Genomic DNA, 52,058 nt, shown 5'->3' on the forward strand with positions numbered 1-52,058 from the left:
TTTCTAAATCTAAACTTTCTCTAAAATAGTCAAAATACAGCGAAATGAAAAATAGTTTTCATTGCATTCGTGCGGTTTTGTGGGATTTCATTTGGAAATGTTAGCCAGTGAACGGATGTTGTTGGTTCTTCCAATCGCCAAAAGATAGCGGCTTTTTTGAACAACCATTCTCGGAGCTGTAGGGCGGCCAATAAATAATTTAAAAACCAACTGCCTAGCTTGAATAGGTCCTGGGTTCTGTATTTCCTAGCGCAGGTTCTCTGATCATCTGGTAAACCATGTCTGTGATCACAGGTCTTCACTTCGCCCAATTGGCCGCGCAGCCAATGACCTGTCGACTGTCAAACTGCGCGTGTGTAATCCAATTTAGTTCTTAGTGTGCTAATAATACAAGCAATTTACAGAAAGAAAATGCAAAGTTAACTGGTACTTCAGGAAACGAATTGGACCGTTTTCTATTAACGCGCAGGCAGCGTAAAGTTTGGTGTCACTCACGCGTTACCTGATGGATTGTAGCTCCATAGTGACAGAGATGACGCCAAAACAACATGCGATGATCATGGGGATTACTATATTGAAGAGTCGGTAAAGCGGAAGGATATTGCTGAAGGTTGAAGAGCTTCACAATTCGAATGCGACCAGGTATGCTAAAGTGAAGGCCAACTAAGTTTAACAAAATATTTATTTTGTGGAGTGTAAATCAGTCGATCACCAGCAAATACAAATCGATAAATCTAATGCCAGTTCCTGTTGACTTTGTTAAAACCATTTAATCCAGGAAGAACATGAAATAAATAATAATAATCAGACAGTGGTTGGCCAAAACAGTTATAAGCAATATGTTGCCATATCCTATACTTCCAAAAGTAATAAAAAAAATGTAAGCATAAAGTTGGGTTAACGTAGAACTACAGTAAAATACTCTAGAACTGCATACACTATTATGTGCATGTCTTGGTTATTTGATACTCAAATATTCAGTATGGATGAAAGAACATTTCTGAGTATATCAATGATTTGTTAATACTAAATAAGTAAAGTATTTTCTTTGTGTTAATATAGTATAGGCTCTCATTGGTTAACTTCTGTTGGCAAAGCACTTTTACATGATTAGCACTTGCCTGTACTGTAAATTACTGAAAGCTACCAGCTGTCTTTGATGACATTGCTGTGCAGATTCAAGGAACCAATGGATCAAATCAATTACACTAATATACTTTGCTCACCTAAATATTCACCCTCCTAGAATATTAGATGTTAGAAAGACCTTTGTCAACAATTACCAATTCAGTCTAGAAAATCTTTGCACACCTGGATTGTGCCACATTTCTGCCATTAATCTTTCAAAATAGCTTATATTTTAATTACTTAGTCAATCCACTGTAGGATGGACATTGTGCTTTTGGTCATGTCAAAGTGTTGAGGAGTCAAAACTTTAACTTGTCACTCAGGAACATTGACTGTCTGTATAAAACACTGTTACAGTACATTCGGCCATGTGCTGTTTTTTGTCTGAAAGGTGAGTTTCTATTGAAAAGCAGACTTTACTCTGAATAACTCCCCTTGTCCAAACTCCCCATAACATGATGCAGCTACTACAATGCTTGAAAATAAGCATTATTTTATTCAATAATGTGTTGTCTTGGAGAGGTTTCTAAGCTGATATTATAAATCAGTTATTGTTACACAGTATCATAGTACTGTGTGTCTAAGACACTTTTCCACTCTGGGACATTAAACGTTATTGTCTAATTTAGTGGTGTTCAACTAGCGTGATCTCAGGACCCACATTTAATATAACAATATTGTAATCCACATTTTTTGTAATTCCTTGAATTCTTTCCTAAATGTAGGAATCCTAGGGTTCCTAAATAATATATATTAGACAGGGGAATAGCATTCAGATAATAACTATTCCATTTAATTATTCATTGTACTACCAGATATTATGTCTTAAAACTTTGACTGGATTATTTATTTTCATAATTTCTCTTTCAGTTGCTGTACTCAGACACCCACAGTTGAGAAGCCCTTTAGTCATCTACTTTTCTATCCCATACTTGCAAAGTTACAGATTAAGCCTAGTTCTGGATTAAAAATCAATATCAATAATTTGAACGTGGCAGGTTTTAGCATAACACTAAGCGTCCCAACTGAAAATGCACTGTAGAAAAACACATCTGTAAAGAAATGTCATAAAAGTTTATACATGTTGATATTTGATTTTGTCTATCAATAGCTATATGGTTAGGCTAGTCAAAATGCTATTAAAAGAGGTGTTAAAATTGGACCATTAAGGCACCAAAACGACAAGCTAGTAACAGTTGGCCCACAGACAAACCCACTTAAACGTCCAAGCATGCTGGACACATTATGGGACATTACAGAGCTAAATTGTATTACATTTTTTATGGCATTGGCGCAGTCAAGGCTTCTTTCTGGCAACTCGACCATGCAGCTATTTTTTGTTCAAGTATCGTTGTATTGTCCTCCTTGAAACAACCACATTTTCTCCTGAGGTTACCTGTGGGTTTTTCTTTGTATCCCGAACAACTCTTCTCGCAGTTTTGGCTGAAATCTTTCTTGGTCTACCTGACCTTGGCGTGGTATCAAGGGATCCCCAAAATGTCCACTTCTTAATACATGATTGAACAATACTGACTGGCATTTCCAAGGCTTTGGATATCTTTTTATAACCCTTTCCATATTTATAAAGTTCTATTACCTTGTTACACAGGTCTTTTGACAGTTATTTTCTGCTCAGTGTGTCCATGTGAGAGCTAACTCATTGAATATTTATACACAGACACTAATTGCAATTAAAAAAAACACAGTTGTGGGAAATTCACCTTTAATTGTCATATTTACCTGTGTGTGTCACCTTGTATGTCTGTAACAAGGCCAAACATTCAAGGGGATGTACATTTTGATCAGGGCAATTTGGGTGATTTTTGTTATCATTATGATTTAAAAAGGAGCCAAACAATTGTGATAATAAATGGCTTCATATGATCACTATCCTTCTGTAAAAGACAGATTATTGTATGATCAGTCACATTTTCAAAATCAATCCCAAAATGTCACAATTTCTGTCAGGGTATGCAAACTTATGAGCACAACTGTATTAGATTGTGTTCCGCATTTAACACAGATTACAAAAGGTGCAGCTTTTGAAGATAACTTAAATACGTCATACTTTGTGTGTTTGGTTACAGTTTTTGGTCTACAGTGTATCATTAAAAAATAAGTTGATACGTTTTGAAGAAATAGCTGAGATTTCTCACAGAGTTTATATTTGTTCATCCAAGTCCAAACCTTTTTACAAAGGGTCAAGGGGGAACCTTCCTACAGAACCTGGTTGCTAGGCTTCTTACTTCTGGGTTAGGGCTATTTCCATTTATCTTAATGGATTATCCTGGAACGGAGTGGGCGGCTGCTTGTGACAGTTTGTGTTACACTGGCCTATGTTGCTAAACGTCTGATTATGTAGAAGTCATTCGCAGTCCTTCGCTTCAGTATTGACTTGACGTTTTACCTCCATAGATGTTACTGAGGGAGACACCTGCAAACACAACAATGGAGCGGTGTTGTCAAATATGTTGTCTTTTTTCTGTGGTTTAAGTTTTGGAATGGATCATGTTGGCTTGAAGTGCATCCAGCCTTTTGCGTTCAGAAGCTGCATGCTCTTGTGTGGTTAATTAGGTCTCTGCTGACCTTCTTTGCTGGTCATGCGCAGTATTGCTACTGTTTCACACACACACTTACACACACTTAGACTGAACTCTCAGATCAGATTATTCCATCTCTATCTCGCTTGCTCTCTCTTTCTTCTTCTTTCTAGCACTTTCTCTCCTATTCTCTACTCGCTTCAGTTAGTCCATTGAATTTTGAGAATCTCCGCATTATCTTCCAACACACGTGGTGTGACACTAGCACTCGAATCAGAATGAATAACCTTAAACAACTTGGATCTGGGACCACCGGGGGATCCTGTGTTGCTCAGTTAGTAGAGAACGCTGTTTGTGAGAACAGGGTTTAGGATTGGATTGACTTCAAAAAAAAGTATTAAGTCGCTCTGGATAAGAATGTCTGCTAAATGACTTTATTATCCTAGGCATCTCTGATTGTTCCTAACTAGACCTATTCTTTTGAATGTATTTACATCATTTTAGCCCTTGGAATGCGCGGTAGAGCAAAGCAATGCCTCTGGCCTCCCCATTGCTATTGTTCCCCATTGTATGTTTTCCTCACCCTTTTTGATGATGCATGGCGCTACCTTTCCCTCATCAGATTACAAATCATGTCTGTCGTAGTAGTGCAGTGAATTTTGTCAGGTCAACAAAGGAATACTGTGAAAAGGAACACCTCAGTAAAAACTCTAGGTGACAGCAAACACAAACCCCCAGGTACGCAGTACAGGTGGAATGTATAATTTGTACAGTGGGTATAGAAAGTCATGACCCCCCTTGAATTAATGAATGATGTTTAGCTTTAATTTGAGGTTAGTTTAATCCAAATCAGACAAACTGTTTAAAAACTAGTTTTGGACATAGTCCCCCCCATATCAGCATTCCAGGTTTTCAGACTGATTAACATTGTGTGCAAAATGGTCATGCTCAGTACATGGTTTCAAATGCTATGGTGGCCTGAAGTGTCCGAAGGTGTGGGAGTGTTTGTTTTAAGGTGGTATAGGCCTTCAGAGTCCAATATATTTGATCTCGAGGAAAGTTGATTATGTCCAGGGGAACTGCTTTTGGGCCACTGAGCAAATGACCCGTCATAGATATCAACCACTAGTAATGAATAACTAGACTTAACATTTGGGCGATTGGCTTAAGAGGTCAGGACGATACATTTCACATTTTAAAATGTTATTCACTTAGCATACTTTCTTATTCAGAGCGTCTTACAGTTAGTGCGTACATCAGGTTTGCTGGGACTGTGTTAGACTCACAGGAGCGAGTGTGGCGATCATCCAAAAACAATGGAGAGGTCTGTTTTTCTATAGTTGCAGTTTCTTCCCCATTATTTACCTTGGTTATTCATTTTTCTTATTGAAAATCCTGATTCAGACACCTTTACCTGCTTCCCTATGCTGGATTGATTAAGTCTTTCAGCGCGGCTGCATCACCTCTATATTTACTGTCCTGTGGCACTGATTCAGAGCTATTTGCCTGTCTGGTTACTTTAGCACCTTCAGTCCTTTTACTTCTGACAAAAATCAGCACAAATCGAGGGAAACGTAAGTGGTCCTCTCTGCGGAAACTCTGAATACCAACAGTAAGTCACTCTACTAACTGGCTAATGTATAATGTAAATGTAGCATGGAGAATATGTAATAAAATAAACATGAGACAAGAAATGTTTCGATTTAAGTGGCTTACATCTAATAAGTCTACATTCCCCTGGTTGATCGTCTGTCCCGGCAGGGTGTTTTGGAGCGTGTGACTTTCTATCTGTGACAGACTGGTTTAACAGATTGATCCCTCTCCAGGTGAGTGTTTGGCGTGTGGGCAGGATGAGCAGCACGTTTGTGACGCTAGCGGAGGTGTTGGAGTCTCGAGGAGGCCCCCTACTGGAGGACGAGGTCTGGTCCCTCCTCCTGGGGACGGCGGAATCCCTGGTCGACATCTCTTACAAAGGTACATTATTACTACTGCTAAAATGATCCTGCACCTGGGCATCCACTATAATACAGCAACTATACTGCTACTAATACTCACCAGTTAAATACCTCATTCTTGATACTATTTCTTAACATTACATAGTAGTACTAACAACGTAGATACTAAAGGAACATGGATTTGTGGGGAAACATGATTTAGAGAAATGTACCCAGTATTTTCTATCCACTGTCAGTATTTCTGTGCCCATATCAGGACATAACAGCATGTGTAGCATCATAAGCCCCGCCTCCCTGCTGCTCTCGGCCACTGGAACGCTGGCGTTCAAGAACTGTGCCCTATCAGACGAAGCGTGCACCTTTACTGCGCCAGAGATGCTGCAAGGCCGAGCATCCTCAACCAAACCTGCAATGGAGAAGGTTAGTGCACATGCGCACACAAACAGGCGCACACACACACACACACTCCAATTAGACGTTTCTTGCAGACACAGTCCTGGGATCTGCTTAGCCCCATCAAATCCTTTTCTGATGAATTACAGGGGAGCTAAATGTAAGCCTCGTAAAAACTGCCTCTATCACAGTGTGGTTCTCATTGCTTCTGGCACACGGCCGTTGGAGGGATGAGAGTTATCTTAGTTCACTGCAGACAGAGGATTTATGAAGGAACCCACTCGTGACGCGGCGCACGGGCCGGACACACTAACAGAAAACACCAACGGCTCTATCAGCACTTTACCGGGCTGCAGTCAGCCTGTACTGCGGTAACACAGCGGGTGCATCTGTCGTCTTGACACAGCAGACGGCAGCACTGTAACATCAGAGAGCCTCAAGTAACCTGCAGCATAGATAACCCACACATAGCGCCATCTTGTGGCTGCAGAGAGGATTTAGCATTTCCTAAGGGCTGTGTCTGTGCTACACGCTGCTTTGCATCTGTAAATCAAAATGCATCACACAATGGGACGGTACGTCTGTTTTTATTATGCAGTTTCTTTGGCATGGATGGATTTTTAGGATAATTTTGTTTCAGAATCATTATGAAAGTCCGGATTCCTGGAGGATCCTGTAGAACTTCTTAAGTTGATTCAAGTCAAAGAATCCAGAACGACCCCCAGGAACTGTTTCTCTTTAGAACTGAGTCTAATCTGTCTCTTCTGCCAGATGCTTGTGTACTCACTGGGGATGACTCTATACTGGTCGGTCGACTATCATCTACCTCAGAATCAGGTGGGTCCATTTTTGGTCACAACACACCACTGCTGTGAAATATTTGTATCTTTTTACTGTGGCCCTTATGATGAATTAATTTCAAAACTGAGAAGAGTAAAAGCTGTTGAACAACTTGAGGAGTCAACTTGACAGTATGTCCTCCATACTGTCAAGTTGTGTGAAAAAAATCACATAACCTCTCCATTTCCTCATTGATGCTGACTCCTGAAAGGAGCATATTCTGGATTTTTAGTCTGTCGTCCCATCTCTCCCAGCCAGTCCAGCTGAGTGACCACCTAAACAGCCTGCTACTGAGCATGTGCGAAGACCTGGCCCACCGGAGGGTCAATCTGAACAGCATCCTGGAGTCCTGTGAGTCTCAGCACAAAGCCTCTCGCCTGCCTCCCCCCAATCGAGTCATACAACAGCTGGTGGAGGACGTGTTTCATGAAGCGGTGAGCGGGTTTCTGTGAGCGGGTGGATGTTTTTGTCTCTCTGGGAAAAGCTGCAGTCTAACCAGGGGAACGCTCTTCTCTTAGGTGGACCATGGGTCTGTGGCAGAACCCTTCGCCCCGCTGAGCGGGAGGAGTCAGATGATCAGAGAAAGGCTTCATGGTGAGGACTCCTCTACAAGGACTGTACATTCCTGTTGGCGGTGATGTCAAAAGCTCATTAGGACTCTGAAACAGACCCGAACTTGAAGTGAACCACACCCAGTAGGGGTACCAGTACTCTGGGAGAAGACCAAGAATCCAGGCCTCCTTTGTCTCCATTAAAGGCTTCAATCTTGAGATTTGAACTATTGGTCTAAACGACTGGCAAGCCATTAAATCGTAGGTGGTCGTCAGTCTTTGGACCTTCTCATTGTGGGCATGTAATACAGTAGTGCACAGATATTGACTTCTGCTGTTGATGTTTCTAAAGGGCCACTGGAGTATCTCATCTGGTATGAGTATGGTGCTCACAGCGCCAGTGTTGTCGGTTTAGTTAACTACTGTAAGTAGCATTTCTAGGTACTTAATTAACATCCTACTTTCACTGTTTTCAATAAAAAATGGTCAGAAACTAAAATAGCTTTTTAGGAAATAGCAGATTCTAATTTAGTCATATTTTTGGACATTATGCTCTATTGGTACAGGGAGGATACAGGAGAGAGTGATAATAGCAGCAGGCCTTATTTAAATCTCTCTTGTAGCCATGGCTTAAACCGCTAAACCACCCTAAGAAACAGCATGAACAATCTTTCAGACACAAAGTGGGGACTGACTGAGAGTGGAAAGGGAAAAATTGTCATAAAACATAGAATCACAGAGATTATTATAATAGTGAATGAAAATCGTGTTTTATTCCTATTATATGATTTGTATTTGTCTTTAACTAATTTCCAGTTTCCTCTGGATTTAATGAAAATGTTGGTAAGAAGGGACCAGTAAATGAAAAGATGTAGCTGATGCTAGTAAAACATTCACCATTTATGAATTCAGCACTTAATATTTCATTATTGATTAATTCACCAGCATTACATTTTACATTTAAGTTGTTATGCAGAGTGAATAACGTGCATTTATTTTAATACTTTTACTGACATTTTGTACTGACAATAGTTTGTGGTCTTTCTTGGGAATCAACAGCACCTCCTGGTGGCAAATCTCTCCACTTATTCATTCACCACATGAGTACTTCACTTATTAATTCTCAGCTGATTTTATAATAACTGATTCATTCACCACTGACTGATTCATAATCAATTAATTCACCACATATTAATTCACCACATATGAACTTGTTGTGTTGTTTTTAAGCGGGCAAACTAAATCGTTCCTGCAATCACGCCATTTCAGTTACGACTAACTGTAATAAGACTGGATAAGAGAGCCTGCTAAATTACTAAAATAAAAGTTGAACATCTATACAAGGAGTTGGCTTAAAAACATTTGAGTTCAAAGCAGTTGCCAAATTTCAGTTGGTCCTTTGGTATAATTGACAACTAGTTGAATTTAATTATTTATTTTAGATATAACACTAAAATGACATTTTCATACAGTATATAAAATCATTGACTTTTTGTTGTTGTTTCGTGCACTTGGCCTAAAAACCAGAAGTCCCTATTGCGATGTATGATTATATTATATTGCTGAGTCTACGTTTAATCCCGTCTAGTAGTTTGGATTAGGTGGTTGTAAATCTCATGTAATCTCAGCGAACTGCAAAAAGGTCATTTTGACCTTTTAGTGTTAGTGACAACACAAAGACTCAGTCCAGCTCGATTGTTCCTACAGTAAGACCACGGTGAAATAAGATTAAGGTTTTAACCATAGGGCCAGCATGGATTAGGAGGCACAGTGATAACTTGTAATCTACGGACGGAGAGTAGACACATGAAAACACACACATACACACACACAGACTCTGGAATTGAGTAGAGACTGAGGTCAAACAAACGTGCATCAGCACTTACACCTTTTTAAGGGGGCTTTGTGCTAGAAGCAATAAAGACAAAAATCACTGAACAATCGAATTGCAAAAAAAAATGGTCACCTTTGGATTAACTGCTTTTAACTCAGCTGACGAAGCTGGGTAAGCTTGGCGGTTCTCACAGAGGAAATCGATGTGGTCTGGAATGACTATGGGTTTTATGGAAGTCAGAAAAGCAGTGGAATTTTGTTTTGAACTAGGTAAAACTATTACTCACTTGTTTGTGTTCCAGCTGATGTTTCACCTGATTTTAGGTAGTATTCTTGCATTTCCATCATGTTTTTCCGGGTGATTTTTTTATTTGGTATTTAGCCTGGTATTTGATGTGGTTTCACCGTGTATTTTACCAGGCAAGCAGGATCGGTATCCAGACTACAGTGAGGGCAGCGGGGCTGGAGCGGAGGGAAGACGCTACTCTACTGAGTCTGACAACAAGTCAGGTGAGATGCAAGGATTAGAGTTGACTTTTGTGGGAACAGAAGGTGTTTTGAAGTGGACAGCTAAAAGCAGTGTTGTTCTCCAATGTAGTAACTCCTGGAGGGAGAAAGCTGATGTCCTTTTTGTGACATCATTCTCGGTGCGCAGACGAATTTCTCAATAACTTTTAGAACTGTATGTTTGTTATACGGCTCAGGAAAGGAGAGTTCCATGTTGCTTATTTTTTATCTGTTGCTGAATGTTCTTAAAGGCCTTAAGCACTCATGATTGAATAAAAAATAAATAGTTTGTGAAAAATATTTCTGTGGAAATGCATCAGGAGGGGAAGCTTCCTTTTATTAGTAAATCTTTAATACTGTTGCTTGCAATGGGCATGACACTATAATGTCATAACAATAACCAACATATTCAAGTACCTTTGAACTGATCTGTCGTTTGTGTCTTAAAGTATGTGCCCTATCAGTGTCGTTTGGTGTTTGTGTTCCAGGAAGTGTCCCTCACAAGCCCTGGCGGCAGAAGCACAGGAGCTCGCTCAGCCCTGCATACCCTTCTAACATAGACAGGTACTGTGTACACACCAGGACCTAAGCACCTAGGCAAACAACAATGGACAGAAATCATTTGAATTAGTCTAGGGTCGTCTTGATAACTTGCATCTAACATGTGGTTTAACCTATATTTATATAAACATCTACTGTCCCTCCCGATTGTTGTCAAAGACTCTGAACGACAGTGACAGTCTGATTGCCTATCACTCAACTCCTTCTGGGTTCTCCTTGTTTTCTCACTCTCTGTGTCTCTCTTTGAATATCTCCTATCTATCACGATCTGCCTCTGACCCTTTCTCTCTGTCTCCTGTCCCTCCAGACTGTCACGGGGTCTCAGGCACAGAGACAGTAGCAGTAGCTGGCTGTGCCAGGCCCCCTACGGTGGCATCTCCTCTAAGGGCGCACCCCAAACCTCTAGCCCCTCCATCACTTTCAGCGACTCCTCAGCCAGCCTCAGTCAGCGGAAAGCCCAGGTAACTCTGTCTTTCTCTGGGCTGTGTCTGTGTCTGTCCGCCTGCCTCTCCACCTGCCTGCACGCCGGTCTGTCTGTGTCTGTCAGATTGCTTTCGCCTGTCTAATCTATCTAGAATTACTCTCTGATAGGGTCTCATTTTACTAAAGAAACAAATGTTCTTCCGAGACCCCATCATTTCCTTTGCGACAACACACAAAATGTATGCAAAAGCGGGCGTGACCTTAAATGATAGAGTTCATAGATTCTACTGTGTAATTCATACTAGTCATTTGGATCCCGCACTGTAAGAGCTACAATCCCTGATCTCCAGCACAACAGCAAAGTGAGACAATGTATTGATTTGTTTCGGCGAACGCTCAAGGTTCTTTACAGAACCTCTGTAAAAGCGTGCCTTTTGAAAATGTACACACATACAGGCGAGTGGGGAATCAGCATTGCTTCTGACGTCAAGGCCCCGCGTGCTGAGATTGAGGTAACCGTCACCTTCGACCCAGTTCTGGTTTTATCAGCCCTGACTGCAGTGCTGCTGGGTCACCCTGGCTGTCACAGGCTGTGCTGGCGCATCCTAAACACAGATTGAGGAATGTATGGACGATTCAGTGTGTGTGTGTGTGTGTGTGTGTGGGTGTGTGGTGTTTGACTTAGTGTCGGTGTGGTTTATTGCTGTGTCATTATATTGTATTTGCCTTTTAAGCCTTTGGGACCTGAGTTCATTAGGATGGCTGATGAACCCCAGATAATTCTGGAGCTGCCTGGATCTATAGTGGTAAGACTTGCTTTCATTTCCCTTCCTTTTTTTGTTGAACAGATCAAAGATTGAGTTGGAGCGGAAAATAGTTTAGTGGTTAGTGCATCTGAACAGTATCCAATGTGTTTAGCATGTCTGTCATCCCTAATTGCTCCCAGGCTATTTTTGTTAATTACGTAAACTTACCTGGTAAAAAAAAAGAAAATGAATATGTATTTTTCATCCTGCTGAATTTTTCATTCATTTCATTTTACAGTGTCTGTCTGTGTCTCTCTATTTCTCTCCTTTTTGTTCTTTCACCTCACTAGTCTAAGAAGGGCAGGTCTTGTTCGTCCCAGAGAGAGGTCAGTGTGGTGATGCCTAGTGGTCAGTCTGTCTTGGTCAGATGTGACATAAAGTCCAGAGGGAGGGATGTTTTCGACATGGTGGTGGCTCACGCTAACCTTGTAGAGCACTTTTACTTTGGACTGGCCTTCCTCGATGGTGAGAAACGGACAAACCACCCCATATGTCCTTTTACTGTAGACTGTAATGGATTTTTTGCATGTATAGGTAATATCACATTTACCCTGACTTATTCTTTCATATAGATGATGAGTATTTTTTCCTGGACCATGAGACAAAGATCTCCAAAGTCGCACCTGACAGTTGGAAAAAAGTAGTGTCAACTCCTTTTCTTATTTTTCTACGGGTCAAGTTTTTCGTTAACGACATCTCCTTCATATTGTAAGTCTTGCTCATGATATATTACTGAAAAGTGTCTTAGGTTTTTGTGTAACGTTTAGTTTTTTTGGGAGGGGTGCAGTTACTGTCTCTAGGCATGTTGTTTGGCTGTTTCAGACACAGGCTGACGCGTCACCAGTACTACTTGCAACTGCGGAAGGATATAATAGAGGACAGGTTGTACTGCAACGAGGAGACAGGCATGTTCCTGGCAGCTCTCTCTCTACAAGCCGAGTTAGGCGACTACATGCCTCAGGTAAGCTGTGTAAAGTACTGGTCTCAGAAGAGTATTTTTATTAGGTAGTACATCTATTTCAAAGACCTTGTATATCTGATCAGTACTACATGAACGGCAGGAAATATTTTTACAGGTGTGGCTTGTGTTCATTAAGGTGTGCTGTACACACATTTTTTGAAACATTGGATCAATCCTGGGTTGGTTTTCTTCCATTTTGTGTCTGCTGATTGTTAAGAACTGTGGTTTAGGGCAGTGTTTCCCAAAAACACTGAGGTCCCAAAGGGGCGCACATTTTAGTTTTTGCCCTAGCAATTACACAACTGATTCAAATGTTGCCCTACCACTTACACACTTGATTGACATAATCAACCTATCATCAAGTCTTTAATTAGGTTGAATCAGCTGTGTGAGTAATAGGGCAAAAACAAAAACATGCACCCCTTTGGGACCCCAGAACCCGGATTGGGAAACACTGGTTTCCACAAGGAAATCCCCTACGCCATTTACCTCCCCCCTCCAGCAGTCTAAGCTGCCGATGTACATCTAGTGCTGCAGCATAGGTTTAAATCTGACATGCTGCTCTTTCAGGAAAAACTCTCTCCTTTTTACTACTTTCCTGTCCAATAAAGTGTTAAATGCCTAAAATGTGTATATATATAAAAGACATTAGTGACAGCATGTTTCATTGACTTGCCTGTTATCTCTGTTCAGCTGTATGGTCGAAACTATTACCAGCCAGAGCAGTATGTGTCTAAGAGGATGCTGGAGAAGATGGCTCTACCCACTCTGAAGGAGGAGTTGCCGCGATTACATGCCAACAACGCTCAGATGCTGCCAGAGGAGGCCGAGATGGAATACCTAAAAGTAGGCCAGAAACACTGGTTGTTTTTCTATATTTTCCTTCTTGAGTCCTTTCATTTGTTCTTCATTTCAATCTTGTTGAACCCTTTTTCAACCTTTTTTTTTCAAGATTGCCACGTAAATAATAGAAAAGGGCCAGCTTGGACTCTTCACCAGTGTTTGCCATGTCAATTCCAGGGTTGTGGGTTTGATTCGTATGGTTGAAAACTATAAAAATGTGCATTCACCAGTGTATGTCAGTTTGGATGCAATCCTCTGCTGATTAATAAAACGGAACAAACCTTTAAATATTCTACGTCATATCCAGACGGCAGCCGTGCCTTTTTTTCTTTATGTGATCTGAGGGCTACACACGTTTTCTTAGAGTTGAGATTGTTTACTGAGAACAGCCTTGTGGGTATATTTTCTCTCCAGATCGCCCAGCAGCTTCCAGAGTATGGGATGGTGTTCCATCGGGTAGGCCGGGAGAAGAAGCCTGTGGTGCGGGAGCTGGTCCTGGGAGTCTGTGCCACTGGAATTATGGTCTATGAGCTGAAGAACAACCTCCGAACCGTGACACGGCGATTCCTCTGGAGGGAGACCGATACCATATCCGCCAACGTGAGTACTGCGGGAATATGAGGTCGTTCAGCATTTTCTTTCCATACCTGGTGTCCTGAAGTCCCTTACATTCACATTTCTAGTGCTCTGGATTTGAAGTCACTTTGCACTGTTTCCATAATCCGTGAAGTATGACCTTTAATTCGTTATAATTCAAGTGAAATAGGGGTGTAGCTGTATGCCGGTCCTAAAATATATTAATGCAGGAAGACGACTGATTGGCTTGCAATTTCTCGTGAAATAGTCTGCTTGACGGTTTTCTCTTCAACTTATCCTTTTGGCAAACAGAGTAAAAGATGAGGGAGCAGTGTAATCTGGTCGTGGCAATATTACCATTGACATTTTCACTGGACAGTTATTTGAAAAGACCCCCCCTGACAGATGTCCTCACCCCCTCCTGCCCCAGCGTCGTAAGCTGACCATAGAATGCGGTGGCCCCAGTGGCAAGAAGCACAGCTTTGTGGCGGAGAGTTCCAAGATCGCTCAGTATCTCCTCACTATCTGCTCCGCGCAGCACAAGTTCCACAGCGAGATGACCTCAAGGCAACACAACCACAGCGTCGCTCAAGGTACCGATCCCAGTATACGCATTCTTTATTCCCGTATTTACCATGGGCCTGGAAACGATTGCCCTCACTACTGTATGTTGCTCTGGACGCGTGTGTCTAGAAAGTTTGTTGTCGTTCCAGACGAGAACATTGAAAAGTACCAGTCCATCAGTCGGAGGCGGGACTCCTGCCGGAAGCGTCTGTCGTGTTCTGAGGCTATGCTGAACAGCGTAGGCTCACTGAACAACCCCGGCCTCGGCGAGTCTCTAAGTAAGTCCTGTGACGACATCACGGCGAAGGTGGAGGCGCGTCTGAAGCAACAGAGAGAGTTGAGGGAGGTGAACCGAAATCTCCCCGAGCCATGCCCACTGCCAGAGATGAGGGAACAGCAGCCCTGGAGGTAACAGTTCATAACAATATGTATCACTACATAGCTTTATATAACACACTTTAACTCTATACCGATCAGGCATAACATTATGACCACTGACAGTTGAAGTGAATAACACTGATTATCGCGTCATCAGTGGGTGGGATATATTAGGCAGCAAGTGAACATTCTGTCCTCAAAGTTGATGTGTTAGAAGCAGGAAAAATGGGCAAGCGTAAGGATCTGAGCAACAAGGGCCAAATTGTGATGGCTAGACAACTGGGTCAGAGCATCTTCTAAACTGCAGCCCTTGTTGGGTGTTATGTAGGTGTCATTTGGTGTTAAATATAACACCAAATGACACCTACATAACACTTCATAACACTACGAAACACCAACATATCACTAAATAGCACATATACTAAATACACTAACTATAGATGTGTACATACCATTGGACTTCATTATTAACAAAAATATTCACTTGATCTCATAAAACCTCCTGCATTTGGGTAATTCCTCATACATTACCATTCCCTAGTCAGAATTGTCTTTTAGGATTCCTTTAGATCAATCTTCTAGGATGTCCTATCAGGATTTGGAATCCTTCTATAGGATTCTATTCACCATATCTATAGGTTTTGTAGGGTTTGTTTATTTGTGAACAAAGAATGAGACCTTCCATTTGCTTATTTTATCCATTGATGATCATTTTAATGGTGACTGACCGCTGGGTTCTAGTACTCCAGAATGATGTCCAACAATACTTATTACTAGTAAATGATACACTATGTAAATCCCTGACTTGTGTTCCAGCACTCCAGAGACCATCCCCAGAAGAATGTCCAAAGCCTTGCTACAGAAACAGGACTCCGAGGCCCTTTCAGAGGCCCCCTCAACAACCTCCATGAGAGGTTAGAAATACTCTACGGTTCATCTAGTGTTTCATCTGAAATTGCATGTGTAGTTTTTGTAAAAACCTCAACTTTTTTAATTATTATTATTGATTCATTATTTTAATAAACTTTAATGTCTAATACATTAAAAAATATAATATAGATTTAATGAATATATTGCTTCACAGTATACACTCCAACCAGGGGTTCTCCAAAGCGGGAGATCATTTGTCTGGTCCTGAAGAAAGACCCTAAACTGGGCTTTGGTGAGTAATGGGGTGTATGGGGGGTTAGGATGCTACAGTCGTTTTCTAGATTCTTTATTTCAGACAGAAAACGTATATAGTTTTGCTATTATTTTTGCTGTACTTCTTAATTACTGCGTAGATGTTGCGTGCCATGTCACAAGAATGTCATTGTTCAGAATGACACGTTAGCCGGTGCTCCTTTGACTTTGACTACATACAGTGTCTGGCCATGAGGTTCTGCTACTCCGGGTTGACTTCCTGCCACCACATGATCGTGTACACGACGCTACCAACAATAACAACACCAGAATATTATTAATAGCAATCCCCACATTCAGTGAGCAGGGTATGCAGTACGCAGTACTTCATATTAGGTTATTTTTGACCTCTTACTACAACTGAACTACAGAGGAGGCTCCACATGCCACTGGCCACACACCAAATGCTTGTAGCAAATAAAAAGTACACAGGTGAGGGGGAAAATAGCTTGAGAGGTGGTTACTGTTTTGGACCCCCCAATGGAGGATATAGGATTTGAATGCTGGAAGGGGCACGGTCACAAGTGTTAGGGAGCTGTTGTTTCCAGTGGTGTATAGAGGAAGCCTAAACACTCCAGAGGTTGACAGTGCATGTATGCACCCCCACAAAGGACCAAACAGGTGGAGGCAGGGGTGGTGGGTGGATTTGTATCTGCATGCTAGTACAACCGTTAGCATACCAGAGTGATTAACCTGACGATTACATAGACATGACATCAGCTGGTGCATCGTTGGCCAATTACCACTCTGGTGTCCTGGCTGAACTGGCTATGCTAATGAATAAAAATGCAACACTTATCTCATGCCGCGGTGTGCATGTCTACATCTCTGGTACTTCTCTCTCTGTCACTCAATGGCTGTCTTTCTCTCTCTGTTTTCTCTCTGTGGTCCCTCTTTCTCTTTTTCTAAGGGTTTGTGATAGTGGGAGAAGACAACACAGGGAAACTGGACCTGGGAATCTTTATAGCTTCTATCGTACCTGATGGCCCAGCAGACAGAGACGGCAGAATAAGACCAGGTACTTACCAGGGAGCCAACAAAGGCTTTCAGGATTCACACTGTGTTTTTCGTCCAGTAAATGCAGTTCAGACACACACACACACGTCGTATCAGCTTTTCATTTCTCTTTGACTGATGCTTTGGCCTGATTTGTTGCTTGTGCAGGTGGTCGCCTCATCTCTTTGAATAAGATCAGTCTGGAGGGTGTGACATTCACAGACGCTGCGGCCATCCTCCAGAGCAGCCCTGACGAGGTGGAGCTCATCGTCTCACAGCCCAAATGTATGTATAGACCCCTACCCCGAAATAGGCTGCAGCCACGTGGTCACTCTTCTCTAACTTTATCTGTTTCTTTTTTTTTGTCTGAAAGATTGTTTCCCTCACTCATCTTTTTTTTCTCTTGATAAAAGAATAGACAGTGGTATATGATAAAAGTAAATAACTAAAAAGGTTATGTAAAGTTTATTTTTCCACCATTTTCCCTTGTCTTTGTATGTGTCTGTCTGTCTGTTCCTCTGGCTCCCTCTCTTTCCTTCTCTGTCTCTTTCTGTATGTCTCTTTTCTCTCTCTGTCTGTCTCTTTCTCTATCCACATTTCCATGCAGGCTCCCTGAGGGACAGTAAGAGCTCGTTGGCTACCCCTGGTACGACATTGCTTACTTGACCTAAAAAACGTTGGTTCTCGGGGAGCAAAGGTCATGATGATGGAGAGAGAGTGTTCAGCAAATCCTGGTTTTGTGAAACCAGGAACAAGTTCTATTGTGACAAGCTAAACCGAACAGTTCTGGGCTGGCAGGTTTTATTTTATTCACATCCCTTTTCTCAGAGAGTTTCCAGCAACTGTGGCTGATCTGTAACAAGGCCAGCTCAGGACGGCTTGGTTTAGCGTTGCTCGGTACTGCTTGTTTGTGTAAAAACAAAAGCAAAACTCTTGTGTCCCCTCTGTCTTCTATCCCTACAGACTCTCTGAGGGACAGTAAGACTTCTCTGACCCCCAGTAGTCTGAGCCTGATGTTTGAGTCCCCGACCACCTTTAACGGGACTGAGTTCCGTCCGGCGGTAGAGGAACTGGAGGAGGCTCTGGTTCTTTCTAACATGGCCACACCAAAACAAGGCAAGAGACTTCACATTCCAGTGGTCCGAATCCTGGATACTCAGGTAATTATTTTTTTTCTCTTTTAATGTTTTGTTTTTGTGTTAATAGAAATGGAAAACATTTACTTATTGTCCTGCAAAGGATGAGTGATCTTATGTCAAAACAAGAAGATATCCACTGTATGGAGATATAATGGGATAATAGGCAAGCTCATCAAGGACCTTGTCGTGGCTAATGGATAAATGGATTAAGGCTGGAGGTTAGAGACCTCGGCAGGAGATGATTTGTGGGATGTCAGTGTCAACAAAGTATACAAGGCATGTGATAGCATTTATTTCCCTGGTGATTATCTGTCTTTCTCACTCCCATCTCTCTTCCTCTCCATTTCTCCCTCTCTTTCTCTGTGTCTCTTTTTCTCTCTCTTAAATATACCCCTCCCCTCTCTCTCTCCTATTCCCATTTCTTTGTCTCCCTCCCCCTCCCCCTCCAGGAGGTGCGTTCCAGGTCTGCCTCTATCTGTAGTTTGAAAGCTGTGCAGCAACTGGTTGTGGAGCTGAAAAAGGTTAATGGCAGCTTGGGCATCAGTGTAGCTGTGAGTAAATCTATATATAATATACGGTTACAGTATTATTTACCAACCCCCACATTAACTGTCCCATAGAGTGCTGCAGCTAGACAACTAATGTGGATTGAATTAAACCGCTGGTTCAGGTTTGTTTAATTCATTCAGTCGCAGAAATGATGAACTAGCTTAGTGTGATTTCTAGTCAGGAACAAATTCTTCTGCATATGCAGCAATCCAGGAATAAGTTTGGCTACCCCGATAGAATACACAGCACAGCATAGGATACAGTATGTTTTCTCTTATTATTCTTTAGGGTGGAATGAACACCTGCGTTCGTTTCGGGGGGATCTACATCAAGAGTCTGGTGCCAGGGGGTGCCGCCGAGCAGGATGGACGCGTTCAGATAGGTGACCAAACCTCAGGGATGTGTGCAGGGGGTGTACACCCACTTGTCTCGATCAAAACCAGAGTGTATTCGAAAGAGACATGAAAAAATGTAAACGAAGTTAGCCAGACATCAAAAGTCGTGTGTCTTACAGGTGACAGACTGCTGGAGGTTGATGGGACAAACCTACGAGGTGTAACGCACACAGACGCCGTGGAGTGCCTGAAGAAGACCGGAGAGGTACAACGCACACACTTAATCTACCCCTCCCCCAGATTGTGGCCGTTTTTTCTTTGAACCAGTGCTAATGAGCTTTAGCCTTGAGCAGCCTTGAGCAGCCTTTACGCTAGCTGACGTTAGCACACTTGGCACTGAAACCCAGGCTACAATGCAACCACGGCATCAAAGAGCAGCTTTCGGTTGCTGCCTCTAGCCTCTCTGTGTTACGTAACTCTTTAGATTCCAGAACAGTAACCTATAACACAACGAAGCTGGCTATTTCCTCGCGTGGCTTCACTTTCATATCACGTAAACACACGTATGCGGTCTCTCGAAAAATACATTTACAATGTTCAGACCTTTCAGTCAGTTTTTTCTATTGGGGATTTCTTTTTTCCTGTGTTTGTGTTCGCCGTGTGCATACAATCACTGTGTGTGAATGATTGTCTGGGTGATTGCTGTGTGGATTTAGGTGGTGAGGCTGCTTCTTGAGCGAGAGCCCCAGGTGGTAGAGGCGGGAGTGGATCGACCCCGCTCGGCATCACACAGCCAATCAGGAAGCCTCAGGAGAGACAGCTCCATGGAGATGACCTTGAGTGGCAAGTCCAAGGACTACAGCTTTGTCACTGATGGTGAGAGGAGAGGAAGCACACACCTCGGCACACAAACACACACACAAACCCTGAGGTGGATATGAATCATTTGACAGCTACATTGTGGTGGCTGTCACACACAGACATCCCTGTCACCCCCCCAAGTCGCCTTGGTGCGGACACACTGATGTCTTACAGATGTGTGTGTGTGTGTGCATTCCACAGTGTGTGTGTAACAGCAGGAGATCAAGTATATTTATCTGAACAATTGTGTTACTAGTGGACAAGAATGTTATGGGCACTGGCCAAACAAAAAGTCATTTTGTTTTGTTAAAGACTATGCCTAATCTGTGTTCGCAAAACTGGCCCAAAAGTCCTCTGTTTTCCACCACTTGGGGATTTGAAGTGACGCAGTTACTATTTATGGGGTTAAACTGTAGAAAAGATATCCAGTGTCTAGCAATGACTATGGGTTTGATATCTCAGGCAGTCATTGCAAGCAAAGAAAATATTACAAACTGCTAAATTTGACTATATTTTTATCTGTCCAAATACTTTTGACACCCTAATATTGGAGGGCTATGTAAAAGACAATTGCTATTATTCATGAGCAGTCCATTCAATATGAATCAAAATAACCTTGGTTTTAACTGACTGTGGGGACAGTGACTGTGTCAATTCAAATTCAAAAGTGCCGAAGGAAAACACTGTCCAAACTATTTGGAGTTCACTGTTTCCCTATTTTATACGTACGAAACATAACTGATGTTGTCTTGATTAATGTTGCCCATACATGTGGACTTTTATTTATTTATTGCATGCCTGTTCCACAAATATACATATTCACTATATGACAGGGGAGGCTGTTCTGTCACTGCTAGTCATTTGGTTGTTCATCGTTCCTCAAATAATAGGAATTTACTGTATTTAAATGTAATGTATAAAGGACAACAATGGGGAGGACTAAAACAATATCTCTCTTTTGTGTTTCTGTTGACAAATCCCCTTACATATATTCAAAGGTTTCTTAGTGTATTTGTGCAGCTATTGGATGACAGTAGAGACAAATCAGCGTAGTCTCATTCATCCCTGTGGGACAGATGGTCGTATGGGTCACAGCATGGGGACATGAACTGTTGAGTTGGTAGTATTTCTTTGTCCTGATTGACCTGTACGTGCCAGCCGGCCGCCTTATGCCGGAGGGCGGTTTTTGGGACAGTGGGAACACACTCCTGCCCTGGCATCACGTACATGTGTTGGGGCTGTTACATAGTACCATATTCTGTCTGGCGGAGTTACACAACAACATTCGGTTTTTAACAGTAGAACGTGCTCCATGGTGCATGAAAATAATGATGTGTAGCTGAATTCAGTTATACACAGAACCCCCCACACACATACACACACACACACACACACACACACACACACACAGCGGTAGCCCTCTCTCAGTCACACCAAAATAACAGTAACTTATCTTTCATTGCTCTAATTTCAGATAACACTCTGGAGGTGCAGTTGAAGAAGAGTCTGTGCGGTTTGGGTTTCAGTTTCTACATCAGTGAGCTGAACAGTGGTTCTGACGAGGGCAGCAGTGTGGTACGGATTAAAACCCTGTTCCGGGGTCAGCCAGCCCAGGAGTCACAACTGATCAGAGAGGGAGATGTCATATTGGCCGTGAATGGACAACGGCTCACAGGCCTCAGCTACCAGGTGCGCTATAGCTTCCTTGAACACTTCCTTTTCTCTTGCTTGGAAGGCTATGATGGTTGTTTTGATTCCAACCTAAAACCAGTATGAAAAAGGATTATAGGTTTAGGGATTAATTGCTGCAAGTCGCTCTGGGTATGAGCATCTGCGAAATTAGCAAATATCTAATGGGGTTTGCGTGGGTTAGGGTTGGTTAGTAAATATTGACATATATAGACATACCTTGTTAAATCTGTGAGTGGCGACGTTGTCTGCCGATGAAGCAGAGCATCGCTAATCCTTTTTTATGTTCTGTTAGCTGATAATGATATTATGCGTTAGCGTCACAGGGTCTTTTGACAAGGGAGAATTTGATTATGAATATGATGCTTGCCGTTAAGGTGATTTCTATGTCGTTTAATTCTGTTATGGTCAGCTAGGTAGCTGCCGTATGCAGATCTGGCTCATTCTGTGTTAGTATGAAGTGTGGGCACATATGTAAGTGCTTTAAATAGCACTCTTTTCTACCTCTCTGTCAGCCACGTCATAGTTAATCCTGTAATCTGATCTATCAGATATTAGCTGTTTATGTCTCACTTCTGAACTTGATTACATAATGGTCGGACAGAGCGTATTGAATGCTGGAAGCCCGTCCGTGTATATAACTACTGTATTCTAGTGTTCAACCTTTTCCTCAGGGATCACCAGACATTTCAACATTTTGATGTAAACCTGAACGGGCACACCTGATGGAATAATCATGGGCATGTTGATTAGCTGACAAGTCTAATCAGGTTAGCAAGTTGTGGAATAGATCAAATGTTTTGAACGGCTCGGGGTCCCTGAGGAGAGATTTGAATTCCTCTGCATTATTGTACAAATGACAGTAAAACATGTTTATGCAGGAGATCCAGAGAAAATTTTGTGGTTTGCAAAGGCATGCAGCGGTTTCAAAGGCATGCAGCACTTTCAACCAAAATGCTTTCCTCCCTACCAATATGCCCTGCAAGTGGACAGACACAAATTCATTACCCAGAAATCTTTGTACTGACCCTTGACCTCTCATCAACAGAGAGTCTTGTTTCTTCTCCGTGGGGCTCCTTCTGAGGTCAACCTGACTCTCTGCAGACCTGATCCTTGGGTGCTGTCTCAACTGGACGCTGACACACTGGTACATACACACACACACACACACACACACTCACTCCAGTCTTACAGAACACTGAGCGTTGTTCTGTGAGATTGGAGATCACATTGGATGGGTCCTTAGATCATTACTCCATTCAGAATCTATGCAGATCTGTTGTATTAGAGGTACTTTATAACACAAACACACTTTCACACACTCACTGCCTATGTCATTTGTTGAATAGGTTCCTTTTCAGTCTTCCACCCGTGAGGTGAGATCCAAATCTCTAGACATCAGGCTGAAGGAAGACTACAACGAGCTTCTCAAGCTACAGCCTCACCAGATCCACCAGTACGATCCGGAAAACCAAGTCCACAAGGGGTCCACTGAGCCAACGCAAGCCCAAGACCAAGACCCCAGGCAAGCCAGCCAAACTGACAACTCCACCAAGCTCCACAGGGGCCTGGCGACTCAACAGAGTCAGGAAGGTCCGGACGACGAAATGGACACAGCCGAGAACCAGGCCCCCTCGCCATCTCCTACCCCTTCCTCAGCTACCTCCCCCATCTCACTCACCAGCAGGAGTGACCCAGGAGACCGTGAAGAGTTGTCGGTAGTGGAGGAAGTTTCTGAAGAAATAAACTCGCCAACCTACGTATCCAGCCCTGGTCCCATATACACCAGGTAAACTGGAGGAAGCATTGACTCTACGCACAGTAACAGTATTGATCGTTTTCTCACTTGTTAAACACTTTAAGTAATTCTCATGCTAACTCAAGGATAAATTGAATGAAAATAATGTAATACACCTAAGTGTGATTGAACAATGCTTCTATTTCCAGTGGCATTCGAGAAGAGGCGGACGGGAGTCTGACATACTGCCTTTCAGGGGATGGAATGTCAATTCTGGCAGATAAAGACTATATGACAATAAGTTCAACTTTGGACAGTCCCTTTAGCCTCACCTCATGTGCCCCTGAGGTCAAATCCAGCAGCGCTTCTAGGGTTCCATGCACCACCTTCAGTAGCCCCTCCCTTCCACCCAATTCTTCACAAAGTACCTCTGTCCAGCAGACACTGTCTCAGCCGTCCCCTCCGACGAGCCTCTCCTCCAGACTGTCTGACCTCAACGTCAGCCGATCGGCGCATCCACCCCAGCCTCTGCCTTCTATGGCCTCTCCCCCCAGCCTCTCTAACCACGCCTCCAGGACCTCCGACCGCCAACGAGGCATCCCATCCATAGGAAAACATGTCACCTCCGATCCCCAAGGCAGGGTCACCTCTGAGCGCAAACGCAGCATCACCTTCAAGACGACCAACACCTCCAATGTCACTCGTTCAGTCATCCAGTACCATTCCGAGCCCCCTGATGTTCTGCCACCATCCCAACCACCTCCCACATACCAGCCCTCCCCTCTGGCTCCCCAACCCTCACTCTCTCCCCCCATTCAGCCAGCTCCCCTAGCACTCACTAAACCGACCTGGAGGCAAGCGACCGAAGGGGAGGAGGATGAAGATGAAAATGAGGACGACGAGGATCCCAGAAAGGTGAGATCTGATGTTAATCACAATTCTAAGATTAATATCTACAGAATTAGATTTTTTTTAAATCACACTACCCTTAAGTCGTTGTCCTAGATGTTGGTTTGAAGACAATTACGCAGAACAAAATCAACATCTGTTAGTTTGTCCTGACGCAGCCCCATCTTGTTCATTGTGCGGGCCACAAGATTTAGTGATCGGAGCACATGTACGAATCCTCATGTGCCCAAAGTTCAATCCCTGACTCACAATTTCTCTGACTTAAAAATCTGTTTCTTAAAATGTTTCAAATAGATATAAATTAAACTCTGAATGGTTTAGGACCCAAATACATTTCTGATATGTTTGCAGAATATAAACCGAGCAGGGCTCTTAGATCCATGAACACAGGTCAGCTAGTAGAGCCCAGAGTCCAAACTAAACATGGAGAAGCTGCGTTTAGCACTTATGCTGTACAAAACCAGAAGATCTTAAACATGCCCCAAACTTATCCATTTTTAAATCCAGGTTAAAAACACTTCCCTTCTCACGTGGCAATGACTGAGCACTTAAACCTAACCACACTGTTTAGCCTTATAGCTTCCCACTTTTAATCATTAGCCTTATAGCTTCCCACTTTGAATGTGGCAGTCCTGTGGGCGAAAATGCCTTGTTGATGCTAGAGGTCAGAGGAGAATAGGCCGACTGATTCAAGCTGATAGAAGAGCAACTTTGACTGAAATAACCACTTGTTACAACCGAGGTATGCAGCAAAGCATTTGTGAAGCCACAACACGCACAACCTTGAGGTGGATGGGCTACAACAGCAGAAGACCCCACCGGGTACCACTCATCTCCACTACAAATAGGAAAAAGAGGCTACAATTTGTACGAGCTCACCAAAATTGGACAGTTGAAGACTGGAAGAATGTTGCCTGGTCTGATGAGTCTCGATTTCTGTTGAGACATTCAGATGGTAGAGTCAGAATTTGACGTAAACAGAATGAGAACATGGATCCATCATGCCTTGTTACCACAGTGCAGGCTGGTGGTGGTGGTGTAATGGTGTGGGGGATGTTTTCTTGGCACACTTTAGGCCCCTTAGTGCCAATTGGGCATCGTTTAAATGCCATGGCCTACCTGAGCATTGTTTCTGACCATGTCCATCCCTTTATGACCACCATGTACCCATCCTCTGATGGCTACTTCCAGCAGGATAATGCAGCATGTCACAAAGCTCGAATAATTTCAAATTGGTTTCTTGAACATGACAATGAGTTTACTGTACTGAAATGCCCCCCACAGTCACCAGATCTCAACCCAATAGAGCATGTTTGGGATGTGGTGGAACGGGAGCTTTGTGCCCTGGATGTGCATTCCACAAATCTCCATCAACTGCAAGATGCTATCCTATAAGTATGGGCCAACATTTCTAAAGAATGCTTTCAGCACCTTGTTGAATCAATGCCACGTAGAATTAAGGCAGTTCTGAAGGCGAAAGGGGGTCAAACACAGTATTAGTATGGTGTTCCTAATAATCCTTTAGGTGAGTGTATATTTTTCTTTGTAAAGCACATTGAATTGCTTCGATGTATGAATTGTGCTATATAAATAAACTTGCTTGCTTGCTAAAAAATATATCTGATTAAGTGTAGGATTTCAGTTTAAGACAGTTTTCAACAGCTGGAAAATAGCTACAGGATAAGTCAAATATTCTTAAATATTCTCAAATATGATTAATAATCTTAATATTCTTAATCATTTTATAAGTTCATACAGGGAAAATAAAAACTCAAATGCATGACATTGCTGAAAACCTCTGCATAGGTATACCAGTATACAAATATTAGAAGATTATTATTTTCTTTAACTTTGCTCATAACACTTTTTCAAGTGTGTTTCACAAAGCAGGATTGGTTGCCTGGCTACACAAACTCTTTGCTCCAGTCAAACTTCACACATTACGGCTACGGAAATTATTTTATTCTTCGCAAGAAAGTCTGAATCTGAACCATCTGATTGGTCCAAGAAACCATTGGGTTTGTTCTGATTGGCCCAACAATTTTTTTCTGCCAGTGCTCAAACCTGCATGGGTGAAGAAAAGTATCTCGTTTTGATACTCTAAATTGGTTATAGACAGTTCAATCATTTTGTTTCGTTCGACATCTCTTTCAGGGAATGATGAAGGAGTTTGAAATGTGTGTTGTGCTGAACAAGCCGTGGAGCGGTAGTTTTGGCTTTACCATCACACGCAGCAAGATGGACGACTGCTATTATATCCAGGACATTCTGGATAACCCTGCCAGGTCGGACGGACGATTGAGACCAGGGGACAGACTAGTCATGGTACAAACACATGCTTTTCAAACACACTCACACTCTAAACCTCAACACAACACCTAAGCTTAACCCCAAGCCTAAAATAGTATTTATTTTGAAGTGAGGACACACAAGCATCATCCTTACCTTTCTCTGCCATGTTTCCTTCTATCAGGTCAACAGCCAGAATGTGACTAATGTGACAGACGAGGTCGCCATGTCGATTCTTAGGTCATCTCCTAGGAGACTGAGTATGATTCTAGGCAGGGCAGTGACCAACCTGATAGCGCCGCCTTCACCAGACACCTTGCCAGACATCATCCTGCACAAGACGCCCACTGGACAACTTGGTAAACAAGCCCACAGATGCTGGATCATATTTTTAGCCAGTTTGATGCAGCAGGAAAAAAATAAATCAAATAAATATGGGAATTACAATTAGTGTCTGCGCAATCAGACACATTTTTCATATGGTAACAAGGTCTTTCATTTCAAAGTGGTGATAAACTTCCGAGGAGGCACTATACATTGTATGTGTCCTTCATTGCAGGGACGCAATTCTGTAACAGAGGGATCAAATTAAGATCCTACATTTGATCAAATTAAGATCCTACATATGGATTTATTAAAATAGGAAACAAGTGTATCGTACTCTGTGACTATTTCATCCTGTACCTGTATCCAAATAACAGCTATGTCTGGTTGGGATTCATCAGAGCACACTTTAGCAAAAAAGGTTTAGAGGCAAAACAACTCATTTGACGTCGTGTCTCCTTCTTGCAGTCAGTTTATAGTTCTGTCCTTATTAAACACGCCTCCCTCTCAGGGATAAAGCTGACTGGGGGAATCGGCAGCAGGTGGCAAGGGATCTACTGCCAGGAGGTGGTCCCAGGTTCACCCGCCTTTGAGGAAGGAAGCATCGAACCGAACGACAGGATCCTGTACATCTGTGGCAGATGCACCATGGGAATGACGCTGGAGGACGCTGTGAAGGCCTGCGAGAATGCCCCTCGTAAGGTGAAACTCAAGGCAACAAGGTGAATCATCGTGTGTGTTGGTTGGAGGGTGTCAGGGCCTGTGGGTGTGCGTTTCGGCCAGTGTGTCCGTGTTTTTGTGTTAAATGAACCGTCTGTTTCGTTTTTTCTCGTAGAGACGATCAGCCTGTGACGCCGAAAACCCACTCCGCCAAGTGGAACGGTGTGTTTCTCACCATATAAGGAGGTGCTTTAGCTTCAAGATGGATAATATGTTCTGTTCTGGACTTGTGGAAGGCCATTGGTTCAGATGGAAACGGTCACAAACCATAACTCTGGAATGCTGTCCAAGAGCTGAAGTGGCTTCACGCTCCCTGAGCGTTGAAAGGGGTTTATGCTATTATGTTGGCTAAGTGTTGACGTGGGTTCATGTTGGCTGAATGTTGTTATGGGTTTAGGTTTTGCTAAGTTTGAAATGGGTTTATGTTGGCTACGCTTTATGTGTTCATGCATTCTTTACTGTTAAACTGGGTTTAGTTTGACGTAATTAGATATTAGTTACCGAGCAGGTTTGCAGGCACGCCTCGTTATGGAAGTGGATGCTATTCTCAGATCAATCATTTCCAGAGTGTATGAGGTATTTGCAGAGACAGTTTCAACACCGACTGTGAGACAAGGTGCCTGTCCGTCTGTCCGTCTGTCCGTTCAGGTCTCAGTGATCTAAGGGAGTGGAAGAAGGACAAGGAACGGAAGTATTTCACTCATTTTGAAGAACCCACTTCACCTGAGGCTAAGACGCCTCCAGAGCAGAGTAAGACAACCCCCCCGCCCTTTTCCTCTCCCTCCCTGTCCCTCTCTTTCAGTATCCCTCTGTCCCTCTCTCTCTTTGCCTGTCTCTATCTGTGTCTTTCTCTGTGTGTGTGTGTGTGTATGTACTTGTGTGTACGGGTGTGGTGTGTGTGTGTGTGTGCGCGTGTGAGTGTGGGTTGACAGACATGGCCTATGCTTGCACTGCAGGATTAATTATTACAGAGCTACTAACCATCCACCCGGGTATTAGAACCCAGACACAGATGGACACCCAACACACACAGGACACACGCATGGCTGGACACACACCTACACGCACGCATGCACTGGACAGGCGCTCTAGGTTTGTGGTGACAGTTAGGGGGCAGTAGAGGGCGGGAGAGGGGCCACCTGAAAGACCAGAGTCTGTCTGTCCAAGAGAAGACATACGCACCGAAATGGCCACAGTGGAGGGAGGTCTGTGTGAGTCGCTATCCTGTTCCGTAACCGCGGGAGTTTTGGTTAGAGTGTACAACGATGTGGCTTTTTGACAAATAACCTTGCGACATTACAGTTTTTTTTGTCTGTATTTGTTATGGTTCTGAATGGATATGTCAAATTCTTGCAAGTTTTTTTTTTTTTCAGTAGACCATAGCTAACTTTAATGTCATTTTTCATTCTGTGGATATGTTCTTGAGATTTCTTTTCCAATGCTCTTCACTTTGTCCTTGTCATTTTGTCCTGTCTCTCTGCATCAGGTTCTGCAGGTAAAGATGTGCCTGAGACCACTGGGAAATTCAAACCGCGTCTTTCTGTTTCCTCTGATCAAGAGGTAAGTTAGTTCTCTGTCTCTATCCCTTGCTCACATTCTATATCTTTTTCTTCCTCTTTTTCTCTCTTTTTTTCTCTACCTCTTTCCATTTCTTTCTTTTTTTCTCTATCCCACAAAGATGGCACAGGTTGAAACTAGAGTCTGAGCTCTCCGCTGGGGGTCTGTGTGAGGCATTCTCCTCACCTGATTCAGGCATTAATATTTTACTGCTCAAACACTGCCTGTGGCAGATCTCCGTAGGTAAATTGTGGCAGTACCACTCTTTGGATAGGGGCTATAAGGAACATCTTAATGTCCTTACCTTGAATTTTGACTTAATCATTTATTAAGTATATGAGACTATAGTAATAGGAGACTAAATGCAGATTACACTTAAAGGGAAAGAATAATCTCTCCACCTTTGTGTCCAGTATGAAAAGAGGCAGAGTTCATTTTGCTTCTGTTATACATCTCCAGTCTTTGCACAGGGTAACAATTGTGTTGATGCTAGTTGGCGATGTCCTTTAAACTAAACACAGTGACTTTAAAACATTATCCACAAGTTCATCTGAGGATTTATTGGATTAATTGATAAAATCCTGAAAAATCCCTTTAAGTTGAAATTGGCATTCAACTCTGTGGGTGGATTTTAACTTCCCCCTTCTCCCACCTTCAGAGCTGTATCTTGCAGATAGATGTGTGTAAGCCTGAAGGAGGGGGGCTGGGCTTTGCTCTGATTGGAGGACACAACGGGAGCGCGCTCAGGGTGAAGGAGATCTGCGCTGGGGGCGTGGCCCAGCAGGACGGCCGGCTCAGAGTGGGAGACATACTGCTTGAGGTGGGCACACTGTTTGTACTCATACACACACTGCATTACAAATGTTGACTTGGTTCAAGCATGATTTCTACTCTATACAGTACCCTCCATAGGTATTGGGACAGTGAATACATTTTTCTTCATTTGGCTCTATACCACACAGATTTATATTCTCAGCTTTTTTTATTTGTGTACATATTGGTTTCGCCATATTGGAATAATAACACTTTTTAAAGGTTTAGCTTGTTTCTAGTTAGTACATGGTGTTTCTTACCATAACTTGTGCAGCCATACGAGAGCTAGTCTTAATTCTAGGCTTTGTATTTGCCTTTCTAGTCTGCTTTTGAAGTCTGTCAACATGAGCACCAAAGACAAGTCAATTTAAGTCTTGGAAATAATTATACATCTCAAAAAATTATATCTGATAAATAGCCAAAACATTTGGCTTACCAAAAACAAGAGTTACATATTTACATTAAAGATATTTATCAGATGCTCTTACCCAGATCCTTTAACAATGAAGCAAAGCCTTTGTAAGTTCAGCAATCACACAAGTTCTGGTAGACCAAGAAAGACCTCCACAGTAGATGACCAAAGAATGCAGAAAAGGTACACATAATGAAGAAAAGAAGACCATTCCCCAGGAGCTATATGTCGATGTGTCAGCCACTACCCTCCATAGATACTTCACCAGCACCAACTGCAAAAATCATATTTAGCCTCAAGAACAGGATGGCCTAAAAAGTACCTAAAAGAGCCTTCTCTGTCCTGGATAACAAGGATTAGCATGTACCAGATAACGTGGAGAAAGGAGTCTCTAACTCAGTACAGGTCATTCAACAGTATTTATTACAGAGAAAAAGGGGTGTGGTAAGTTTTTGCCCATCTGTCTTGTGTCACATAGGTTTTTACCCAAAGGGCGAGCTGTCCCTCCACCTTATCCTTCTCAACTCCTGAGGAGTCACAATGTCTGGACAATCAACAGATAGACACTAAAGGGTTACATAGATTTACTGATTTACGAGTAACCCTCTAATCCGCTGGTGCCGGTGAAGGATGCCCCTTAGTCAAACACCAGATCCCCCTTGCCATCTTTAACCAGTAACTCATTTATACATGTATAGGATGACCAAGTATACATCAGTGCAAGAATTTCCACAACAACCAATGTGTACACAAATACACTGAAATAAAAGCTAAGAATGTAAATTTCATCCTCATAGAAACTGTTCACTTTTAAATGAAACTTTTGGAGACCCTTCACAGGCCCAATACTTACGGAGGCCACAGTGAATGATGTCTGTGTACTCAACTTGTGTTGTATTCCTGTGTTCTAGGTCAATGGCATAATAGTCTCAGGTCTGAGCCACAGTAAGGTGGTGGATATCCTCCGTAACGCCGAGGGAAACATCCAGCTCACAATCTGTAGAGACATTATTCCGCAGGCCAGCACAGCACCCTGCACTGATACAGCCTTCTCAATGGCTTCCTGTCCAGGATCATATATGACATCATGTCCTGGAGTGAATATGGCCCCTTGCCCTGGAGCAAATGTGACATTGTGTCCTAGATCCAATATGGCCTCCCCTCCTGTGTCAAATGTGGACGTCTTCACCGAACCCTGTGAAGGGAATGATGTAGAGCCTGTGTCCAACCAGACTGCCTGCTCCTCTGATCCCCAGCCAGAGAGCCTCCCCCCTGGTGAGATCCATCACACATTTTTATTTAGAATCTGTCCATAAAAGACACTTTTAGGTAAGGCCTCAATCCTGAACCAACTGTAGCCCATGAACAAACGGTGCTATTGTCTGTGTATTCCAGAGGTGACTTCAGACCTGTTACCTGACACAGACAAGGACGACATCCCCCTTTCTCCCCACCGCCTCGCTACTCCCCATGGCCGCTCCCACCGCCTGCGGGCCCTAACAGAGGAGGAAATGGCTATGCTGGTAACACACACACAACTGTGACATCTTTATTATGAATATGGGATGCACCTCACTCAACTGCAGCCTGTGTGTGTGTTTATGTGTGTGCGTGTCTGTAGGAGAGCTGTGACAGTTCACCAACTCATGAGGGTTGCTGCCTGCCCAGCAAAACTGTAAATGACTTGTTCCATGACGCCTCGGGACGGTAAGATGGGTCTCCTGCTCTCCTCTACGTCGACCTGTCATATGAAAGTCCCACTTTGCAAAATAATTATTGGCTTAAAGAAAATAAAAGACTAAATAAGCGTGATGACTGATATTCATCCCTAGTTATTCTCCCCCAAACCCTGACCCATGTGATCTGCCATGTCACCCCTTACCCACATTTTGATTGGGTTTGATGATGTGTTAGTGTGATATCACATTAGAGGACAGTTTATTTTAGAGGAACTTGGCAATTTGAATTTGGGAGTTACAAACCAACCGGATGAATAGTGTTCGCACTCAGTTTGTTTGCACTGTCACTGTTCTAGACTGCGGTCATCTTCACACCACCCGTTAGTTAATATGGCGTGCATTCAAATAGTGACCACAAGGAGACAGCAAAGAGCCACTAATGAAACACAAACCTTCGTAGCTTAAAAGGACCATTTCACAATGGTTCAATAGAAGTTCTCTTGACAGTTAGTATGATATGATGATACATCATAACTATTTATAACATTATTTGATATCAGTTACAATAGCAGCTTTTCTATACTGTATTTTAGGTGGAAAAGAAGCAGGGAAAGGAGGCTCAGCTTTGCATGATTTCTACCCCCTACGGAACACTATAAATGGTCTGGTCTGCCCCCCTACAGAAGAGTAGAAATGGTCTCATCCATACCCCCTGACCTCCCCAGGAACCAAAACTCTGTGACTACATTTGAAGAAACATTGACAGGCTGCAAGAACAGTCAATCAGACGGCTGGAGCAGTGAGGACGAGGACGAGGATGATGAGACATTTGAAGCTAATGGTCAGGAGAACATTTCACCCTTCTCAGGTACAGGGATGGGCCGCCGGTTCAAATCCCAAGTCTATGGGGATTTTGTATCTTGCAGTTGTGCTTATGAGCAAAACATGAATACGTGTTCATGTTTCGCTAACGTGCTTGGGACTAGAACTCTTTACAAGGATAGTAAAACAAAGATGAAGACTGTTTCCAGCTTGAGGTTAAGTTTAGGCTAGAAGTTACACTTTAGGTTAGGGTTAGGTTCTGGCATAACATTATGCTTTTGGGGTTAAGTATATTGGGTTAGGTTAGGGTCAGAGTAAAGGTTAGGGCTTAGGAAATATATGACTTTGAATGTAACCTTTTGAATATCTTGTAGTTTCCCCCCAAGAACAGAGATTTCTGAAGCGTGTGTGTGTCTGCGTGCGTGCGTGCGTGTGTGTGTGTGCGTGCGTGTGTGCGTGCTTGCATGGCCAACATTGGTATGCATGGATTTAATAGTTATGTTTGAATGAGTGTGTTGTGTGTGAAATACAGCACACAGGTTCCATTTGTAATCATGAAGAACTACTCTCTCTCTCACCAGGTACACAGATAGTTTCAGAAGAAGAGCTGGCCAATCTAGCCATAATCAGTCCAGCCAAGCCCAGTCAGTACTCTGGCTCTCGGGTCGAAGCCCTCATAAAGATACTACAACATCAACTAGACCAACACGAACTGATCCGAGAGTTCATTGTGGGTATACAGTTCTTGCTCCTACCAAACACACACAGCCACACACACACACAGAAACTAATGAATAATGCTACTGAATGTGTTCTGCCTTTTTAATAGTTACAAACATTTTAGTTGCTGTTTTTGTGTTGATTCGGTGGCTTGTTTTAGGCCTTGGAACATATGAAGCCATCTGATAACTGTCTTGTGGGGAAAGCACCAGAGAACCGGGAGAAGAACCGTTACCGGGACATCTTGCCGTGTAAGTGCCTGTTAAGTTGGTTTCTCTTTAGTCCCTCGCACCTTACTGAGGAGATGAAAACACAACTGGAAGGCAAGTCACAATTTGTCCAAACCAAGGCTGGTCAGTGTCTAAACCAGAGTGTGGCCACATCCATCCCATGGCTTTGGGGCCATATCCATCCAACAAGACGATTTAATCCAGCCTGCAGTAGCTTTGAGTATAAAATATAGTGTACAGAGAATGCTAATCGATAGGTGTAAGGATACTGGAAATAACATGTAAATTGTTGGTATTGCCATAATGAAACCCTAAATCCTAACACATTTTCTGCCACTTTTCGTCCCTCATCAATTTGCATCCTGACACTTGAATGTTAATCAACATCAAAAGTATGGAGAAACAATAATAGACCTGTACATTCTTTAATATCTTCCCTTATATGGCCCTTGAGCCAAAAAGTTTGTCTACCCATAGTCTAACTGTGTATTTCTATAACAAGCACAGCAAAGCAAGCAGAAAAAAAACATCTATGCACTTTTTCAGAATTTAGAGTTCAAGAATGGAGCACTTTAATGAATTTACACACACACACACAGAGAGACAGACACATTTCTTTGAAGAGACTGCAGCACAGTGTAGTTGGAGTGCAGTGTCTAATGAACAGGGTCTTGGGATTATCTTCTTTGCTCAAGCAAACTTTAGCAGAAAATAGAAACCGAGATGTTGATGCCAGCCACCCCTTTTTTATGATAATTCACTCCCGGCAGAACCTTGCCCCCCTTTACACACGCACACACAATTTGGTTTCATAGGTTTTAAACCGGCAACTTCTTAGAGCTCAAGGCAGTCTCTAAAGGTAAGGAGTGTAGATGTGTGACATTATTCACATTTTACATCACTTATTTGGGTCAATTACCCTGTTTATTCACTCAAATAACAAACTGTACTTTACTAACTTTGCTGAACATACATTAACTTAATCTACCAAATGCTCAGGTGTTAGTAATGCAAAGCCAATTAAAGCCCAATCATCTGCAAGTGGGGGCTGGAAAAAACAACATGTTTATCAAGTTTATTCCCGCTGTGTTTGAGTAGGAGAGCAATGCCAATCAGTTCTGTCCCCCTGACGAGCTGGAAACAGAATGTTCTCAAAACATACAGTCATAAACATTTAGCACATTGGAGCGAGTGCAAATGTTGTTATGGGAAAATATCAGACCTGCTCCCTGAATATATACACACACACACACCGAATATTCACAGTACACGTCTGCTGAGATGTCACAGCTTTAGAGAGAGGGGGGGAGAGTGAGAAGACAGAGGGGAAACAGAAAGAGAAGTAGGGACATTGTCTGGAGGACGGGAGGTGAGGGGGAGGATAAGTTGGGAGACCACCGCTCTCCATTATAGCCCCTGTGAGATACCCCGGAACATTCCTCTCTTCCCTCTCTCCATCTATCAGTCTGTGTATCTACTCTTCAGGACCCTGTCTTTATTCGTTTATTCAGTGTGTTATCCTCTGTTAGTATTTACTGGTCCCTAGATCCAAGTGTTCCAGAGAATACAACAACACGCCATTGTTAAGAGTCATTACAGCATTATTAGAAACACTATTGGCCAGTAGCACCCACAAGTCCCCTCGTAAACATAGCTGTGTGCGTGTACTGCTTCATTGTTCTATTTTGGAAACTTTAGGGCAATGTGCATTTCACTAGGTCGCTCCATAGGGGAGAAATGTGGCGTCCAGACGTCTTTAAACAGAATTGCTCAGTATTGACATCCTCGTAAAATGGTTTATCGTATTTAGTTGTCATCAGAGTTAACTCCTCTATTGAAACAGGGTTTGGGAAAGTTGTGAAACTGACATAGTGTAGGTCAAAACAAATGATCTTAAATCATATTTGTATGATGTGTTTTTTGAAACGTGACCTTATCTCGCTTCCTGGATGTCTTGTTGCATGCTGGTTAGCATGACAGCCAGTCTCCCCACAAGCATACAAACACTAACACAGCCCACCGTGACAAAATGTATCCCTTGTACTCTAAATATGTACATATATTCACCTCACCCCAACACTATCTGATTTAAACACTCAAATTCCCCTCTGGCATTTTCTCTGATTCAGACCCTGTCCCTGGGCCCTCCTCCTTCTGCCAGCACACAGGGATACATACATATGTATTTACTATCCTTCAGAGTACCCAAAAAAATGTGATCCTCAGACATGTAATATTAACATGAAACCTAACTCCTAATCCTAACCCCAATTGTTACTTTTACCTTAAACCTAACCACCATGCCAAAAACTGCTTTTTGCTCACCATGTTAGTAAAACCTGTCTCAACACTGGTGCACACACACACTCATGCGGACAAACACCAACACACTAATGCAATTGACTGTTCAAGTTTCAAGGTTTATTTGTCAACTGCACCGAACAACACCGCATCCAATTCTTGTGACATGGCACCCGAAATCTACGTAAAGAGAGTTAAGGATGTATACAAGCAAAAACATAGCCAGACAAAAAATAATAAGAAAAAGTGAAAATATAAATAACACTGCACACTAGCAGCAGTAAAAAAATTAAAAGAGTACTGTAAACTAGCAGTAATCTGGGTGATATTTTTGAACATTTAGATAGGGCAATTATTGCAGAAATACAGTACACATAAAAGTGTAAACTGGCTGCAATTGGTAGAATAATTGAATATTTGAGATTCATATGAGTGTAATAATCTTAATTAATCTTAATAAGAACGTGTTCTCTCTCTCTCTCTCCTCTCACATTCTAGACGATAAGACGCGTGTACCACTAGGTGATGCCCAGGACTATATTAATGCCAGTTATATCCGTATGGAGGTTGGCACTGAGGAGTTCATCTACATCTCCTGCCAGGGACCTCTCCCCTCCACCTTGGCCGACTTCTGGCAGATGGTCTGGGAGAACAGGTATGTGGTGATTTGTGGTGATGTTTTCTTATTTGTTTTTGTTATGTTATTGTTGGGAGTTTGTTCAACAATTTGACTCTCCCCATGTGTAGACTTCAAGCACATCTCTTCTCTTAAAGAAAAAGGACTGGCCCCAGATTGGGGGTCCCATGTCACTGTGATAGCAAGTACAGCTGCGTCATCGCAGCAAGGTTTTATTCCTGGTCGTGGAATACCGACCTCCTGCAAGCTCAGTATTGGTTAATGCGTTCACCTCCAGGGTGTTTGTGCCCGTGATAACTTCCTGGTTGAGGGGGCAGTGTAGTAAGAAGCCGAAGTCTGTTGTTGTGATGAGACAAGGCCATAATTGAAAACGGGGTGAGAAAGTGGAGCTGGCCTACTACTTAACAATTACCTTAAAATATGTTTATAACACTAGCAGAACAGTTCATTACAATTTACATTTCATTGCATTACAATTTTGACAAAAAGTTTTATTCAGGGAACTGAGCTATTCCTATTGGACAGGTCTTAATAGTTGCTTCCTGTCAGTGCTGACCTTTAGCTACATTTCATAGCCTGATAAGCAGTACAATATTGGTGACAACCCTCCATCCCTCTTTCCCAGATCTGATGTGATAGCCATGATGACTCAGGAGATGGAGAGAGGCAGGGTGAAGTGTCACCGCTATTGGCCAGAGATAGCTAGCTCTCCACTGGACACGGGACGCTTCCAGCTCAGCATTGAGAACCAGCAGTTTCTGGAATACTTCCACATCAAGATCATTCGTATGGTGGAAAAAGAGGTGAGGAGATGGAGAGATGACAGGAAGACGGGAAAGCCTCAATGTAATCCACTCGTTGATGTGTCTGAGAATGCTGTTTAATGCTGAAATTTGTAAAGCAGCCATGAATTATAAGTGTTTCTATTTTGAATCTACTAAATCCAAATGAAATAGGTTTGACGGATGCTTAATGGACAGGCATCTCTATTAAAGCTGGAATCTGTAGTTGAAACCAAAAAATTCATAATCCTAGCCCTCTAAAAGATAATATATTGAATAAGGAAAGATTACTTTAAAAAATACTTCAAAACATATTTTGATGATGAAAAGTGTTAGTTCACGTTTGTCTACAATCAGTGGAGTAAAAAAAAAAGTCTGTGTATTTATACTAAGGACATCAAATTCATACTCAAAATTGAAATGTCATTTTAATGTTACAAAAAATATATATTGAAGAGAGGTGACGGAGCAATATTAAAATGTTCAAATATATGTATGACTTCTTGAGCACCTGTCCTAAATCCCACCATCTCTGGCCCACTGTCAGTGTAAGGTGGTGTTTAGTCGACCAGGTTGGGGTAACAATGTTTGTTCTTCTGCTGCCCTCAACTCATCCATTACGTCTGAGGGCGCGGAACCTGTTTTTTTTGTTTTTGCGAGCTGACATTGACGTAGCTGGAATGGTGTCAATGAAACGTTCACAATGAGGGCCAACATGCACTTGAATCACGTAGGGTAGAAACGGCAACTGAGCACCATCTACATCTGAAGTTCTGCTGAACATAGAAAGGACTTGGTTTCTGTGAAGCCCATTGGTTTGACTACGATGTGGAATTTTACGCTTGTTCAACATCGACCAACTTCAAAGTTCCATGTACAAAATGCCCATAGTAGCCAGAGAACCAAACTTCCCTCACAAGAACTAACCTGACAAGATAGGCCTTGGTCAAGTATATGAACAAGAACCCAATGGCCACTCGAAATTAGCTTCACAATTCTCTGCAGAGATGGGAGAACCTGCCAGAAGGACAACCATCTCTGCAGCACTCCATCAATCACGCCTTTATGGTAAGAGTTACAGTACAGCCACCTGAAGGAACCTGAGGGCATGAAGTAAGATTCTCTGAATTATTAGGCCTGAATGCCAAGTGCTATGTCTGGTAAAAACAGGGTTCTGCTCATCACCCATCTAATACCATCCCTAGGTTGAAAGCCTGGTGGTGGGAGAGCATGATGGTGCTCCTCAGTGAGACTGGTCAGGATTATAGGGAAGAACAAATTGAGCGATATACAGAGGTCCTTGAAGAAAACTTGATCCAAAGTGTACATCACCTCAGACTGGGGTGAAGATTCATCTTTCAGCATGGCAATGACCCAAAGCAAACAGCTAAAACAACACTGGATTGGATTTGAGACCCGTCTACAGTATGAAAGTCCTTGAGTGGTTCAGCCAAAGGTCTAATCCCATTGAATGTCTGTGGGAAGACATGAAATTTGCAGTGAACCACCTCTCCCCATCCTATCTGACTGAGCTTGAGAGGATTTACAAAGAAGAAAGGGAAAAACTGCCCAAATCCAGGTGTGCAAAGCTATAAATAGCCAATAAGACTCGAAGGTCACTGCCAAAGTTGTTTAAACAAAGTATTAAATAAAAGGTTGGAATTCTTGGAATAAATGTACTTTACATTAGAAATGTCCATTTTCTATTCTCATGAAAATGTTACAAATTTCTGAAAACATGTTTAAACTTTATTATGAGGTACTGTGTGTAGATTGATGGTGTGTCAGATTGTGGTTTCACCCAGAGGAAAGGCAGCAGTCCATCTAGATACTGTAACAGCAGAGGACAGGGTTAGGGAGGGGTTGTAAAAAAACAGCTGTGATGCCACTCAGTCTGGAAGCCAATTTGTCAATAGGAATGCCCCAAGACATTGTCAGGGGTCAGTAAACAAATGATGAGTAACTAATCTATACAACAGTCACGGGTCAGCAAGCACATGATGAGCAACCTCTCTCTAACAACCATACTGATGAATATAAAGTTTAAAGGAAGCAGAATATTTCCTGCAAAGAAAGACATAAGTATTCTCAAATTATGGTACAAAAAGTATATTCAATTATAAATTAAGTCTGTAACACAACAATGTGAATAAAGTGAAGTGGTCTGAATACTGTACTTTCCAAAGACACTTTATGAATACGTTAATCCAAACACCCTTTAGTGTCTCAGCAACCCCCTTCCTTAACATTTTCTTTCCTCGCTTTCCGTAACATATACGCCAGTCACATTTTACGAGAAAAATGTGATCTCTGTTCCCTCCTCCTATTCCAGTCCGGTGAGTCCCATCATGTCCGTCACCTGAAGTTTACCCGTTGGCCTGACCATGGCGTACCACAGTCTTCGGAGCAGCTGGTCAGATTTATCCGCTACCTCCGAGCAGTCCACCATAAAGGACCTGTCACTGTTCATTGTAGCGCTGGGATCGGACGAACAGGGGTGCTGATCTGCACCGACGTCATACTGAGTCTCATCGAGAGCGACCTCCCGGTGAGTTGGAGCACACTGTTGCTGACCCCTATGTGCTGCCCAATGGACCGGCTTTAAAGTCACCGGCTTCCTCATTGGTACTTTTCAGCGTGAACGCAATTCTACGCAATTGACGTTGTATGTTAAAGAAAACAAAGAAACGTCTTCAAGTCTTTATTTGCTGTTGTGTGGAGGGTAAAATTAGTGTACGTTTTAGGGACACTGATTTCTTTCATTATTTTATATTGAGCGTGTGAAAGTGTTTTATAGAATGTCATTAGGAGGTGTATGATTTGTAAGTGTTAAAAATTTATTGTATTTTTTCAGTTGTCAAGGCTAATATAACACTGCTGCGGGTGGGAATAGTACATTGGCACATGCACACACACTCACTCCTGTGCTTTTCATTTGGTAGTCCTTTGGTGTTCATTTGGTGTATGTGACCAATAGACGCCAGGTTTCATGAACCTCCTTGTCCCACTCTGTCAACAGATCAACGTAAGTAGCATTGTGAGGGAGATGAGACTGCAGCGATACGGCATGATTCAGACCAAGGTCAGTAACAAAGCACTACCTGCCTGAGGAACTTTGTCATGTGGGTTGGGATTGATTCCGTTTCAGTTACATTTCTCCCCGGTCAGGAAGATTTCGGTTAACAATTAAATTGAACCCAACCCTGGTGGTCAGGGGTCAGGGCTTGACCATTTGATTGGTCATTCAGGCCACCACTGATTCTTTTCTGTGGCTTCCATGATCTTAACTCACTCTTTTTGGCCAATGGTCAGTAATCAATCAACATATTCCCGGCTCCCTGTTTAAGTAGTTATTTTGTTCTTTGTCCTGTGTTGCTAATGCATGGTGTTTTGGGTTCAGTTCCCACAAGGGGCCAGTGGAAAGAAGAATAAAAAAAATTACTAGTGTGAGATTTGTTCATTGTTTTATTTCTCTTTTGTGGTTGTTAAGAACATGGTTGGTCAAAAGAAACATGTTACCATAGGAACAGGTAGCAAAAAATGTAAGTCGAGTGAACCCACTGAGTAAGACAGAGGCTGCCACCCAGAAGCTGTGTCCATCTAATGTGCCTAACATCTAATGTGCCTAACATCTAATGTGCCTAACATCTAATGCGCCTAACATCTAATGTGCCTCATCATTAGTCATTAGAAAAATAATATCCAGAGAGGCTTACGGAAGCTATTTTGGTGAACTTGAGCAACAAGAACGTAACACATTTTTCACCTTGTGGATTTAGGGATTCAGTCTAGCAACCAGATGCTTTAACCACTAGGCTAGTAATATAAGTCACTTATCTTTGCTCACAGGAACAGTACCTTTTCTGCTACAGAGTTTGGCTGGAAGTTCTACATGGCATTCTGCAGCTGCAGGGGAACCAATGGCAACATGAGAGCCCCCGGGAACTTAATATGAGCCCTCGTGAACTAACCAACCGATGGCAACCAGACAGCCCTGTTGAAGACAATCAATTGGTTTGACCACTTAAACACCACCCCCTCCCAAAATAGAGCCCTAACCCATTTACATTAGCAATATTTGAATATTTGGCTGTGTAAAATATACATTTTGTTAGCAGTTGATTAAATCATAAGCACTGTATACTGTATATAGCATACATATACAGTGCCAACTCCTTTGTTCATTAAATGTCATGCTAAACACTTCTGATGATTTAAAGTTATCAAAAGCACATATTGGAGGAGTGACCAGACTAAACTATGTTTCTGAAGAGTTTTTATCATCAGGTTAGGAATGTGTGTATTAAGGTAGCTATTTTTAATTTAGGTCCTTTTGGGTTTTCAGATTTGACAGCCTTTAGAGATATAGCGATGTTGCCTTCTGTGTTAAGATTTCTAACAACTGAAGTGTTACTGCTAAGTAATTGTATTTCATAATTCAGTGTTTAATTTCCCTTATTTATCTAATGTATATATTTTCCACAATTGTATTGCACTGACAAAATATCAATTAGAAACCCTATATGTTGTAGCACCATATCATTAGGAAATTATGTCCTGGCTCACAGCAATACACAGGCTAAGATGCTGGATACCCAAATCTGTGTTGGAACATCTTGAATTATGTAGCACATACTGTATATAGATTTAATGTAATATCGGATTATAATATTGTGAAATAAGTGCATGTTAAAAATGTACAAATTCTCTCTACCATTGAAATGAGAATTGAAATAGCATCAAGTGCCTTGTAAAGAATTGCAGCTTTGTCATAATGATAGATATTAGTTATGTTGTGTTTATTCAAATTTGTTGATCATCCTTGAAGTGTGAAGCGATTACTTTTTATTTTCAGATTCCCAAAAGTGTTTATGTTGATGCTCTACAGATTATCTACAGAGTATCAGTCACTCTGTCCTATACATTTACTGTGTTCTGTTCATGTCTTATTATCCCACATTCGGAATCATTGTGTGTGAATTTTGCAGTACTGTAGTAAAATTGCATTCTTGTCATTTTGGAGACAAATGTCTATGACTGCTAAACAAGTGCTTAGGAATTTGAAATGTAATAAAGGGCAAATGCACAAACATTTTTGGTGTATTTCTGAAGGCATTTCATATTGTTAACATTATTGTAGCTGTGGTTTTAATAACAGAGCCACATACTTTACTGTCTCTAATTGTACAGCACATTACATATTTCTGTATCTGTATTTACTATGTCATAAAACACTTCTGATTTGTGTCATAGTTAGGTCCTGACGATTAGAAACCGATTTGATTTACTGTATTGTATATGACAAGAACAGTGCAGCGAGTTAGAAACACAGATCTTCCTGAAAGTTTAATGAGAACATAGAAAAGAGAGAATGAGAGAGAGATGGAAAAGGCTATTGACAGAAAATGTAAGAGAGAGGGAAAGTAAAGGTCTACCATCAACACTATACTGAGGAAAGGAGAGACAGAGTCAGAGAGAACAAAGGCTTATTGACAGTACATGGAAAAGAGAGAAAGGGGGAGAACCCCTAACTGGGATTCCATGTGGTTCCTATGGAACAAAATAAAACCCCTCCAGGAATACTGCAGGGCAAATTAGTTTGTCTCACAGGGTTCTTTATGACCACATGGAACCCCAGGAAACACAGCACAATGCCGAAGAGGAAAAGACTAGCGTCAACACAAACACAGACTCTGGAGTGGAAAGTTTTGAACCAATGAAAGCATATCCCTCTCTCCCACTCAGTGTCTGTCTCTCCATTACTACTCCCTACCTCACTCCATCAGTCACTCTCTCACACCATCATTCACTTTCACTTTTATGTTCGCTTCCTGATTCCAACTCAGAATGGCATTTATACAAAACCCAACTTTTTGCAGAGGATAGGATAGGTGACATAAGGGCCTTTCAACTGCATATACTCCTCATCCTCTCTCTCTTGGTCCACCACTAGATACCCCCTACTGACCATATTGTCCAATTGGGGGTGGCAGAGTTGAGTAGTCCCAAGTGTTGGACCTGTTAACAAAAGGTCTAATCCACTTTCCTTCTATCCCTTTCCCTGAGCAAGACATTTAACCTCAATGGCTACCATGTTGTTGCTGTAAATAAGATTATCCTAGCATACTTACCTGGTAAAATAATGGTGAAAAAATGCTTGTAAGAAGAGTATATGTGAAACGTCAAGAGTTTTGCAATTGACAAAAGCTGAAGGACAAAAGAGGATTTTCAGAGATGTAAGGTTGTGTGGAGGACATGGAGGAGTGGTAATCAATGTACTCACTATATCTTCCATAACCGTCATGTTTTTGGAGCCATTCTGTTGTAGTTTTGCTTATGTGGATTGGATCATTGTCCTGTTGCCAGATCCATGTTCTGTTCAATTCAGCTTATTGACAAATGGCCTCACATTCTCCTCAAGGAAATGATGGTACAATATGGAATTCATGGTTGCCACCGCCTCCATGCTGTGAAGTTGGTAAAAGCTTTTTCTGTTTTAAAGCAGTGCTTTGTTTGTCATTGTAGCCAAACAACTTCTATCCAGAGCACATTGTTCCAGTAGTTTTACCCAGGGGTTGTCTGGCAAATGTCAGTTGTATCTTGATATTCTTTTTTTATATACTTTTTGACCACCCATGTAGGCCAAGTTTGTACTGTACAGCCTCTTTCTGACAGTTTGCTAAATCATCCGTTGGACCAAAACAGGTGAAAATGATCATCAGAGAATAACTTGGGAGGGTTCAGTCTTCCATACTGATTAGAAACGTGTTCTGCTTTGGTCTCAACCATAAGAATGTGTGGTAACACATCATGCCAAGATCAAAAGACCTATCTGAGGGATTTGGAAGAAAGTTTATTGAAGCCCATTTAGATAGGTAAGTGTGTGTGTGTGTCCTTTTAATGTAATCTTTTTTTATTTTGTGCTTAAAAATATACCCTTTCTTAGGTTTGCTTATTGTCACTTAAGTAAACACAAAATGTGTACCTTGGAAGTTATGTGTACTCTCTTAGTTGGGCAAGATTATCTACTTCAAGAACTTGGATTGGTCGGTGTGATACTACCATAGGCGAAAACCCTTTGGGGGGATGGGGGGGTCATGACCCCCCTTTCTGGGGTAAACTATAATTTGTCCACCTCAATACATCACTGTAAGCATAACTGTGTCATTTCAGTAATATTAATATGACGCAATGAAAGCACCTATGCTGATTATCGATGCCTAATTGCACGTTTTTAAGTTTCAAAAGATTGCAACCCCCGCCATCACCTCATAATGGATTGATCCACTGCCCCCCAGCCCTGAGCAGCGGCACTTCGTGCAGGTACAGTGGGTCCATGGGCGGGAATCTGACCTTCAGTCACTGGTGGCTGACTTTCAGTAAGTAGTACAAAAAAAGGATATGTTATACATTTCTTTACTTCTATCACTCAATACAACAAAACACATAACCGTCACCAGCCTTCATTATCACTACACTGAATTACAGGTCACACTTTATGTTAGCAGTGTTTGCAGCTGTTTGAATTCAAGTCAATGAGAGAAGCTTACAGTGCAATGTAGTGTTCCTTAGCTGGCTAGGTGATCGTGTTCTTATCTACCGTCTGAAAGGCACTCAATGTACGTAGGTATTGTGAGGTTAAATCCAGTAAATTTGTTTTGTGTTGGTAGGGTTCACACAAAATTGCAGAATTTGCAGAGCTACTGTAGTGAGCCAACCAATGGTGCAAGCTAAAACAGTCCCCCAATCAATTATTGTCCCCCTCAATAATTGCTCTTGAGACAATTTCATGAAATTGTCCTCTCCAAAGTTGATATCAGATTTTCGCCCCTGGATACTACTATAATCTCAAATATAACTGGCTGGTCATGCTCTTCCAGTGGTCATTTTTACATAGCATCTAATTGGGTTAGGAGTGGCTAAGTTGTTTAGTAGAGTGGCTAAGTGTCACATAGTTTCCTATGGCAAATTGTAACAGCTACTATACGTAAACCTTTTTGAGATCATTGGAGAGTTGACTCAGAGTTCATAGTAGTCAACCCACCCAGTAGTCAACCCACCCAGAATCTCTCAGACCTACTGATTGGCTCTCCTTGGCATCTGCTTGATTATAATTGGATAGCTGAACTCTCAAGCGAAGGGATAATGATGGTGATGATGATGGACACTGATGAGGTAGAAACGCTCATTGGGCTAAAACAGGATGCACTGACCCTGAAATAGAATAATAGTAAATTTTGAGAAAAGGTATAGAAAAGGGCAACACACCTAACATTGAGCGAGGGAAGGAATTTCATCCTATTCTTCACAATGTACAAATTGCGGGCCTCTCTGCCACGCTCTCTTTAGAAACACAGATGAGGCTAATTTCTTCGAGCCTACTGAGTTACACATGGTCATCAATCCCTGTTCATCCATTGAGTAAAAATTCTAGTTACTGTTATTCAAGCTATTCACCTCGGCGCGTTTGTCTTCTCCCGGTAACCAAATTCACAGACGGAGACCATCCAGCCGTGTGCTGACAGGGGTTGTATAACGATAACACATTAAAGTGCCTGCGCTTCCATGTGTACGTGTGGGCGTTACTGTGTGTGCTCCCATAATACACATAATGCAGATGTGTGTGTCTGTGTGTGAATCCAACATCTATCCTCCAGATCCTTGGTATCTTAATAAAGTCTCCATTCGTCTAGACCGTGCGTCCCACTTCCGCTCTGATGGTTGCATGGACGGGATGTGAAAGCAGATCACAAAGTTCAAGTTGACTTTGTCTCTCCGGGCATGGATGTCTTTTGTCTTGATCACAAGGATTTTACTATAGTCCACTGATCCCAGCTCTGGGTACTCTGAATGTTATATTTGCATAAGAATGGCTTTGATTCTGTCATCCGATTTTCTAATTAAAATCTTGTTTCTGAATAATCTCCCCTTTTATGGAAGGTCAAAACCCAACTGTAAAATTTTTTATTTTAGTTTTGACCTGGGCGATAAGGCCTTTTGGATATTCTACCACTTCTTGTGCTTTGTTGGCAGCAAGAGTCTGAGAAATAAAGAGAAATCCAAGATAGAATTATAGTTTTTTGAGTTTGACTTAGAAAACTCGCAAACACAGCCATACACTTCACTCCACCCCCTTCCTCGCAATTTTGTAGTTATATAGACACTTGATATTATGACACACACACACACACACACACACACACACACACACACACACACACACACACACACACACACACACACACACACACAGGGCTCCAGAGCTCTTTCTTTACGCCAAGAGAAGGGGGAAGCATCATAAAGATGTTTGGTCTGGAGAGAGTGAATCATGAGGTGTTTTGGGACTAGGCTGGAGCATAGCCCATCTTCAGAGCATTGGAAACGCTGACACAAACACACACCCATCAGCACACATACGCAAACATCACACATACACACACAAAAATCACACACACAATTTCCACTCCATTACTGTAATTATCTATCCCTGCAGACTGAATGTGAATGGGCATCTGTCACCACTACAGCTCTGCTAATATAAACACCTTTATTGAGAACGGGTAATGGGATTTTTCACCTCCAAATCTAAATTATAGTCAGATGTTTCCAGACCTCAATAATAGCTTAATGTCAAGATGAGTTCACATTCCACACCATCAGTGTTGCAAATAGAAAATGTAAACAGATATGAACAGTACATGGAGCTGACCTTTTCTGTTATTTTCATGTATATCAACAGTGCGCCAATTAAATTTAAACTGTATTATAGTATGTTGTTCATTAGTCCTCTGATAATGCAGAAAGTGTTCGTATCAACATTTAAAGGGGCATTTCACCATGGGAGATCTTTAGGTGGTTTGTATCATGTTTGAAAGAATTCTAGGACATAGCATATTGTTTCACACATAACTGGCCAGAGTTAGTGTAGGAATGGGATGTGTGCTAAACAACACACTATTACTTCAGAACATGTGATCTGAACAGAAAATATGGTCATGTTTTCTTTCATTTTGCAAAGCCTATGTGTCATACTGATTTCACTAGAAGTACATTTCTGTGTAGTCACGGTTGTCTTTGATAGACAGAGCCATTGGGTGTCTTTCAGCGATATCCCAATCAGCAGATATCTTAATAAATGTACAAGCTGTCAAAAAAAATATATTTCTAAAACATTACAATTCTACTTTCGCCCAGTCCTTCCCCTCCCCTCAGGGTTTCAAAACATCCCGGTTGACTGGGTACTGCTAGGTAGCTAGCTAACTTACCCTTGTATAACACAATGGCTTGTCACCATGATTTGAACCAGTGTATATTGGTTAAACAATTCAAATCAAATATGGATTGTAGAATGTATTCACAATCGCATTTGCACCACCGCAGTTTTAATCAGGACAAAGATGGCAAATTATTATGTTCATTCTATTTATTTGCCATGCTTCTTGCTAAACAAACAGTGTCTGTGAGAATTGACATACTGCTTGTTTTGGGTACTGTAGGTTCAGAAGCGACAGTAACTATTGAGATAGTGTTGCCTGAAAGTATTTATGATTGTTTTAGTGTCAGAACCAGTCTTTGTTTCATGACATAACAGGTTTATAGTTATCAATTCCATATGTTGATTTAGAGGAAATCATGTGTGTCATGGAAAAACTACATTTACAAAACAAACAGAAATGTGTGCAGGTGCAAAAATAAATGAACCCCAAGTTGCATTGGATCAAGTAAGTAGAATCAGGTGGGTAAATAATTGAATACCAAAAGAACAAATCATAGGAGGGATCTTTAGGAAATAGTTTGGGTGGGACTCTGAGAGACAAAAAACCTGGTCAGTTTGGTGTTACCCATACAGGTGAATGCAAACAGCATGCCGACAGGAAAGGAGATCTCAGAGGACATCAAGAAGAAAGTGGTGAGAGCATATAAGTCTGTGGAAGGCTATACAAACATCTCAAAATGATCCTCTGCAAGGCAAAACATTTATAAATGGAGAGCATTTAACATGACAGCAACTGGCCTTGAAGTGGACGCGCTTCCAAAATACCCCCAATAGCCACAAGAAAAATAATAAATAGCGTAAATGCCAAGCCAAACATAACATCTGGAGATTTAAAAACCTCCCTTGCTGTATCTCAGGTTACTGAACATGCTTTAACAATAAGAGCACTGAATCAAAATTGCTGTCATGGGAGGGATTCTAGGAAGTAGCTGCTGATGTCAAAAGAGAACCAAATTGTCTCTGTTAACATAAATGCCATAAATCCTGGGTTTTGGAAGTATGCTGTCTGGACAGATGTGTCCAAAATGTAAATTTTGTCTCACACTCAAAACTGCTATGTTTGGTGAAAACCCAACATTTTCTACCACCAAAAGAACCTTCACAGTGTACCATGGTGGAGGCAGTGTCAAGATCTGATGTCCCTCCTCTGGACCTGGTTGACTGGACATCACCAAGGAAACCAAGAAATGTATGATCAGGAGATTCTTAAACATAACATCAGGATATCAGACAGAGGACTTAACACCAAAAAGAGGATAGGTCGAAAGTGGGTCTTCCAACAAGACAAAGACCCACAGCATTTACGCAAATCAACCAAAGGAGGAAGAAAGAGGAAGAAGATTTGTGTTTTGGATTGGCCAAGTCAAAATCCTGACCTTAATCCAACTGAGATGTTGTGACAGGACATGAAATGGGCAGTACATGCCAGCAGCCAGACACCACTCAAACCTCAATCATTATTTAAAGAGTAGGCAAAAGAGTTATTTAAAGAGTAGGCAAAAATCCCTAACAAATGTCCTAGACTTATTACTGTAAATGAAATTACCATAGGGCTACTGGATGAAGGGTTCAACATATTTATGCACACATGAAATCTGAGTTTTTGTTTAATAAACCACTTTTGTTAAGAAAGCAATGAAAATGTTTTAAATGTATGTCCTTAATTTAGAATATTTCATTACAAATATGGTTTGGGATTGTTTGGTTTTATCCCTGTAAGGTTGACGTACTTTCAAGCTGCACTGTATGTAAAACTTACTTAATGCTGGCGTTGTTTATAGAACTCACTACCAGATTTGAATTACTAGTGGGGCACATTACTACAATTTTGGTGTAAAATATTCCTTGATAATTTGTAGGCTTCTGACAACAAAGCATGAATTTGGTTGTGCCTTCACCGCAGTGGAGATAACCTTCACAAAATGAACATTTTATATGAAATGCATTCCTCCAGATAAAAGTACATCAAAAACCACTCAGATTTAGGATCTGTCTATGAACGTGTCAGACACGTTCATAGACATTCTCTTTCAGACTTCACGTACCTTCTGTTTTCACGACAAGAACATGTCAAGTGAATGGCAAGAACGGCCTTTTCACTGTCGCAGATACATACAAACACACTCCCATACCCCCATCGGCCGCGTCAGAGCTTTGTGATTAACACCTGCTGCCAATTAGCCGACCTCCCTGTCAAGCTGTTGTTTGAAATAAATAACCACGGCTTGCCTCGTCAAAGATGTTGCCCAAATGAGAAACATTTTTTACACACACACTCCCTAGTTAAGGACATCGTTTATCTTCATCTACGCCAGACCATCCTTGAGCAGCTCGGGCGGGGGCAGGTAATTGAAAAACAGCATCAGAGCTGTGAATCTACGCTATTTAGTGACGATGATAATTGATGACTCTCAGCTTTTGGAGTCCCGGGAGTCGTTTGTATTCATTAGTGTAAATTCTGATTAGGGTTTGTGATTAAAATGTGACTGTGACAGGCAGGGGGGCGACGGGCACAGAGACAGCCGCTGATGAGACCTCTGGTTCGGGTCACTGGCTCAGAGATTCGCCCTTAACCAGGAGAGCGCTGTGGAGAAAGACCAGCCGTCACCGAGGACTAGTGCCATCAATCCGCGTCTACTTCCAGCAAGACGTCCGCTGATGGACACTCCTTTTTTAGTTTTATCAACTGCATGAACGTAAAGGAGTGATAAGGGGGCTACGCTATGAAATCACCCTGTGCTTACCCGTGACGGCTGCCAATTGACTTACATGCATGTGCACACAACATTCAGCACACTAGCGCTCACTTAATAAAAGTCGCTGCGCAAATAACTGTCTAGAATTCATCTTCACTCGTCCCGACTGGCCACAATAACTACTGGAGTCCTCGTAATCATCTATTGAAGCGTAACCCCATTCATCCGTTAAACAGGAGCACACAGCTAACGATGACCAAGTGCCGTCCGTCCCTATACGCCCTGACACAGCGGTGGCTTTGATGTCCCATTCGAGGGGACAGTAAGTAGGTCACTGTCACGGTGACAGACATCAGATGTGGCCGCTCTGCTCTTCCACTTGACCGCCTGTCACTAAACGAACGGACCGGACAGCTTTGAGTGTTCCTTTAGCAAGCGACGGAGCACCATAAATTAACTGCTGTCACTGTGGAATAGTCCAGCGACCTGTCACGGTGGGAGGAAGCCTGTCAGATGTGCCAAGCCAAAGGTCATCTGTCACTTGACTGACAGAGAGATGGACAGGCAGACGGACAGGTCTACGATGGGATGGAGGAGGGGGAAAGGAATGGGGGAGTGATTAAGGGGTCAGAGGGGAGAGGGGTGGCAAGAGGCAAAAAAGTAATGGACTATTGGAAATGCGTGGCCTGTGGATGAATGGCAGTGGTTGGTGTTCAAGGGGGCATGGAGACACTACTGAGGAAGCTATAGAGGGCCTGTCTGGGAAGACAGTCGGGTTGTAGATTGAAGGAATGTAGGTGGAATGCGGGGTAATCCTGGAAGAAGCAGTGTGATGTGTTAGCAGTCCCAAGTGGCAGAGAGTGGAGCCAACCAGTAGATGGTGCCAAAGGGCCTTACTGACATCCTCATTTACACTTCATGTTAAAGATTTTTCTCCATAGGAAGCTTCTCCCAGCCCCATCTGCTGGATCATCAACTATAGCAAGTCTGCTAGCTCACACACAGCTTTACCCCAGAGACACCTTTATGTTTTTGAATTATGACCAGCCTCAAATGGTTTTGACAAAAACGTGAAACTCTTGTTTTACAGTACGCCGTAACTTAGTGTCCAACAAAGCTCACTGGAGAAAGAAACCTATAACCTCTTTTTCAGACTGTTGTTCATAATGTTCTGCTAGAGTCTTTATATAGACCTGTGTGATAACTGCCTGCAGCGATTCAACTAACATGTGGCCTGCTACTTCTGGGATACACAGGCTCTGTGTGCATTCACTTGGTCAACACCTCCGCCCTCTACCCTCTGTGTGTAAAAACAGAGTTCCCCTCTCAATTACGTATGAATTGCAAACTTTGAACTCCACACATCCCAGAGCAAACATGCAGGCGTGCAAACACACACACACACAGAGGCACATGTAACCATAAACACGCACAAATGCACGCACACACATGCATGGGCACATGCATGGATACACACACACACACACACACACGCTTTTGCTAAGTTGGGTCAACTGTGGAAAATCCCATAGTTTTCCCCTGA

The 52,058-nt window shown here is 42.2% G+C and overlaps 1 protein-coding gene across 2 annotated transcripts; it reads left to right on the forward strand.

The window, feature by feature from the left end:
• Nucleotides 1-387: 387 nt before the first annotated feature.
• ptpn20 (protein tyrosine phosphatase non-receptor type 20) lies at nt 388-42,635 on the forward strand. 2 transcript variants are annotated; one of them, XM_020047015.2, is made up of 49 exons: nt 388-642; nt 5,495-5,642; nt 5,880-6,043; nt 6,788-6,853; nt 7,111-7,290; nt 7,375-7,450; nt 9,661-9,750; nt 10,236-10,311; nt 10,616-10,769; nt 11,466-11,537; nt 11,828-12,002; nt 12,110-12,245; nt 12,360-12,498; nt 13,192-13,344; nt 13,756-13,941; nt 14,348-14,510; nt 14,631-14,889; nt 15,676-15,773; nt 15,944-16,021; nt 16,952-17,059; nt 17,206-17,322; nt 17,645-17,683; nt 18,001-18,197; nt 18,626-18,727; nt 19,014-19,107; nt 19,240-19,325; nt 19,777-19,936; nt 21,396-21,610; nt 22,659-22,757; nt 22,960-23,399; nt 23,558-24,263; nt 26,412-26,582; nt 26,731-26,905; nt 27,382-27,592; nt 27,706-27,752; nt 28,239-28,340; nt 29,077-29,150; nt 29,806-29,967; nt 31,284-31,647; nt 31,768-31,895; nt 31,994-32,079; nt 32,777-32,919; nt 33,455-33,603; nt 33,754-33,844; nt 36,623-36,779; nt 37,387-37,564; nt 39,876-40,091; nt 40,563-40,625; nt 41,393-42,635. In XM_020047015.2, the coding sequence occupies exons 2-49, from the start codon at nt 5,519-5,521 to the stop codon at nt 41,561-41,563; spliced, it is 7,440 nt and encodes a 2,479-aa protein (XP_019902574.2). In that variant the 5' UTR covers nt 388-642; nt 5,495-5,518; the 3' UTR covers nt 41,564-42,635. The 2 variants fall into 2 exon arrangements, with proteins under 2 accessions (XP_019902574.2, XP_034148806.1); XM_034292915.1 differs by lacking the exon at nt 17,645-17,683 and having other exon boundaries at nt 389-642; nt 10,212-10,311.
• The last annotated feature ends 9,423 nt before the right edge of the window (nt 42,636-52,058 follow it).

This window comes from Esox lucius, chromosome 6, assembly GCF_011004845.1.
Source record: "Esox lucius isolate fEsoLuc1 chromosome 6, fEsoLuc1.pri, whole genome shotgun sequence".
Classification (NCBI taxonomy): domain Eukaryota; kingdom Metazoa; phylum Chordata; class Actinopteri; order Esociformes; family Esocidae; genus Esox; species Esox lucius.

Bases quoted from the DNA above. Each gene is read 5' to 3' on its own strand.
- ptpn20 (XM_020047015.2), top strand. From the start codon at position 5,519: ATGAGCAGCACGTTTGTGACGCTAGCGGAGGTGTTGGAGTCTCGAGGA. The intron at 17,323-17,644 runs GTATGTATAGAC...ATTTCCATGCAG, and splicing joins CATCGTCTCACAGCCCAAAT to GCTCCCTGAGGGACAGTAAG. The intron at 32,920-33,454 runs GTACAGGGATGG...CTCTCTCACCAG, and splicing joins GAACATTTCACCCTTCTCAG to GTACACAGATAGTTTCAGAA.